Below are 72,089 nucleotides of genomic sequence, written 5' to 3'. Positions count from 1 at the left end.
AGATTCTTCAGAGATGAGCTTCTTTCATTGAAAATGGACAGATCTGGAGGACACCATCCTGTCCCAGATGAGATGGAGAGGTGCGGTTGTGGTGGTTGTCGTGCTGCTGCTGGTGCAAAGTTAAAGGCTGGGAGGTGGAGATGTCCTATCAGTCCTTTCTGAGGTCAGTCATCATTGGAAATATCAACTCTCTGCCCAACAAGAGTGATGAAGAGCTGGAGATATTGGATACAGACTAAACCTCTGCTCCCCCTGGTGGCCCTGCTCCACCTGGCGGTCCTGCTCCACCTGTCGGTCCTGCTCCACCTGTCGGTCCTGCTCCACCTGTCGGTCCTGCTCCACCTGGCGGTCCTGCTCCACCTGGCGGTCCTGCTCCACCTGGCGGTTCCTGCTCCACCTGGCGGCCCTGCTCCACCTGGCGGTCCTGCTCCACCTGGCGGCCCTGCTCCACCTGGCGGTTCCTGCTCCACCTGGTGGCCCTGCTCCACCTGGCGGTCCTGCTCCACCTGGCGGTCCTGCTCCACCTGGCGGTCCTGCTCCACCTGGCGGTTCCTGCTCCACCTGGCGGTCCTGCTCCACCTGGCGGCCCTGCTCCACCTGGCGGTTCCTGCTCCATCCAGCGGTCCTGCTCCACCTGGCGGTTCCTGCTCCACCCGGCAGCCCTGCTCCACCTGGTGGCCCTGCTCCATCAGGCGGCCCTGCTCCACCTGGCGGTTCCTGCTCCACCTGGCGGTCCTGCTCCACCTGGCGGTCCTGCTCCACCTGGCGGTCCTGCTCCACCTGGCGGTCCTGCTCCACCTGGCGGCCCTGCTCCACCTGGCGGTCCTGCTCCACCTGGCGGTCCTGCTCCACCTGGTGGCCCTGCTCCACCTGGCGGTCCTGCTCCACCTGGTGGCCCTGCTCCATCTTTCTTTATTGTTTGTGTCATTGTTGTGTGAGCTACTGGACTAATTTGAATTTCCCTCCTAGGGATGAATAAAGTATTCTCTACTCTACTCTACTCTACTCTAAACCTGTATTTAACCAGGCAAGAATTGCTAAGAATACATTCTTCTTAAGGCAGTGGCCTGGTAGGAGGTGAAAGACCTCCTAAGGGGCAAGGGAGAGCGGGAGTATAACATTAAAATATAGACAATAAAAGCACATACAACAACAGTGACACAAGAGAAAAGAAGAATAGAGACAATAGGCCAACATAATGCAATGACATACCACAAAGTCACAGTTAATTTGAAGTACAGTGACATACAACAGGTTATGTGAGGACAGTGATACTAAACAACCATAAAAAATAAATGCATTGATGTAAAGAAAATCATATTAATTAAATAAATATTTATCCAAAATAAAATTTGTTTTTAATGCTTTTGGTATTTCAAGTCATTTGGTGTCGGTGCCGTAATGAAAAAGTTCTTCAAAAAAAAAAGTGTAAAATTTGGTTTTCCATCAGTCCATTTTTCTTTTCTTTTTTTCCAACTTTTTTTATTGGGTTTTGCAGGTGAGTACAATTGTATTAAAACATTTACAAATAATAAAGTAGTCTCTTTTTTGAAAAAGCACAAACAGCAGAAAACTAAAGTGGTCATTGAACATCAGTCCATTTTTCTGTGTGTATGAAATTTTCCTAAAAATGAAACAAGTTGTACAAAAAAAAAAAAAAATCATTATCCATTTGGTAATTATCAAAGTAAAGAAAAATGTCCGTCTCATGTAGATGTATTGAGTGACCAGTTTTCCTTTCAAGGAAGTTTTGTACATTCAACCAAAAGAGATGAGAATATCAACAATGAAAAAATAAATGTACAATGGATTCATCAAACAAACCACAGAAATCACAGGAGTATAGCCTACAATATCGAGTTTGAGTCTTTCTTTTTTTTCTTTGCCGGATAAATTTTATGCAAAATTTCAAAGGAAACGTCCTCATTGATCAGAACTGTTCAGTTCTCAGAACAAAACCTCGAGTGTTGTAATGTAATGCATAGTCAACCAGAAAACATTGCCATTTCGAATTATTCTGGCTAGATCTGAAAAAACAACAAGCAAGCGAATGAAATGATTCACTAGAAATGTAATCAAAGGGCGTTTTTATACAGAAACTGCCTCAAAATATTGATTTTTCCACTAAAAATTATAGAAATATTTGCTGTGTTTTTTGTTCTCACGGCCGGAAACTTTGGACGCAAAACAATACGAAAAAAATGTAGACTCTTTAATCGTGCTCTCGACTCAACCTCATTCCAAGTCTGTGGTCCTTTAACGGTCACACTAAGACTTGTACATTTCAGTTTCCGTCTCTTTCCCTTTATAACTAGTTTTCCTCTCGTGTTTGAGTTTCTGAAGTTTGTAACTGTAGAAAAGAGGATCCATGATATTACTCTAATTACCTTCTTTTGTAAGATCTTTTAATTTCTCAAGACAACTGGGATATGTGTTACACCATATAACATTACAATAGTTCAAGTGAAGCTCAAATAGAGACCGATACAGAGGTAGAAGAGCTTCAAGAGGAAGAAAGTGTTGGACTTTACAAAATAAACTCACATATTTAGATCATTTCTTTGTCAGCTAATTTTTAATTCTGAATCTTATTAAATGAGAATTGCGATTCTCATGTGAATCTATTTTTTGGCGCTAAGACGTAGGTTCCATAGCAACACGTCACCTGTCGCCTGCCTGTCTCCACGGTGATGGCAGTGACGTCCACCAGAGCGTTGTGGAGTTGTTGGATTGTGTATTTGATGAGTTTGATGAGGGAAACCAAGAAATCCCATAATGAGCCTCCGTAGCGTAGCTCTGAGCAGCTCACGGCTCTGCTCCGCCGTTCTAAAAACAGCTTGCACCGACAATTAAAGGTAACAAACCTACTGCTATGACTATAGGGATTATGGTGATGGGCCAGTTTGACTAAATGTTGAACTATCCCTTTAAGTAACAAAATTAAAAGCCTCTTTATTTTAAAAAACAGTGCAGTTAAACACGCTGCCTTTTAAATTCTCAGGAAATGGAGTTTCCTTAGAATTTGTTTCATTTTTTTATTTTTTAAAATCGATTTTGTGACGTGCTGCCCCTTTAACTGTCCCTCACCGTGGAGACAGTAGAGGAGGGGGGGTTTGGGGCGGTTTGGGGGTTCTGGCGTGCTGCCCGTCCTGGTGAAAGCGGCGCCGAGCCGTTGGAGCCTCGTGCTCGGCGTGAGGCCTCTGATTGGCCGAGGCCCCGCCGACCTCTGACCTCTGACTCATCTTCTGTCTCCTCCGTCGTTATTTCCAGGAAACGAGGCAGAAAGCTGCGTTTCCTCGTCTCCCTCTCGCCACATCGCTGCTCGCTCCGCCACTGCAGCCACGGCAACGGCTCACAGCCCGGCTCCCTCTCTCTACCCCCCCCCAACCCAACCCGACCGGACTGTCTCACCATCTGAATGGAAGAGAGAAAACATGGATACCTGAAGGAAGTTTGGCATATCATAGCTGTAGCAGACCACTTTTTGGTTGTATGTATTGCTGTTACTCATTTTGTCCACAAGAGGGCAGCCTGGTACTGCTAAAATTGTTAAATAAGTTAAAAACCTTTAAAAACTAATAGTTAAGTTACTTAAATGCATTGTGACATGAATATATTTCATGATTTGAGTGCATTATATTAAAATGTCATTCATCTGGTTTTTATATGCATATTGTCCGTTTTGAAGGTTATATTCGTAATGAGCTTTTATTTTGAAGAGATCGCTAACCTACCATGTCACTTCCTGGCTGTATTGTGTCTTCCGGTATAAACAAGGAACAGTATGAATAAAAGTAAAAGTAAAAGGTTTTAAGGTAAACTAAAGCCTGCCACACACATAAAGATTTTATAAATCTCAACCGATTTATTATCTGTGAGAGACCCCACACATGAAGATAAAAAATCTGTGATTGAACAGTTTTGATCGTATTGTGTGTGATGTGCTGCGATATTCCAAACACAGCACACCACACACATTAAGATTTTTCAGAATCTTGACCCTCTGGTCAGAAAACAATCCGGCATCAGCAGCGATACCAGGGGTGTCGTTGTAGCTACTCTTTCGGGTCTATTTCCGGAATGGACAATGAGAGCGACGTAATTTTTTTTTTAATGAAAGCGGGACACTTCAGCCCTTACAACGATCCCATCTGTGTGTGTCTGTGTGTCTGTGGCTCCGGACACAGAGCAGTCAAGCGGCTGTCCAATAGGGAGCCGTGCGCTGTCACATGATGAGCTGTGAGCGGCGGTCACATGATCGTTTAAACATGGCTGCTGTATTACCGGCTGTTGCCGGCTACGAGCGCTAAGTCTTTGCTATCGGCTATCAGGAAACCTCCCGTGTGCGTGAATGTCTGTGTGAACCTCATGTAACACCAGGGCTGCACCGTGGCTCTGTGAGGTTGCCGGTGTTGTGCGGAGAAGTGGCTTGTTGCCGCGAGCAGCAGCAAGCAGAGCTCGGTGAGCAGAGCTCGGTGAGCAGGCACTTCTCCGCACAACACCGGCTCTCCACACACAAGATGACTTCTGATTGAAACGATAATCGTAAATATTGAACATGTTTAGTACTTACGATTATCGGCGCCGAACGTTTTCTGAGCCGATTGTCGGGGGAATTTTGACTCTTAACACACCACACACTACAAGAGAATCTTATAAGATAATCTTAAAAGCTTAAGATAATCGGGCGGTGTCTGTCTGTGGTCGGAAGGGGGAAAATCGGGGCAAAATCAGCCCGATTATCTTTATGTGTGTGGCAGGCTTAAGGAAAATAAGGAGATAAAGGAACGGTAACTCAAGAATAAAACACCAAAGACGGTATTAGCTACCCCCGAGGAGGTATAAGGTTAGTGTGTGTGTTACGGTCATATTTACGTTACGTTGCTATGCTAAAGCTAAGCTAATTCTCGCTCACCTGCGGTAAAGCTACGGTGTATTGTACAGCGCAGAGTAGAAACATAAATGTAATTGTGCTTTTTGTGTTTTCTTCAGTTCTCACGTTGGTTTTCAAGGAGCTGGTTTATGGAGCTGTTTGTGAAAATAAAGACAGTTTGAGAAAATCATCAGTCGGGTCCACAATCTGTCGGAGGGTATGCTACAATAGCTGAATACGAAACATATATGCAGCAGTAAATGATGTTTATTTTGGAGGCAAATGAAGAGGAGAGGAGAGGTAGACATTATTTCCGTCACATACGAGGAAACATAATTTCACACCATACAACAATCACAGCTTAATATAAACATATTTCATATCGGCTACTGCAATAATACACTAAAATATGCATTCAAACCTCAACAAATAACTTCAAATGTCTAAATTCTAACCGTTTAAGACGAGGGCCGCCATGTTTTGATGTTGTCGTGACGTCAAGTGGGAAAGTCGGAGCTCTGATATGATACCAGAGTTTCCAACCTGTAATTTCCGAGTTTGACGCCGTTCAATTCGTTTTTTACAACTCAGAGCTCATTTTTTTTCTGACTTCCGAGTTGTTTTGTCTTTTGTTTTCGTCTATGACACAGCAGCATCTCTCAGCTCTGCCCTATTTTCTGCCCCACCACCACCGCAGCATCCACCTGTACTGTAGCCTCCGGGTTAAAGCAGAAGTAAGCGATCGCGCAGCGCGGCTTGTTGCTAGCGCTAACGCTACGGTTCGTTTCTGCGTGTTTCTGACTTGTCAGAACAAAATGAGCAGCTGGATGAAGTTCAGCTTCCACAGGCTTCCTCTCCTCAACCTGGACTCACTAAAGCTCCGGCTAGTTGAGATAAAAATGGACCCGAATGCCGAAGCAGAATGATTATTATCAGAATGAGCCGCGCGGCGCTCAGAGATGACATCATCCAGGTCAGAGGTCAGTAGGTCAACCTACAGACCCCGGATGTTGATAACAGCTAACCCCGGACTCAGAGGGGAATAGCAATAGCCTATCAGAACTAAATATTGGTGAAATGAACGAGTTTCTCTGCAGATAATGTGTTATTTAGAGGCTGCATTCTGCTGCCCTGTAGACTCCATTATGTAAGGGATAATGTATAGTTCGGAGGTTGTTATGGAGAAATATACCCCGACAGGTTGTATGGAACCCCGACGCGAAGCGGAGGGGTTCCATACAACCTGAAGGGGTTTATTTCTCCATAACAACCGACCAACTATACATTATCCCGCTTAGAACACGGCCTACAACTAAATCATTCAATAATGTAACACAAAATAATGATAAAAAGAGATTTTATTCATGTAAAATTAGACCGTTGCTCGGGACGCCGCTCTGACCAGCGCAGCACAGAAAAGAGAAACTATGCAGGATATTTACTTTATGTTTCATTGTTACCGTCATTAAACAGCTTGGGACTAATAGTGATGTTAGATAAACGACTTGTAACCTGTTACAGGGAGAGTGGAGGCTCCTTATTTCCACATCGTGGCTGAAAAGTAAACTTGCATCAGAACCTCTGACCGTGTCACAGCTCCTCTCCTCTCTGTAGCTCCGCGACACAAACGCACCCCATAATCTCTTGTTTATGACAAATAGGACAACACAAAATACACGTAACGTGTATGGTAATCCATCGATCCACTGTTTGATTATCAAAGGCTTCAAATGCACGAACGGGAGGAGGCTCAGCAAAACAGCGGCTGTGACCGGACATGCAGAGTCGGCCGTTGCTATGGAGTCCCTAGCAACGGTCCGCTCAGCGGTGGTCTATCGAGAAATAAACACCGCAGAATATTGGTGATTGACCAATCAGAATCGAGTATTCAAGAGAGCCGTGTTCTAAACGGATATACGCGGCTCTCGACTGGAGCTCATTTCATCACAACCACTTGTAATGACACCAAAGTTATCTGGGGGAGGAAATGATCGGATTTTATGATAGAAATAAGGTCCAGGTTGTAAAAAAAACCCGGAAATTCGTCGCGCTAGACGCTCCAGTTTTGACGCTGGTCCAATATGCAAAAAACGCCCATCGCGTCGCGCGACGAGCCCGCCCAAACAACAACATTTCTCCCACTATTTTATTCTCTCGTCGACCATGGCTGAGATAACCACCGCCGCTGCACTGTTCCTGTCCCATTTCCAAGACAAATATTAGTACTTTTACTGGAGTTAATTAGTAGGAAGGCTGAAAAGTACTGGTTACTTTCAGGTCTTTTTCTAAAATCCTATTGGACACAAGCTGTGTTTGTCTGTGAAGGAAACCCTAACCCCTAAAAGCAGCACATCAGTGCAGCTGAGCAGCAAAGAGTTCATTCTCACTAACAAGAGTTAAAAGCTCCTTACATTCATTTACAAACTATTAGAGTCATTCATTGATGTGGACAATAAGACATTTACTCTGACTCTTACTTTGACTTAAAGTACATTTAAAAGATGTACTTTTGGATACTTAAGTACCTTTAAAAGCAAGTACTTTTTTACTCTTACTGGAGTAACATGTCGACTGAGATACTTTTACTTGTAATGGAGTAAATTTTGACCAGTAGTATTTGTAGTCTTACTCAAGTACTGGGGTGGAGTACTCTGTCCATTTCTCAGTAACGCATTACTTTTTGGTTTAAGTTACTAACTGAGTTACTTTTTTAATGAAGTAACTAGAAACTGTAACTATTTTTCAGTAACTGGTCTTGAACGCAGCAGCATCACTGAGTTCTGGTTCTAGCTGGTTCTGCTCCGTCAGTCGGTGTCGATCCACCACCGGTTCTGTGCTGCTGCATCCAGACTGTGAAGACCCAGGTGGATGAGCTGACGGGGTGGAGGGGGTGTGGTGGTGGTGATGGGGGGTAGACGGGGGGTTGTCTTCGTTGTGGGGGGGTGGGGGGGGAGAAACCACGGTTGTTGTGTGTTTAATCCGGATCAGTGTCGGTTTAAAGCCTCTTTCAGCTCAGATCAGCTACATTAGCTACAAAAACCTAAACCTCCATTATGAAGCTTTACTCATTCACACTGAACCACAGAGCTGACACACACACACACACACACACACACACACACACACACACACACACACACACACACACACACACACACACACACACACACACACACACACACACACACACACACACACACACACACACACACACACACACACAGCTGTTCTGTGGCCAACCAGAAGAGTTCCTGTTTGAACAGTTAAATCCCCACTATGTAACTTATTTGTCTTTTTATGATCAAAAATCAAATATGTCTTTAATATTTCACTCAAGGGGGCAGTTGTTCTGGATTAGGACCAGCGGGGCAAAAAAAAAGGACCAGCGGGGCAGTTGTGGGTCTGAGAAGTGAAGTCACTTCCACGCAATCCCCCCGGCTTCCTCTGGGGGCTGGTGTCAGAAGGGAGCAACTCTCCATGCCATGTTAAAATCACCCACTTTACAGCTTAAAAAAACATATACAGCCTGGTACATTTTATTTTTTTGGTCTCAACCGATAGTTTCTACCCCCGCACACACTCTGAGGGGGGTGAATTTTTTAAAAAACTCTACCGTTTTACTATTATTAGGTTTAAAATTCTGGCCAATTAGGTGCTACGTTAGAGGCTATGATTTGACTGAAGGTGAATCACAGCTGCATCCAAAGTAAAGCTTTCTGGTTCCTTAGAATGAGTTGTTACAAGTCGTTACAAATACAGAAGTGGGCGACGCACCGAACCGAGGCGGCCATGTTGCATCCTGACCGTAGGTAACCACGGAAACGGCCTGTTAAAACCGTCACCACTGTGTAGTGTGAGGAAGGACGGAGGCACTGGTGTTGCATTCAGGTGCAGTCAGGCAGACGGCCGTCGGCAAACCAACTGGATGTCAAAGACGGTAAAACAATACCACATCACCATGACAACATGTTGTCAGACCACTTATTTACATAGACGCTTGTTTATCCTGTTACATGCAGCGTCTGTTGTCTGTCTGACGTCTGCCCCATTTCACGTGAATGCAACATCAAGAATACCTTCAGATATGCAACCACACCGCTAGATGGGGGGAATTCCTACGTACTATACCTTTAACAACAACTATAACAATAATAACAATCAGAGCTGCAGACACAGTCAGAGTTCATCTTCATCTTCATCCTCATCTTCATCCTCATCCTCATCTTCATCTTCCTCTTCATCTTCCTCTTCCTCCTGCAGGAGGAAACACTGAGTCTGCAGTTTGAGACGGAGAGAGAGGGAGATATGAACTGACAGCTGCAGAATTATAATGTGAAATGATGGCGTGTGTGTGTGTGTGTCTGTGTGTGTGTGTGTGTGTGTGTGTGTGTGTGTGTGTGTGTGTGTGTGTGTGTGTGTGTAGTTAATTATCTGCTGTGTGTTTATTGGCTGCAGCAGCTTCACTGAGACTGAGGATCAGATTCACAGGAGGAGGAGAAGAGGAAGAGCTTTATGGACTCACATTAACTGCACTTACATGTAAGAGGATCCACACACACACACACACACACACACACACACACACACACACACACACACACACACACACACACACACACACACACACACACACACACACACACACACACACACACACACACACACACACACACACAGCTGTCTGAGGTCTAATGACATTTTCTCCTCCTCTACATTATCATTATTATCATTGTGATTAAATTCTCTGTTTGAAATGATTCTTGATCCTGATCCTGGATCTGATGCTCCACTCCAAAGTCCATAGGTTGTTGCCATGACGGCTCAAGACGCCATGGCAACGGATAAACGTAAAGATTAACAGCATTTATTGAAGTAACGTGCACCAATCCTAATAAGGCCACGAGGTGTGAGTGTAGGGCTGGGCGATATGGCGATATTAGATGGTGAAGGATTAGAGCGTGTAGACGATCTGCCAAAGTGCAGAGATCGTAGGATCGTCTGGGGCTCATTCTATAAACTGCAGTTCTAAGCTGCAAAGACCAAACAAAGGACATTTGCAGAGTTTGCTAAAAGAGATAACAACAGTTACTTTAGTTTGTATTTTTATTTGACCCTTTTCAATCAGCTATTTAGTGTTTGATACTTAAAATCCTGTTAAAATGACTGTGTTGAATAAAACAAACAGTAATGTCTTCATTGATATTTGTGCATCTTTGTGCATCTTTGTGTATCTTTGTGTATCGTATCTTTGTGCATCTTTGTGTACCAGGTTTCCTCCTTCCACCGGCAGACACACTGATAACCACACACTCACATAGGGCTGGGCGATATGGCAAAAATATCATATCACGATTTTTTAAAAATGAAGTCACGATTTTGATTTCATCACGATCTTAAATCGAAAAAAGAAAAACAGACAATTTAGGCCAAAGAACCTTTCTGAACAGATTTTAATCTAAATAGTTGCAGTTTTGCCAACATGTGCAAACAACGTAAACATAGTAAAAGGTAAACAACAACACTCTGATAAAGTGCACTCTTGCAACATAAAAGGTAGCTTTCAATAAACATGAAAGTAAAAGATACACAAAGATACACAAAGATGCACAAAGATGCACAAAGATACACAAAGATACACATAGGTACACATAGATACACAAAGATACACAACGATGCACAAAGATAAACAAAGATACACAAAGATACACATAGATACACAAAGATACACAACGATGCACAAAGATAAACAAAGATACACAAAGATACACATAGATACACAAAGATACACAACGATGCACAAAGATACAAAATGATACACAAAGATGCACAAAGATAAACAAAGATACACAACAATACACAAAGATACACAAAGATACAAAACGATACACAAAGATGCACAAAGATGCACAAAGATACACAAAGATGCACAAAAGCCGTTTTCCCACTAAAATTCAATAATAACAATCAGCATTTGGCTCCTTTCCCATTGACCAGAATGAGCCAGTCTGCCCCCCCCCCCCCCCCCCGCTGGTGGATGAGACAGACCATAAACCAGTCGCCCCGCTCTCATCCGCGGTGACAGAAGGTCAAGGTTTCTTTATTAATACCAGCTGGTAAAGTTGTTGTGCAGACAGGCACTCAGCCATCCCAGTGTAACAAACAGCCACACACAGACATCATGACACACACATCACAAATAGAAAAAGACAATATAATCAAAATACACGGTCAAAGTCACAGGAATAGAAATAGAAAAGTGCTTCTACATAGAAAACACCGCGTCATGCCACAGCCGCCCGCCGCCGAGTGTCCGAGGACCGCAGAGGAGAGTTAGTCTGCCGCGGCCGCCATGACATCACTACACCTCAGTTAAAGCAGAAGTAAGCGATCCGGTGGTTTTGGCTAATGCTGCGTTCCAGGCAGGCTTTTGAAACCGTAAATTACAGCTTCAAGTCACAACTTACGACTTTGTAGCGTTCCAGGCAACACACTCGTGTTTCTCCGACCTGTTTTACCTGTGAAAGTCACTATAACGGCCACTCGTAACTTCTGACCCGTGAACTCGTACCAGATCGAACTGGTACCACTTCACAGGTCGGAAAAACACGAGTTACGAGTTGCCTTGAACGCACCATAACAGTCCTCGTCCCTACGTCACCACATTCAGGCGCATCCCTTGGCTGCACACACAGAGAGGACTGCCCCTTTATGCCGTTCTCTCTCCTCATTGGATAAAGGTTGTAGGATACAAGGAAAGTTTTCTCCTGGGCTCAGAGCAGAGCAGAGTGACTGACAGACCCGTGTTTCAGACCAAACACTCTATAGAAGTGATTGCTGTCGGAAGATACAACTATTTAAGACTTAGATTAACACAAACATTCACCTTACTTCTGCTTTAAACAGACTGTCGCCATGACATCACAACACGTCAGTTAAACAGACGGTCGCTTCTTTTGTTTTTCAATCGTTTTTGGTCAGTGTTCTTTGATCTTTTGATCCCAGTCTGAATTTGTTTTGGTGATAAGAGATGCGACCGGCGCGATGACGTGGCGTTAAACGTAACGTTCAACTACAACACGAAACATAGAGCTCGAAGTACCGTGTCCTGTTTGAACCCACTTGCAATTATCCTAGCCTATCTAAAACATTCGAAAAAACCCTCGACTCATTCTCTACTAACTATCTTCACGTTTGCCTAACCACCTCCCCATAATTTCATTAAACTTTTTAAAAAAACCTTAAAAATCCCGATTTGAAAACTTTTTACAAACTTTCCCAAATTATCCACAACTCAACACACCCAAACCACCAATCATCACTCTCATTCCCACTCACACCCTCCTTTAATCAAAACATTTCAACATCGCCTCTCATATATCCATCTCCCCATAAATCTCCCCCCCCCCACACACTAATATTCAATCATAATCCTCACCCCCCAAAAAACTCCAAAATACCCCTTTCTCCAACTTACCAAAAAAAATCCCAAAGCTACTAATACCATAATTAACCCCCTATAATTATTTCTCCCTCCCCCTCCCCACCCCAATCATCCTTCCCCCCTCTCTAACCCCCCATTCACTCCTTATCACTCTCACCTACCCCATCAAACCCAAGTTTTCCCAAAAAACCCCACCCCCCCCCACCCCCCCCAACCCCACACACATTACCATAATTCCACCAAATCTCCCCCGTCCCCCACCCCATACCCTACACCCCCCTACACCCACACTAAACCACCCCATTATTCCCCACCTTCCCCTCAAAACTTTTTTTACCCCCCATCCTTCCAACACCACAACCCCCCCAACTCCCAAACAAATCAAACCCCCCTAACACATATAACCCTCCTCCCCCCCCTTAATCTCCTTATCACCAAATTTATCATAAACCTAAACAAACCCCCCCCTACCCTCACCTAATCCCCCCACCACTTAAAACATTACAAACATTCCTATATACCCCCATATAAAACACCCCCCCCACCCCCACCCCACCACCACATCCATCAACCTATATTTCAAAAGACATCTGCCTAGAACTGTCCAAGCCAATCACCCTCCGCTCACTCCCAAGTCCCCCATAATGTGTGTGCAATCCAGTGTTACCACTGCGTGTGTCTCATAGCCATCCGCACCTGTGACTCTAATATCAGTTGAGATCTAGTCCCACCTCTTAAGTCCCATGTGTCATGATTGTGCATCCTAGTGAGCGACACCCACATATCACCTCCTAATGTCAGAAAATACCACTTGCTACTCCGCACTCATGAATACAGAAACCCCTACTGTGTGGTGCTAATTGTGCTCTCGCCCGCAAGCTACTGTACCCTCACTGAGTGATATTACCTGTGTCACTATGTCGTATTGTGTAGTTTGTATCTAAACTATTCTTCGAATAGAAGATGATCAGCCTATTGTACATCAGCAAACCTGTGTAGAATATAGATATACTAGAAACCTCCACTTCCCCCCTACAGACAACTATACATCGTGTATCACACCCGTCTTCTACCACTCACCACTGTGTGTCACACACCACACCCCACGCTGTATGTGTGATGAGATTACCTCTAATCTGAAATACTCATCAACACCACCGACTAAAATCCCATGTAAAAAGAACACGCTCACCAGTGTGTGTGATAATGACACACCATGCTCCTAAAGTGAGACTCTCCGTTTGTAAGAAGTATAATGTGTACCTATAACCTATGTTCTCAGAGACTCTCTACGTCCCACCACACCTTATGCAACACAAGTAATAAGACCACATCTCGCCATATCAACTCTAATCCCGTACACACGCTCTAGTTAAACACACGAACCTTTAACTGTGTGTGTGTGTGTGTCCTAAAATATATCCTCTCTCTCGCGACTGTCGAAATATCTGATCGCGATCCCAATCCCTACAACGCGCACACATCAGATTGTGTGCCTCACCCGCCACACCACGATTTATGTGTCTAGTAACTCTATGTCCACTCTCCAGACGCACAGTCATAAAATGTAGCATCGTACAGTCTACCTGTCAGACTAACTGCATACTTCCCCCGTGCACGCCCTCTAAGACCAAGATATTACAATGTAGAGTACGTACAGTACCCGGACAGTCCGCACACACCTATTAAAGAGCTGTCTGTCGACATTTTCATATGAGTCAACCTGTACTCTCACCTGTAAGTAAGTGATTAGTTCGGCGAAAGTCAGAGACGCTCCTAAAAAAAGATCGCTGCAAACCATATCCATGAACACATCGTATCGCCAGAAACACCGTAGAGTATATGTAGTATAAATCTTAGTAGGAATTGACGGAAGACTCCATGCCCAAGAGAACTAATACAGATAATAGCATGAGTAGAGATAAAAGACACATGTGTGATGTGTCGCTGTTGCAGCTATGATACTGCATTTCGTGTCTAGTAGTCAACGAGAGTCATGTCAAGTGCGCACTCTCACTAGTAAATAATAGATGTGTTTCTTCATCTCGCTCCTGCGTGATGAGATTCCTTCAGGCGACTCTCACTCGTCCCTCGTGTCTGAGAAGAGTCAACAGCGTGCGTATATGAGCAACATAATGTCTGTGTGCTGTTATAATTAGAGTAATATGGTCTTCTAGCATGAATAGATAGAGGTCAGTATACTCTCGCTCTGCAGCGTGTACCAAATATATTTGTGCTCTCAGTCCGACGGTAAGTGGAGTGTGTTGAGGTAGGATTTGATGTAATTGTAGATACTGCAAAGTGGTAGCATGCTCTCAGTGTGTAATCCGTCTATATTTAATGATACTGAAAGACCTCTAGTCTATATATAGTGTAGATCAGATTTCAGTGTTTAGTCGCTCACTGCTAAAGTGACACCCAACCAGTCTAACATACTCCATGCACATAACTCAGCCTGATCTCATCTCGAACTGTCAGAAACCAAAAGTGTTACAGGTTTGTTATTCGAGCTATATACTTTATCTATCACGGCTATCATGATTGCGTTGTACTAACTGCTTTTGAGTCAACTTTTCACATCAGATTGTTTACAGGACAGAGATGAACACAGTTTAATAATGAACTCAGCGTCATGGCAACAGAAAAATCATTGGGACCTGAACAGTGATGGCAAGTAACGAAGTACAAATACTTCGTTACTGTACTTAAGTAGAATTGTCAGGTACTTTGTACTTTTAGAAGTATTTATTTTTCGGACAACTTTTTACTTTTACTCAGTAAATTTTTAACGCAAATATCGGTACTTTCTACTCCTTACATTTCCCCAAAAGGCTCGTTACTTTTTTAAATATACACATCAGGGTTTCCCATAGGCGTCATTTACGCTGGGGACATGTCCCCACCACTTTTTGTCAAGAACAATTTTGTCCCCACCACTAAATTAACGTAACATTATCCTAAGGAAGAATGACGAAAAAACGTTGATAAACTATGACAAAATAGGCAGCTGAAACAGTGTGCACGGCGCAGAGCTTCTGCCGGAGCCGACTGACAACAATGTAGCTTCGATTAAAGTAGTTCTCACAGCCCGGAGCGGCGCGCTGCGCGCGTCCTCGCAGGCGCTTGGATGGTTACACAGGGAGCAGCTTCTCCTGCTCTCTCCTCGCCAGTAAAACATCAACCAATCGTCTGTACTCGGTTTTCCACACACACACAGGTCTGTCTCTAGCTCTGTATGTATGGATGTGTGTGTGTGTCTCGTGTGCAGACGCAACTGACAAATATTTATAGACGGACAAGCAACAACTTCATTACCGGTAATCATCATTTTATTTTGAAAATTGACCGGATTCTCTCGCCTTTTCTGTGCCCGACTTCCTGTCTGGTACGATCCGTCTGTCCAGCTTGACAGACGGCGCTCACGGCTCGCGTGAAAAATAGAACAGACGCCGAGCTGGAGCGCTGCAGCGCGCGAGCCTCCACGCGGGGTCGATTGTACCGGATGAGACCTCACCCGGTATATGCTTAATGTTTGGGTGCAAAGTCACTGTTAACGAAATCAACATCTAATCTGTCCCTTCAAAATAAAGTTTGTAACGTGTCTGTTTGGAGCAGCTGCTGACTAAACCTGAGCCACCATCCGATCCTTCCTCACTCACGTCGTGACGACGGGACAAAGTCTTTTGGACATAGGCTATATTGTATATTCTGTGTTTTTCCTCTCATTAACCGTCTCGTTTCAGTTTTTGCCGCTTGGCAATCATCTGGTGTGCACCCGCTGTTTCTCTGTTTCTCACTCACTCTCGATGCGCATAGATGTTATAAAAAAAATAAAAAGGAAAAAACACAGATGCGCAAATTGAAATGACCTACTGTAGTGTAGTCTAACAATTCAATGACCACAGCTGATCACCAGCTTGTCATGCTCCACCTGTCACGTCTCTAAACACAACTACGGGCTTCTTCTTCTTTTTCTTTTTTTTGCTGCGGTCTGGCGGAGAATTAAAAAAAAAAAAAAAATGCTCGTGAGTCCAGCCGCATCGGGTCCAGGGTCCACGCTTGCGGCGGCGTCGGGGGGGTGGGGGGGTTGGGTGCGCATATGTCCCCACCACTTTTCAAAGTAAACTGACGCCCTTGGGGTTTCCGCGGCAAAATACATTTACGGCAAAATAAAATTACAGCTCGACTTGAGCTGAGTCTTCATAGTTCCTCCTCAGCGGGGTCGGGGTCGTCATATCACGCCGCCGGGTCGTCTCGCTCTCTTTTTTTTCTCTTTTTTTCTCATCAGCTCCAAACTCACTCACACAGCAGTCAGTGAACTCAGGTGACAGAACAACAACAGTCTCAGTACAGATCAGTGGCCGCTGCTGCCGCTGGGTTTTTAGAATTAGCAGGTTTGATTCTCGTGTTGGACGTCGCGCTTGAGTAGGCTACTAGTGGAAAAGCCAAAAAAAAACCAAAAAAAAAAACCGAATAGAGCCAAGTCGCGCTAGTGGAAGAGGACCATAAATAATAACCCTCCTAAAGTGTCTCAATCCACTGAGCGCACGGGGGGGGGGGGGTGTATTTTTTTTTTACCAGATAGCCTAATGAAGCGTAGTTATTTTCATATGTAGTCCCTAGGTGTGCCATTCACACCACCTGTACAGTGAGAAACAATTGTTGCCTGATGTGATATTAAAAAAGTTGATTAATTGGTATAGGAGCCAATCCTGGTCCAAAATGTAATGTTCATAAGTGTGATGTGTAAACCTGAAGTGTACAATACAAATGCCTACAACTGACCATAGTGAAGTAGATTAGGATACATCTTGTGTCCGGCAAGTAAACTTAGGCTATGTGAACAATGTTTGTTCAAACAATAACATTGATGAAATGGATTCAAGATTAATTATCATGTGGTTATTTGTTTTGCAGTGAATCGTGTAATAGAAATACTTTTTACTTTTAATAATACTTTTGAGTAAATTTCAAAGCCTGTACTTTTTACTTTTACTTGAGTAGATATTTGGATCAGTACTTTCACTTTTACTTAAGTCGTTTTTTACACAGGTAATTTTACTTCTACTCAAGTAAAGAATCTGGGTACTTTTGCCATCTCTGGACCTGAAAAACAAGAAGAAGTTTACAAGAATCACTGAGAAGAGTTTAAAACATCAACTGGTTTAATCCATGAATGTGAAAACGTGAGTGAGAGACAGAGACAGAGACAGACATGTAGAGACTGAACTGTCTGTTCAACAGTGAGAAGGTTTCTGTGACAGGAGGAGACTCTGATGCACTCAACACAGACTCAACCAGGAACCAGGACAGATCCAGAACCCAGGATAGAGAGGTTGAGTGAAGGTGGTGTTGAAGGTGTAGAGGTGGATCAGTGAGTCAGAGGAGACTCTGTAGAAGGACAGAGAGCCAGCAGGACAGTCCACATACACTGCTACTCTGTTAGAGACAGAGGAGGAGGAGGAGGAGGAGGAGGAGGAGGAGGAGGAGGAGGAGGAGGAGGAGGTGATAGGTGTCTCTCTCTTATTGTGATAGACTGTGTAACCACCATCACCATAGCAGCTCAGACTCCAGGACTGATCGTTCCCTCCAAACCAACAGTCTCCACTGTCTCCTTTCCTTCTGATTCCTCTGTAACTCACTGATATTTCAACGTTTCCTCTCCTCTCGACCTCCCAGTAGCAGCGACCAGTCAGACCAGTTGAACACAGCAGCTGAGGAAACCAGTCAAATCTGTCTGGATGATCAGGATATGACTGATGCTCCTCCACACGTGTTGCCTTCCTGTTGTTGTCAGACAGTTTGATCTTTGTGTTCACTGTGTTTGTGTCGATTGTGAGTGGACAGGAATCTGATGGAGAGAACAAGACACAGCTGCAGTTATTGATCATGTGATCAGTTATTGACAGTTTGATGAAGACTCATGAGGTCAGTGATGTGACAGTGTGAAGATGGTTGAATGTGCTGCTTTGTTTCCATGAATCAAAGTAAAAACAGACTTACACTTCCTCAGACCTGGTGTCAACCATGGGACTCCAGCAGGCTCCACCCTGAAAGGAGGAGGGGGGTCAGAGCAGCACCTTCTCTGTCAGCATGTGTAGCTGGGTCAATCTTTACTTTGTTTTATTCATCTGATCATTCATTATACTCATTAGTTCTTTATTTTTATCATTCATTATGGTGAACATTCTCAAAACCTGCTCGATGCTAACACTATCTAAAACCAGTTAGAATTTCCTGCTTTGTTTTATATCACTTCTATTTCTAAGTTCCATCTTCACCTGTAGCAAGGGGGAGCGATATTGGGGTAACACACTAAGGGGGATGTGGGCGACGTCGGACCAAACTCCCGGCAAAACTCTGGCTGCTCTTGTTGTGGTAAGACGTGTTGTGAAGCTCTCACGTTGCTCTGTAAAATATGCACTTAAACTGTCATGTAATGCGGTTGAAACTGTGCGCTAAAGTAACGACAGCTTTTATTAATGTGTTGCCGTGTTTTTAATTGTGTTTTACGGTGAAAAAGCGGCTGTAGTTTGGGTTTAACGTGACGTCTGCCGTGTGTGTGTTTTGTGGCCTGTCGTAGGAGGCAGACTGTTTCTACCTGCAGCTGTGTGTTTCCTGACTCTGCCCCTGTGCTGCCTTTGCAGGTGCCTTTTGTCTGAAAAATGCTTTGAAATGTGATTTCTGAGATGTGTTTGTGGTAAATATATGAGAGTTGAGTCTGGTCAGAGCTGTAAAAACGTCACTAGAGCACACATTATTTCAGTTTTTATTATTGTCCTTGTGTGGAGGAAAAGTATGGAATATTTTTATTTGATCATTTCATGGTGATTTTTATTCTGTTTTTCTAATGATTATTATTTACAAGTGGGTTATAGACATATTAATTTCATGTGATTATTTTAGTTTCTATTCAGGAGAGTATCTTTTCTCTAAAATTATTATTACTATTTATTTATTCCTTTATATTTTATTGTGACATACAATACAGTAAAGAGCAGCAAAAGAGGAACAAACTCTGGCTGCTCTTGTTGTGGAGGCAGACTGTTTCTACCTGCAGCTGTGTGTTTCCTGACTCTGCCCCTGTGCTGCCTTTGCAGAATAAATGAACCAACTCAGATCCATGGTGTTGTCATCCTTCAGCCTATAAGCAACCATTTCACAACTGCTACACATGCACACATGGACATTACATGGCTCTCACACACACACTGTTTTATCACTGTGTTCACATGGAGGCTGGTATGTCTGGATGAACACTGAGCACAGAGAAGAAGGAGCTGGAGTCTTTATCTAGTGATGATACAGAGCAGGAGGAGACCAGGAGGAAACACTTCATCATGTCTTTTCTCCATGTCATGTCACTGCAGTGTGAGACACACACTTTCACTCTCTGACTCTCAAGCTGCACAAACACACGTCACAGCAAAGAAGATGAAGACACAACAGGTGGAGCTGACCAGCCCAGATATCCCACAATGCACCAGGAAAGAAGAAGAAGAGGAGAACATGTGTTTAGAAAATGCTCTATTTCTTCACCCACGTTCAATTTGACTGTAGATTAACTGTCATTCAACTACTGTTCTACTCTCTGTGCTTTGCTAGGGATGTCATAATATCATAATATGACATTAGGCTGCCTTAATAACAAGCCATGACATTTACTGCAGTATTGTAAACATGTCATGATATCAACATTTCAGGGTATTATAATAGCACAGGACAATAATTATTTCATTATCCACAAGTCAACAACAAGAACATTTGGTCAAAAATAAAATACTGTAGTTTATCTGCCTTTCTCATTCACCAGCCTCTCTCCCCTTCTCCCCCCCTCACCTGCCTGTCTGCCCCCCCCCCCTCACTCCCTCACCTCCTCCTTCTCCCTCTCTAACTTTAAACCTGCTTCTGTATCTGCCGTCACACAACACAACGGTAGTTTTTTTTTCATTAGTGTGAAAAGTTCAACGATGTCTGCGACATCTGCGCGGTCGGTCCGTGTGTGTGTCTCAGGTGCGTTACGTCTGACCCCAGCTCTCAGTAGAAGCTGGTCGGTCCGTGTGTGTGTCTCAGGTGCGTTACGTCTGACCCCAGCTCTCAGTAGAAGCTGGTCGGTCCGTGTGTGTGTCTCAGGTGCGTTACGTCTGACCCCAGCTCTCAGTAGAAGCTGCAGCGACTGTTGTTGTTGCTGCAGGTAGCGGGTTACATGCTGCCATTCCGACATTCTACTATTCAGACATACCACCATTCCGACAAGGCTTTAATTTCCATAAGGAAATGTGCGTTACTCCGAGCGGCGGTAAGGTGTATGTGTGTATGGTTTTTTTTTTTTTTTCATGTTTTAAGACATGTGTACAGATGTGATACAGTCAGTGGAAGCTTAATAATTAAACAAACACAAAGTCTCGCCATGTACAATCACACACTCCGATGTCAGTTTGTAACAATTTCCCTTACAATAAGGATATAAGGGGAACTGGCACAACTGCTGCAGGCGGATCTAGGCTCGCGCTACTGGTGCGTCCAGGGAAGAGTCTCTGTATTTCACTGAACTCAAAACGTGCCCATCACAGGCGGCATATAATAAACTATTACACACAGATCAACAGAACCCGAAAGCCCTCCCCCCCTCCCGCTGTCCATTAAGTCCGAGTGGGAATGAGTGTGTGTGTGGGTGCGCGAGCGCACTGTCACTGTCCGTGCCGGCGTGTATGCGGGGGTGCGCGAGCTCACAGTCAGTGTGTGTGTGTGTGTGTTGGTGCGTGGTGAGGGTGAGTGAGAGAGAGTTTGTTTGTCCTATTGTCCATACGGGAGAGACGCCGCAGCTCTGCCGAGGTGACCACCAGTCCTCTCCCTCGTCCCGCTTGGCTGAAAACGGGCTGTGAGGTGTCCAAACGGGCCGTTATGATCCACAGGGTAATCCACCGGGAAAAATAATCCACTATGCCGCCTCTCCTCCCCTCTCACCACGTCACTTCTCCATTTAAACCCTCGGTCCCACTAATGAACTTTTACGCATTACGCACACAACTTACAGCAAAAAAGAAACATTCATTCATTCATTAAAGGTCCGCACGTCCCCGTGCGCAAACCACAAGGATAATTGATCATTTCCTGGCCTAATACACAATGAAAAAAACCTGGGGAGCAAACCTGCAAATCAACTACCCCAGCTGGCCAGGCAAAACCCAGTGTATCACTACAAGTTGTTGCAACTTTTGGGAATTTACTCCTGGTAAAAAGGCTTACAAACATGGACCAGGACGGCTCCATAATACGCACAAAAATCCAAAGGAAACGAAAGGTCCATCCATCCATCCAAAAAAAAAAAATAGCAACAGCACAAAGTAGTCAAAATATGTGTTTTACGGCCCGGCCAGGCTACAGGAGAGATCAAAAATATGCAGGGGTCCAGGACCCCCATGAGAACCACTGATCCTGTTGAACGTACTGTAACCACTGTGATACAATAAAAAACAACATCACTGATCTGATTCACCGGCGTAGCGGTCCCTCTCTCCATTAACTCTCTAGCTCTCTCGACCACAGCTGCAAACTAAGTAGCACAGCGCCAATAATAATAATAATAATAATAATAATAATAATAATAATAATAATAATAATGCATTTTATAATCGAATGGGCAGGCAGGGAGGCGGTGATCATTATTAACCTACACAAATTGACCTTATGTCGGAATGGCGGGACGTTTCCAAAAAAGTAAAGTACCGCCATTCCGACAATGGAAACAAAAATTGTCGGAGTGGTGGGACGTTTTCAATTAATGGAAGTGCCGCCATTACGACAATTAGACGTCAATGTCGGAGTGGCGGTATGTCGGAATGACCCGCGGACACCCAGGTAGCGCTACACATCAACAACAACAGCTGCTTGTTAGTCAGCAGTGACATTGCAGCCACACACGCACCAAACAGTCGCTGACACGGTGACACGGACGTTCGCAAGCGCCGTCATTTATATGGTTAAATGTCGGCGTCGTGCGGTTCTGTCCTTTCACCCAAGCCTAAAGGTCTTTGTACACTGAGTCAGTTTTTTTCACATGCGTTTTTCGTATCCGTCATCCGACAAAAAACGTTACGCACAGGCTCCTTGCACACTGAGTCCGTTGCGTTTTATTCGCATGCGTTTTTATTTTGTGTTCCAAATTTCGGAGAGGGAGACAAAAATCGTCACGCAGTGATGCACTTTGTGGTTCTCTCACTTGTAGAGAAATGAAAGAGAAAATGTGTCTGAGAGGAGCCAGTAGAGGATCTGCTGCTTGTTAATGAGCAGCGGAACTATCATCATCACTTCAACTGGTTATTATAGGATGTCAGTGGTCCAGTTGGATAGATATTGATTATTAGCTCACACATTAAACAGAAGACGGACAATTTCCATGATCCTGAACAGCGGCTGGCGCACACACACACACAGACACACACACACACACACACACACACGTGAACAGCGGCTGGCGCACGCACACACACAGACACAGACAGTGACAGACACAGACACTCAGCGGTGATCCCCCCCCCCTCTCCCCCTCTCTCTCCCTCTCCAGCCTCGACACTCTGATGTGATTGGTCAAAAGACTTTTCACGGATGTGAAAAACGCATTAAATCGAACCTGTTCCGAAAAGTTTAATGACGGACGAAAGTTTGGGACTCGGTGTGTAAACATGATTGACACAACATGAGGTCAAATTTATTTTTTGACGTGCGGCAATTTAGGACAAAAAACGGACTCAGTGTGCAAAGACCTTAACTGAGGCTCAAAGCTCGGAGGAGGGCGGGTGGTTGAGTGAAAATGAAGCGTTCTGATTGGCCGAAAGCACTCCGCTTACGCACAGATCTGTGTGGCACCGGAGCACAGGGCTGGACTGGCCATCTGGCATACCGGGCAATGCCCGGTGGGCCGATGCACATATTTGGGCCGGCCCAGTACTGTCATAATAATAAAAAAAAAAGGATATAGTTTTTTATCGACCGCAACGGTATCTGAGACACTAAACGTGGGCCATTGGTTGATTTTCTTGAAGGACATTGGGCTAGTCCAATGAAATCTCTCAGCTCTCGTTGGCCCGCCCCTCCCCTCCCTCTTGATCATTTGTCTATGCCGGGGATCACCACCGCCCCCCCACCCCCCAGCAGCCACAGGTGCTGCTGCGCCGGGAGACGAGCGAGGAGGACCCGACGATGAGCGAGTGGAGGCAAGTAACATTAGCCTGGGGCTGGCTAGGCTACACTTTTGAGACATGTCCAAAACAAACGTTTTTACATTGAATGTGATAACTAACTGCATACTGGTGAATGCAGCTGCCGCTAATGCTAACGTAGCTCCTCAGGGATTGAAGCAGTTATTTTTCTAACATGTGACAACATATTAGCCCAGAGTTGAAGGAGTCATCCATCATATCTGAGACCTTCATCTTGACTTTGTGAGTTTATGCAACTTGTTTTGTCTCAGATCTAAAAAAAAAAAAAAAAAGAAAGAAAAAAAGGTTTGATTATGATTACCGGTATATCCTTGTTGAAGCATTAGAGATGATGATTTTAAATTCAAACATCTGCATATCTTTTAAGTTCAATTAACAGGAATGCAGTAGGCCTTAGGCCTCTTTTGAGACTTTTAAGTCATCCTTCATGACAGATAAATTTGTTCACTAGGTGTCACCACGTCACAAAAAGGCTACTTGGCTACATATACTTGTCAGTACAAAAATACTGAGTACAAGTTCTGTTTGCTGTTTCTTGCAGGTCACAAATTTGGTGAGAGTGGAGCTGGCTGTCTGCGGACGAGGAAGTAGGGCAATACATACTTGTGCACATACACATATGAGAATGCATATTCAGACCTGTAATTCTTAGACTTTTTTTCCCCAATTCTCTATGGTTTCATAATGACTGAGTCACCTTTTAATAAGTTCCAGCTCTAATGCTGCTACTGTCTGTAATATGTTTCTATTTAGATTATTTGTCAGGATATTTTGTTATTATTGTCCCTGTTTGTCCTTATCTCCCCCCCCCCCCCAATTGGTAGAGGTAGCGCCCACCTCTAGTCATGACATAATTTCTGTTGTGATTTGACACTATAATGAATAAAGATGTATTGATTGATCAATTTTAGTCCTTGAGTTCATAGCTACACGCTTTATTTGTTAACTGCTATCAAAGAATATGACTCTCCTTTGTAGTATGCGTTAGAGAAGACGCCGCAAGAATTGTGGACTTCTACGCTGTGTGATAATGTAGTGGGCTGGTCTGGACAGAAAATGCCCGGGCTGAATTTTTGTCCCAGTCCAGCCCTGCCGGAGCATGATCTTCAGTGACAACAAGACTGGTGACAACTTGATTGAAAATTAGCGAAATACGAGATCAAACAATATGCGTATTTTAGAACATAGAATCGTACAAGCGTACTAGGAGGTCAGAATGCGTGACAAGTACGTACATGTTGGCCGGTCTCGCAGGCAGCAGCTTCTCCTGCTCTCTCTCTCCACGCCGGTCAAACATCGACCCGTCTGGAGGCTGCTCGGTTTTCCACACACACGGGTCTGTCTCTACCGCTGTATGGATGTGTGTCTTGAGTGCAGACGCAACTGACAAATATTTATAGACGGACAAGCAAACTTAATCATCATTTATTTTATTTTGAAAATTGACCGGATTCTCTCGCCTTTTCTGTGCCCGACTTCCTGTCTGGTACGATCTGGTTCTATCCAGCTTGACGGCGCTCATATTTTTTTCATTCAGCCACTCAGCTGTTGTTTCAAGCCGCTACTGTCACATGATCAGCGACTAGTCGACGTCCAGCTCAAAACGTCATTGTGGAGCAGTAAAGTCGACTAGTCGACTAGTCTGTGCAAACCCTAGTGTGAACACAACTTGTGTTTGTCTGAAGAAAACTCCACAGGAAGCTGAAGAATGAGGCTGTGAGCAGGTTTCCACAGGAGCCACAGCAGCAGTGAGTGGATGAAGGAGCTCTAATAGAAACCATCTGATCACAGTGACAGGACGGATCAGGATCTCATGATCAATGACTCTGTTCTTCTCTTAGTGCAGCAGATTAGTGAGACAATCGTTCATTTTGGTATAAAAGCATGAAATTTGGTACACATACTCTCTAAGGGTCACTTTTTGGGAAAAAGATGTTGGCCATGCAAAAATTCAAAATGGCGGCCATTTTTTCAAGATGTTCTGTATTTAGTCTAGTAGGAAGAGGGGGGTATCATGTATCCCCTGAAAATATACTTCTAAACAGTGTTTCTAGATTAGAAAAAATGTGTAGAAAATGATGAGCTATGTCAAAAAGTTGTCAGAATGTCCCATGTATCATTTTTATGCAAATTAGTGCCGCCATTATTGAAAAAACCTAATTTCACTATATCTCAGCCAATATTGCAGATAACTGAACAAATAAGGTGTCTAGACCCATGTTTTGAGGGTCAGAGATCATAATAAAACTATTCATAAAGTGATCACATGTTGGTGGCATGCTAGTAAGCAAACTTAACCCTTTTACCAATTACAAAACGCCAATATTGGAGATACCAAATAAGGTGTCTAGACAGAGGTTGTTGTGTGTTTAACCAAGGTTTATTTGGATTAAACATCATAATAGAACTCTTCTTGATGTGACCACTCTTCCCTTTCCCATGCCAGATGAACAGTCAAGTAAATGGTTCTCCACTATGCATCACTCATCATCGTTTTCACTGAAATCATCAGAGTTAAACTCATCCTCTCCTTCCTCTTTTTCCTCCTCTTCCTGTCCATGCTCCCCATTGTCATGGGATGAACCAGTGAAGTTGGTAGGATAGGACCACAGGACCATCATCATAGGGTTTTGGTTTTTCCAGAATAGGTTTATCAGCTCGCTTGTACAAGGCGACACGGTAGTTCACACGTCAGCCATGTGGCTTCAGAGCAGAGTGTCATTGAGGAAGGCTAACCAGGTCAACCTTAGGGCGCATTCACACTGTCCTCCTTTGGTCCGCTTTAAACGGACCAGAGTTCGTTTGCTCGGATAGTCCGGTTCGTTTGGGCAGGTGTGAAAGCTCATACGAACTCTGGTGCGGATCAAACAAACGAACTCTGGTCCGCTTGAAAACGGGGGTCTCGGTCCGTTTGCAAGTGAACCCTGGTTCGGTTCGTATGCAGTGTGAAAGCTCAGCGGACTAAACACCATAGGCGGCCTTATATGTTTCAACCGTTATCATACACACACACAGGCCTACATCCACCACACACACAAACAGCTCTGTCCACCGTGCGGTCACACACTCGACCCCTGATCCGCTCTACAACCACTGATGCGCGTATCATGCCACACCGCGACTGTAGGTTAATCGCTCCTATTTAACAATAGGCAGGAAATATCAATAACAACGTAGGCTTACCTTTGAAAACGGCCCGCAAACTATCAATAGACCCTCGTTTTCCTTCTCCCAGTATTATTCCTTTTCTCTTAGCGTTTCTAATGTCCTTTTGTTTTTCCTGCTTTCCTCCTGACGTGCGCCCATTTGCGTAATGATTGACGTCTGTCAATCACTTTCCTCCTCTTTTCTTTTTTTCCTCGGGTTAAAATGCCTCCAAACAGGCGATCTATGAGTATGTCCTAACTTAACAGAGAAATAAAACACAGCGAGAGCACAACTAAAATGTGATATTATTCGCAGCTTATTTACAGATTTTAATAATGGAGGAGACAGCTGTCTGTCTGCTGCTCCAGCACCGCAGCAGCACCTGTAGACGTCTGTCTGTCTGTCCGCATGTCTCGTCCTTTCCTTGTCCGTGGTGCTGAAATAACGCGGAGCACTTTGCTCTCATTACTTTTGTTGCCAATTTAAATTCAGAATATTGTTAAAGCCTGTAGTTTGTCTGAAAATGTAGGCTACATAATGATTTTGCTTTTTGATGAAAACCAACTTCAGTCCTCGTTTTTTCTGCTAAGTCCTGGTTTCTTGCCCTGATAGTGATTTTAACACTTACTGTGTTGTGCGTACCTGGGATGCATAGCGCGTTTACTGCGTCCTTTCAGGGTTTAAAGCATCAGCGACACATGGGCACATAGCTGGCAAATAATTTGATGTTTAACAGGGTATAGGGCCTCATATGAAATATTGAAACGGGCCCCCAGCTGTCTAAGGCCGCCACTGCTAAACACATACGTAATGCATAGGTTATTTTATTGTTAGGTTACATATCTTGTCCGCCGTCTGTGTAGCAACAACGCCAACAACTCGACATCTCTCACCAGTCTCCGTCTTTTCCTCTGGTACCGTTTCTCCGTCCTCAGTGCAGTAGTAAGAGCGAAATGCGCTCTGCTTCGCTGCCTTACATGGTGGTCGTACAGCACGGCTTGCTGAGCCAAGTGCAATTGGTACATAAAAAAAAGAAACAACATCCCCCAAACAGCCAACTTCACATGCTGCTCCATGTTTACTGTTACCCAGCAGGTCTGTCAGTCGCGAGCGGAGTGACGTCGACTTTTGACGCTCAGAAAGTTTGGTGCGCTTGGGGCGCAAGTTTGGTGCGGTTCAGAAGTTGCAGTGTGAACGCGGAACCGAACCAAGTGATAATGCAACAATGTTGCAACTTTCAGCCCCCCAAGCGAACTCGAGTCCACTTGGTTAGGTGTGAAAGCAACCTTAGACTTGCAAGTGAGTTTCTTGTCCTCCCCCACCATGTTACGTAGCAACTTGGCACGGAAAACATCCACTGATGCTCCAACTGCCTCAGCATCTCAGGCTTGACACTCTAGCAGTCACTGAGTTGACTGAATACGTGAAACCTGGGATTCTTCTTCAAGGGCCCAACTTCCTTCTCCCTTTGATGGCACTGGTACAGTCTTCTCCACTGAACACATAGAACCCAAGAAGAGTGACGCGGTTGTCTTCTTCCAGGGATTCTGCAATACTACTACTGCCTGGCTTCCGGTGCATCTGTCCCCACTGATGTTGAGATGGACGTGTTACAGTACGAGCAGAAGCTGTGGGCAAAGCTGCTAAAGCTGACTTCATCAGACCCCTACAGTGTGAAGATCTAGGGAGCTTCTTTAACCCAACACCAACAACTTCTCAACATCTCTGAGCTTGCAGAATCCCTGGGAGAAGACAACCGCACCACTCTTCTTGGGTTCTATGTGTTCAGTGGAGAAGACTGTACCAGTGCTATCAAAGGGAGAAGGAAGTTGGGCCCTTGAAGAAGAATCCCAGGTTTCACGTATTCAGTCAACTCTGCTAGAGTGTCAAGCCTGAGATGCTGAGGCAGTTGGAGCAATTCACCTGTCTGATGTCTGGACAGAGTTGTGAGTCTTCAGTGGATGTTTTCCGTGCCAAGTTGCAACGTAACATGGTGGGGGAGGACAGGAAACTCACTTGCAAGTCTAAGGTTGACCTGGCTCGCCTTCCTCCGTGACACTCTGCTCTGAAGCCACATGCCTGACGTGTGAACTACCGTGTCGCCTTGTACAAGCGAGCTGATGAACCTATTCTGGAAAAACCAAAACCCTATGATGATGGTCCTGTGGTCCTATCCTACCAACTTCACTGGTTCATCCCATGACAATGGGGAGCATGGACAGGAAGAGGAGGAGAAAGAGGAAGGAGAGGATGAGTTTAACTCTGATGATTTCAGTGAAAACGATGATGAGTGATGCACAGTGGAGAACCATTTACTTGACTGTTCATCTGGCATGGGAAAGAGAAGAGTGGTCACATCAAGAAGAGTTCTATTATGATGTTTGATCCAAATAAACCTTGGTTAAACACACAACAACCTCTGTCTAGACACCTTATTTGGTATCTCCAATATTGGCGTTTTGTAATTGGTAAAAGGGTTAGGTTTGCTTACTAGCATGCCACCAACATGTGATCACTTTATGAATAGTTTTATTATGATCTCTGACCCTCAAAACATGGGTCTAGACACCTTATTTGTTCAGTTATCTGCAATATTGGCTGAGATATAGTGAAATTAGGTTTTTTCAATAATGGCGGCACTAATTTGCATAAAAATGATACATGGGACATTCTGACAACTTTTTGACATAGCTCATCATTTTCTACACATTTTTTCTAATCTAGAAACACTGTTTAGAAGTATATTTTCAGGGGATACATGATACCCCCCTCTTCCTACTAGACTAAATACAGAACATCTTGAAAAAATGGCCGCCATTTTGAATTTTTGCATGGCCAACATCTTTTTCCCAAAAAGTGACCCTTAGAGAGTATGTGTACCAAATTTCATGCTTTTATACCAAAATGAACGATTCTCTTGAAATATGCAATTAATCTGCTGCACTATCTGGTCTTCACACAGATCAGCTGCAACACACTGACTCACTGAGATCAGTCACATCATGTGGAATAAAGCAGCCGTCCTCAGGACCAGTCCTGAGCTCCATCAAACCTGTCCACACATTTTGACTGGACTTGAAGTCAGAGTCCAGAGGAAGCAGAGAAACTGTAGAGCAGAGAGAAGCAGGCTCAGCTCAGAGCACATGGACTCAGACAGGAAGTGAAGCTCCAGCTGCTGGAGACTTTCATTAAGGAGCCACTTTGTGGCTTCATCTGATCTGGAGTCAGCACACACACAGTCTGAAAACAGCTGTTTGATCACACACACATTCAGCCACAAACACTGATTATTACACTGTTCACTACACTCACTTTCTTCTGATTGACAGCTCCAGGCCTCTGGACAGTGAGGACATCTGGATGTCACACTGTGATTGACTGTCTCCTCAACACAACAACACATCTCATCAAGACAAGACCAGGATCTCAGAGAGACTGAGCTGATTATTGATCATCAATATCTGACCAGACAGAGACCTGATGGTGCCGCCTGGTTTCTGTCTCTTATTTCCTCCTTGGTTGGAGACGCTGGGAGACGAATGTCTCTGAGCAGTGGACATGCTTTGATTCTTGTTGCTGTGTTGTTATTAGTGTGTCCACACTCAACAGGTGTCTACAGTCTCTGGGACTGTTCAGGTCAAACACTCTGTTGGTTCAGGAGCAGTTCAACCAGCTGCAGCTGAAATGTTTCCTGATACACTCTGAAATAAAGTCTGATCCAAACATCTGGAGAGACTCAGAGCACAGCTGCCAACAGCTGCTTTCATCACTGACATCTCTTCTCCTGAATATGACACAGTGAGTCATGATGAGACACTGAAGTCATTTTTTAATTTTTTTTTTTTTAATTTAACCTTTATTTAACCAGGAATAATCCCATTGAGATTCAGAATCTCTTTTGCAAGGGGGTCCTGGCCAAGAAAGCAGCACAGTACATCCACATCAACAAAACAAACATAAAAACAGCTAAAACAGTAACAGCAAATCACATCAACACATTATAATCACCAGCTGCGTTCGGTGAGAGAACATGTGCATTCAGTAGTCAAATAGTCCTTGATCCTAGCTTTAAAATCTTCCATACTTGGGAGATAATCCAATTTCATCATGAGGAGAAACTCCTGACCCCAGTAGTTCATCACTGTGACTGATGAAAGCTGCACAGCTCATGTTTGAAACACACACATTTTGGCTTCAGTATAAACTGTGTTGGGACGAGTCAGACTGAGACAGAGGACGTCAGTGGAGTGGGCGGAGCTTCACTGTGACCTACACCACCTCTGGATATGGTCTGAGTGATGGGATCTGATGTCATCAATGCATGGATCACCTGAGACACATACCAGCCTCATTTATCATTGTGGATACACGTTTACACGCTCTTTCCCCCGTTTTGTGCGTACGCACTTTTCTCCGCCTAATTTGGGATCTCTCAAACCAAAACCTGTCGGGAGAAAGCGCTGAAATTTACGACCAGTCAGACCATGGCGTACCATGATTTACACGCTTTTTGAAGAACAGGAGGAATTGGCGACGCCGCTGCTGAGTCAGAGAACTGCAGTGAGGAAGAGAAGAGCGCAGAGTAGCCGTAGTGGTGGTGATGATGACCCCCTCTCAGAGATGTTCACAAGTCTTTTTTTGCAAGTCCAAGTCAAGTCTCAAGTCTTTGGTCACGAGTCCAAGTCAAGTCTCAAGTCTTTGAGGGGTGAGACTTCATCAAGTCTCAAGTCTTTGGTCACGAGTCCAAGTCAAGTCTCAAGTCTCTAAATAATAAAAGTCTCCTGTCTCTTCTGGTTGTAATGACCCTTCTATCATCTGCTGCTATCCGGTCTATTAAGAATACTGCACAGATATATCTAAGAGATTCAAAGCATTTACTGTAGGTTAGTATCACTCCTTTATCTATTAGCATACAGTATTGATTAGTTGTTTATTATATGATCACTTTAAACAGGATATTGCAATGCAATATGAAGAAAACACACAATGGAAGCTTTCCTTTAAAGGAAACTGTATTCTGAGTCAAGAAAGAATCAAGGCTGCTCTGCCCCTCTGCACTGGCCTTTTCTCTTTGTTTTGCTTTGTTGAATTCAGAAAACCCAGATGAACAACATGGAACATGATTTAGGCTGTTAATTATAGGTCATTAAATCTGGATGGTACCTATAGCTCACATCTTTATGTGCAGCAAAACCTTTCTGGAACCGCATGTTTCTGAGAGAAGAACTGGTTGTTATTATTTTTTTAATTAGCTCCGTCAACTCATGGGGGCCTGTTGACACGTCCAGACTTCCATACGGGCCTTCAGTCATATTTCGCAGCAAAAACATTAATAAACAGGAGGATTTAGCCTACAGTAGCCTGATATGTGCCAGTTTTGCAGCAGCTAGTCCCCGTGAAGGAAGGTCTGACAACAAATGGACATTGTGCCTCACATTACGGACGGTGCCGCTATTAAAAAAAAAAAAAAAAAAAAAAGCCGGTTCACAGTCACCTGCAGCAGCTGCAGGTGACTGTGAACCGGCTTTTTTTTTTTTTTTTTTAATAGCGGCACCGTCCGTAATGTGAGGAACAGCAGCCCTGACGAGTCGATCACCGAGTGCACCGGAGTTCCGCAGCTCAATCAACAATTACCTCATGGAAATACAATCAGAGTTTTTTTTATTTTTTATCTTGCATATCACTTTATAACTATTATTATCGAGTGCTGGCCACGATATAGGCGCAAATGAGCATTTTTAAATTTACGTTTTTTGCCGGTGCACTCGGTGATCGACTCGTCAGGGCTTCCTCACCAACGAGCGGCTCCCGGAGGAGAAGTAGGTGAGTTGAGTTGCATCTCCTTGCTAAAGAAAACAGGCAAAGCTAGCAGATGTTTGACAACTCGTACTACGTGCTGGGACCCTGTGTGTACTATTGATGACATTTGGTGCAGTTCTGAGCATTATTTTGGGCAAATGGTGGCGTTTTGGTTGCGGTCAGACAGTGGATCCGGAGAGCGCCGTGTGTGGCGATATTGCGGTATTTGCTGAAGTTGGTGGATCTCGTGAATGTAGCGGTCGGGCAAATTGATCTCTCGAGGGGGGGTCTAACTCGGTGTTACAGTGTGTTTGACCATGGTTTACACTTACGCCGGAATTTCGCTTTAAGGTGTACGCCATATGTCAAGATTTAGTAGAACTTTTACACCCTGTTTGATAAATGAGGCCCCTGGTGTGACCAGGTGTGAACGGTGCCATAGAAAATGTTCCAGCTCCTCCTCTATCAGACAGTGTGTGTGGCTGCAGCAGCCTCTCCATACCTGAGAGAGTCCAGTCTCCAGTCTGGATCCTCCAGTCCAACAGACAGCAGCTTCACTCCTGAGGCTCCTGGATGGTTGTAGCTCAGGTCCAACTCTCTCAGATGGGAGGGGTTGGAGCTCAGAGCTGAGGCCAGAGAAGCACTGCCTACCTCTGTGACCAGACATCCTGACAGACTGAACACACACAACAACACACAGGAACCCTCTGTCAACACCTGCTTCTGTGGTCAAGTGGCATCAGATAAACAGCTGGATGGATCCTCACCTGAGAGTCTCCAGTCTACAGTGTGGACTCTCCAGTCCACCAGACAGCAGCTTCACCCCTGAATCCTGCAGGTTGTTGTTACTCAGGTCCAGGTGTCTCAGACTAGAGGACTGGGAGCTGAGGACGGAGGACAGAGCTTCACAGCTTCTCTCTGAGAGGTTACAGCCACTCAGTCTGAAGAAATGATCATGAGGAATTAAAGAAGAAAGGAATTGAATATCTGTCCTGTTGAAGGGTTTTTATATAATGATTAATAAATCCATCTATCCCTACACTTACAGAGCTTTGTTGGAGGCTTTGACCACTGGCAGCAGCCTCAGAAGAGCCTCCTCTGAAGCAGAGTATTTCATCAGGTCAAACTCGTCCAGATCTTCTTCTGATGACAGTAAGATGAAGACCAGAGCCGACCATTGAGCAGGAGACAGTTTGTCTGTGGAGAGACGTCCTGAACTCAGGGACTGTTGGATCTCCTCCACTAGAGAACGATCATTCAGTTCATTCAGACAGTGGAACAATTTGATGCTTTTCTCTGCAGAGGGAGTCTCTTCAATCTTCTTCTTGATGTACTTGACTGTTTTCTGATTGGACCGTGAGTCACTTCTTGTCTTTGTCATCAGACCTCGTAGGAGATTCTGATTAGTCCTCAGTGAAAGACCCAGGAGGAAGCGGAGAAACAAGTCCAGGTGTCCATTTGGACTCTGTAAGGCCTCGTCCACAGCGCTCTGGTAGAAAGATGTTGATTTGTCTCCAAACACTTGAGACCACCGGGAGGTTGTTTGTTGTTGTGACATCAGGTTGAGTCCAGAGTTGATGAAGGTCAGATGGACATGAAGAGCAGCCAGAAACTCCTGAACACTCAGATGGACGAAGCAGAACACCTTGTCCTGGTACAGGCCTCTCTCCTCTTTAAAGATCTGTGTGAACACTCCTGAGTACACTGAGGCTGCTCTGATATCGATGCCACACTCTGTCAGGTCTGATTCATAGAAGATCAGGTTTCCTTTCTGCAGCTGCTCAAAAGCCAGTTTTCCCAGAGTCTCAATCATCTTCCTGCTCTCTGGACTCCAGTGTGGATCTGTCTCAGCTCCTCCATCATACTTGACCTTCTTCAGTTTTAGATGAACCACCAGGAAGTGGATGTACATCTCAGTCAGGGTCTTGGGCAGCTCTCCTCCCTCTCTGGTCTTCAACAGCTCCTCCAGAACTGTAGCAGTGATCCAGCAGAAGACTGGGATGTGGCACATGATGTGGAGGCTTCGTGAAGTCTTGATGTGGGAGATGATCTCTCTGGCCTGCTCCTCATCTCTGAACCTCTTCCTGAAGTACTCCTCCTTATGTGGGTCAGTGAACCCTCTGACCTCTGTCACCATGTCAACACACTGAGGAGGGATCTGATTGGCCGCTGCAGGTCGTGTGGTTATCCAGAGGCGAGCAGAGGGAAGCAGGTCCCCCCTGATGAGGTTGGTCAGCAGCACGTTGACTGAGGTGGACTCTGTCACATCAGTCAGGATCTCAGTGTTGTGGAAGTCCAGAGGAAGTCGACACTCGTCCAGACCGTCAAAGATGAAGACGACCTGGAACTGATCAAAGCTGCAGATTCCTGCTTCTTTGGTTTCAGAGAAGAAGTGATGAACAAGTTCCACCAAGCTGAACTTTTTCTCTTTCAGCACATTCAGCTCTCTGAAGGTGAAGGGAAATGTGAAGTGTATGTCCTGGTTGTCTTTGTCTTCAGCCCAGTCCAGAGTGAACTTCTGTGTTAAGACTGTTTTCCCAATGCCAGCCACTCCCTTTGTCATCACTCTTCTGATTGGTCGGTCTCTTCCAGGTGGGGCTTTAAAGATGTCTTCTTGTCTGATGGTTGTTTCTGGTCTGTGTGGTTTCCTGGACGCTGTTTCAATCTGTCTGACCTCATGTTCATCATTGACCTCTCCAGCCCCTCCCTCTGTGATGTAGAGCTCTGTGTAGATCTGGTTCAGAAGGGTTGGGTTTCCTGCTTTAGCGATGCCCTCAAACACACACTGGAACTTCTTCTTCAGGGCAGATTTGAGTTTACGTCCAGAAACTGCAGCAGCATGTCCTGAATAAACAAAAACACAATAAAATTCATGAAGGAAATATAACATTTTAATTCCTCTAAATAACAACTATATGAACATGTTTCCCTCCATGTGTTGATGTCAGTGAACGTCTCATTTGTCCATCATGTTGAGTCTTTAGAGAAATCCTCTTACTGCTCTGCAGACGCTCAGCCAGCTCCTCCTGCTTCATCCTCCTCAGGAAGTTCACTGTGATCTTCACTAATGCCTCTCTGATGCTCCTCCTCTGCTCTTCATCCTCCTCATCCTCCCTCTGACTCCCTGAGCATTCTGGGTAATCTGGACTCAGAGCCTTGTGGATCTTCTTCAGCTCGTTCTTGACAAAAGTGACCATGTTCTCCTCCAGCAGCTGGAACAGAAACTCTATGAGTGACAGCATCAAACTAAAACCATGGAGCCAAACATCAGATCCATGTTGGACAGACTGACAATCCACTGGTGTCAAAGTGCAGCATGGAGATGATGGTGAACACAACAGATGTAACAGCAGCTGTTGGACATGTCCTCACCATAAATATGGAGTCCAGGTGTGTTTGATGCTGCTGGGCAGACTGACCACTGGGAACCTCTGAGCTCTCCTGGTCCACTCTGTGGAGGAATCAGTGTCAAGTCAACATCAGGACAGAGAGATAATACAAGATGGACTTTATATGTCCCCTGAGGACGTTCACAACAGACACAGACACTTTGGTTTCAGACCTGGTCCAACAACACGTCGTACAAACTGGTTCTTTTCTACAATAACCTGAGTCTGACTGTCAGTTACAGCTTACATCTGATCAGCTGATCCACGTCCTCCTTTAAAGTTAATGTACCCTCCTTTTGAGTGGTCGCTCTTTAAAGACAGACAGCTGGGTTCAGGAGAGTCTGGTCTCTGCTGCTGGATCCTGAAACAACAACACAACTCATGTTTAACAGTTTTAGGTTTTCAACAGAATGTTTTTTAACATTGTGTTTTTCCAAAGAAACTTGTTTTTAAGATTTTCATCAAGTGCTGCACATCTTCAGTCTGAGCAAACTATTTAATAGGGGATTATATCCCATAATTAAATAACAATCCTTGATTTGTTTCTACTTTACTGTAGATAAAAGCTGTAAACTATGATGAAGATTTCTTTTACATTAGAAAATGTAATTTATCTGTGTGTTTTGTTCTGTAGATGAGTTGAAGTTTCTAGTTTCTTCATGCATTTTGCTTGTTCTCTCTCTCAGTATTTGTGGACATTTGTTGGTCTGCTCCTGTAAAAAGCAGCTGCTGAGATTCTGCTTCAGCTCCTGTAACTGATGTGATCCTCTGTCTCTGCTCTCTGTGTCTGACGTCACTCTGAACTCACTAGTAATCACTGATCGGCCCCTCGCCCTGTTGCACACCTCAAAGCTGCCACCAGGAGGCGACTTGATGCAGCCAACATCACCATGTTCCTTCTACCAGGTGGAAACAACACCATCAACATTTAGTGCAAATGAAATGATGATTTTAACCCAGCGGTTACTTCCTGTTTAAGTAGATGGTGCTGACATATTTCCTGTTGCTACTGGGCTGCACTGAGTGTAGTAGATTTTTTATTTTAAAGCACCTTTATTATTTATTATTATATTTATGTTCTCTTTTTTTTAATTATATTTACCTGTGAGAGGACATTTTGGTTTCTTTTTGCTTTCTTTTTGTTCCTCCTGAGCCCCCGTAGTCCTCCAGGCTTCTGTAGCCCCTCCCTTCTTCCCCTCACAGTGATGTTTACATTGGCTGAGGGTGAGCTCGGCTGGGGAATCCTCCCAACCTGTTTTTCTTGTTTTCAGTGTAAATGTGGGTTTAACCTATTGAATGTGTGATGGAAAATGTTTGCAGAGAATGTAAATATGTTTGGGGTTTTTTTTACGGGCTTCTTTGCCTTTAATGGACAGGACAGTTGAGAGAGAGACAGGAAATGGGAGGCGGGGGGGGGGACAGGATAGGGCCGCTCCATCCGGGATTCGAACTGGGGCCGCCTGCAGTGACTATAGCCTCAACACATGGGGCGACTGCTCTACCGCCCCGAATATATGTTTATCAGTTGTTTTCAGTAGTTTTTACGTTCTGAACTAGTTTTGTAAACTATACTACAGATCATTCGGCTGCCTCGTTTGGAGCTATGTACAGAGACTGTGGTTCTTTGTGTGTAATGAGTGTTGTTCTGTATGTTTAGGGTGAGATTTAAAAGACGAATGACGACAAGTGTGGTATCTAAATTGTGTTGCAGGTTTGTTTTTTAAAGTTTTAGACGTAGCAAATGCTGCGTGTTTTTGTTTTGGCGCTCTCTGTTCATTTAGTAGCTACACACCCCATGTTTTGCATTTGTTCAGGACAGATAGCTTATGTTTTGTCATTTCCATTGGAAATATTGATGGAAATAATACAGAAAAAAATGTGTGACAGTTCTGTTTACAATGACTGAGGGGCGAGATATAACAGACGGATGATGACAAGTGTGGTATCTGAATTGTCGCCCGCAGGTTTGGGCCGAATAAACGTGTGAGAACAGAATCCTTCTCTTCCTTCTTGTGCCAACTCGCATTGGTTACATGAGCATCACTGAATATTAACATGTGGATGTTCAAGCAGGGACTCTTTACTGCAGCTGGACGTGTGTCTGCGTTATAACTCAGATTTGAAAGAGAATCATTGAAATGTGACTCCACAGGAGAAACGTTCAACAGAAACACAACAGCCTTGAAATGTAGCTTTTATCTTACATCTGATCAGCTGATCCACGTCCTCCTTTAAAGTTAATGTCTAAGTCCTTTGAGTCATCGCTCTTTAAAGACAGACAGCTGGGTTCAGGAGAGTCTGGTCTCTGCTGCTGGATCCTGAAACAACAACACAACTGATAAATGTGCATGTTGGAGAAAAACTGATGAAAAATATCTTCAACCTTTTAATAAACACAACAACTGACTTTTAGAGAGAAAAGTCTTTCTGACAGTTTTAAACTCTGACCTTTGACCTGTGGTCTGGCTCTTGGTTTTAGAGGGAGGGGCTCCCTCCTCTCTGTCCTCACACTGATCCATGCTGCTGAGCTCACATCCACATCAGCTCACACACACTTTGTAGCTTCACCTGCAGAGGAAACACACATCATTCATCTGCACAGCAGCTCATATGTCCATCATGTCTCCAGCTGCTCCTCCACTGATTGGCTCTTCTCCTCTGCTTCATATCAGTGTCAGCTGAATGCAGTCACACAGCAGTGAGGAAGAGGAAGCTGCCATCAGCTGCTGTACTTCTACTATCAGTCCACTAGATGGCGTCATGAAGCTGCAGCCCAGCAACATGATCCATGGACCACTGTTTCCATCCACTGACACACACAAGGACTGAGATCCACTGAGTTGATGTGACACAGTCTCTGTGTGGACAGTGTCCCTGTAGAAAACCACTGGATCAAACAACTGGGCCAAGACTTATTTCACCTCAAACACTGCAAAAACTCAAAATCTTACCAAGAATATTTGTCTTATTTATAGTCAAAACAAATCTCATTCTACTTAAAATAAGACTCATCACATTAAAAATCAGCTTGTTTTTAGACACTTTTTACTTCTTTCAAGCAGATTTTCACTTGAAATAAGTAGAAAAATCGGACAGCGGAGCAAGTTTTTCTTTCTTATTACAAACACAAAAAACTTGCTTTCACTGGCAGATTTTTCTACTTATTTCAAGTGAAAATTAGTTTGAAACAAAATAAAATTATCTGAGAACAAGTTAATTTTTAGGTGATGAGTCTCATTTTAAATGGAAAGAGATTAGTTTTGACTAGAAATGAGACATTTTGACAAGAAATACGACAAATATTCTTGGAAAGGTTTTGAGTTTTTGCAGTGTAGCTCCACTATCACAACATTCACTCATTTCACTCACACTGGAAATTCAAAGAGAGAAAAACACTCTCCAGCTGCCACTGACACTTATTGTCTCTGTCCATCCATTCATCGTCTGCTCCATCAAATGTCACAAAATACAGACAAATGATGCGTTCAAGTTCCTCTCAGTCTGAGGCCACGTCTTCAAATGTCTCGTTTTGTCACAGCAACAATCAAAGAGACAAAAATATTCAGTTTACAGTCAAATCAAACAGAGAAAACAAGGAAATCTTCAGTTTTTGAGGCTGAAAACTGAAATTTTCTGCTTGAAAAATGTTGATTGAACAACTGTTGCAGCTCTAAAAGATTCTCCACAACAATATTGATGATTTTTGTCCAATAACCATCTTTAATCATGTGTTTCTGAGCTCATCAGGTGTTTTTAATCTACAACCTGCAGCTGCAAAGTGACCAGTAGCTTCACCTGTCAGCTACATGAGCTGCAGTACAAGCAGGAAGTAGCACAACAAGGAAATACTCAAGGAGAGTACAAGTACCTCACAACTGTACTGCACTAAATGTACTCAGTTACTGTGAAGAACCTGGGACACGGTTCTACCCACAACATCCACACAACATGGAGGACACGGTTCTACCCACAACATCCACACAACATGGAGGACACGGTTCTACCCACAACATCCACACAACATGGAGGACACGGTTCTACCCACAACATCCACACAACATGGAGGACACGGTTCTACCCACAACATCCACACAACATGGAGGACACGGTTCTACCCACAACATCCACACAACATGGAGGACACGGTTCTACCCACAACATCCACACAACATGGAGGACACGGTTCTACCCACAACATCCACACAACATGGAGGACACGGTTCTACCGACAACATCCACACAACATGGAGGACACGGTTCTACCCACAACATCCACACAACATGGAGGACACGGTTCTACCCACAACATCCACACAACATGGAGGACACGGTTCTACCCACAACATCCACACAACATGGAGGACACGGTTCTACCGACAACATCCACACAACATGGAGGACACGGTTCTACCCACAACATCCACACAACATGGAGGACACGGTTCTACCCACAACATCCACACAACACGGAGGACACGGTTCTACCCACAACATCCACACAACACGGAGGACACGGTTCTACCCACAACATCCACACAACATGGAGGACACGGTTCTACCCACAACATCCACACAACATGGAGGACACGGTTCTGTCGGTCCAGACTTTACAGCTGCAGCTCTGACTCAGCTACAGTAACATTATAATAACACAACAACAACACAACCACAAGTTGAAGGGCAGAGAACTCAGGTAACGACAGGTGTTAACGAGGAAAACATTCAGACTGTTCACCTTACCTTCACACGGGGAAACAAACTGCCACACAACCGCTGGGTCAAAGGTCACCTGTAGCACTCTGAACTGTGACTCACCTGTTGGTCGTGACGCTGTAATCTTACCTGGAATAATTAACCCGCTCCGCTGGACTTTGCTCCATGAAATAAAATCCAAAGGGAACAAAGAACATTTATCACACACACAATATTGACACAAAGGGAGGTTAGCTACAGTAACAAAAAACATGTTCCCAGGTGAACTGAACCATAGACTATGACAATGATCTGTCACTGACATCAAACACTCAGTGGAGAACTTTGAATGACTCAGGTGATAATTATTATTATAAACAGTTATTGGTAGTCTAACAGCTACAATAGTGCTGTGATGGCACTTATTGTTAATACAAGCAGATCCATCAGGAGGAAACCACTGGAGTGAAATAGAGAGCGGAAGCAGGAAGTAACGTCACCATGGGACCTCACTCACACTAGGGCCAGTCGATCCGAACCGTGCTGAAGCCCGAATGCCCCCCTCCCCTGTCCCCCGCTGGCCTGCACTCACACTACCTCCAACCCAAGCTGCTGAAGCACGGTTGTCTCCGACACAAACGTCATCACGATGACATACCAACACGGTGGATGCGCTCTCACTGCAGAAAGAACTGCGCTTTTTAATTGTTTGACCGGTTGTCATGGTTATCTTGAAGTTTAATCAAAGCGACCTTAACTAGCGATGTTTACAGCTTGACGCAATCGTTAAGTGACTGTTGTTTACATGCTGTTGCAGACACGTGGTGGAGAACGAGCGCATTACTGTAGCATTCCTGGCCAAGCGTACCGTGCCCAAGTATGGCGTCATACTTATGTCATATGTTGAGCGAGCGATAAAACATACACACGCGCAAATTATCTTATATCACACGCGCAGAGTTAACTGCCGCGTGCACTTTTTTAGTCCTCGCCCGTACAAATTCAACAACCGAGAGCGTGCAGGCAGGTGCGAGCGAGTAAAAATACACAGCAAGAGCTAAAAAATGCATCTTGATGTGTATATTAAACTCTACAGCACGTGCACAGGAGCTGCTGTGCGCGTGCTGGCTGCAGCAGCTCTCTCCCTCTCTCCCTCTGTGCGCTCCATGTTCACTTCTGCTCGCTCGAGTCACAGACTTTTGACTGTTTGGGGGCGGGACCAAGGGGCCAGGCCTGCCCTCTTATGATTGGTCACAACGGCAAACACAAACACACCCCCACGTGGGTGTCTCTTTCCGCCACAGACAGGAAGCTCTGTGTTAGCGGCCAATTGATAGCTTTCATGTGACGTCACGGCCCGTATGGAACGCCCCCCTGGCGGTCAAAACAATCCACTTCCCCGCTGTCCGCGGCTTAGGACAAGGCAGAAAAACACACACTGCTCCCTGCTGCTTCAAAAATACCGGTGTTATGGCCCAACTGGTGTCTGATTTAACTGGTTACCGTACCGAACAACAGCTGTGCTGCACTTCCGTCCGCAGATTTGTCACAAATTCATAAATCAAGCCGCAGTTCACATGTTAGTGCAGCCATATGCTTCTGTGAGTGAACCTGTTCAGGCAACCTACAGTCAGTCAGCGCCACACTACTCTCACTCTGCACAACACTGCACAGTATGACAAAGCCTGTCTTGTTAAAGTTACGAAGTAATGGAAAACACTCTGAAAATACAATAACAACATCGTCCTCGCCGCGCCGCGGTCGGTCCCGACCCCCGTTACCGTGTCGCTGCCGCCGCGGGCGGTGCTGTTGCCGTGTCCGGTGGCGGGCGGTCCCGCCGGGTTACCATCGCCGCCGCCGGTCCCGCTGCTATCGGACCACCGTCATCGTTGCCGTCGGTAGCGGTGCGTAGCAAAGCTCCGGGGGGTAAAGGGGGGGCAGCTGGTCACCGTGCAGCCCAGCTAAGGGCTCTGGTTTGTGGGTGAGAGGAGCAGGGAGCCTGGGCTCAGTGAGCTGGAGCTCAGACTGTGGAGCTCAGCGGAGCTGCGGTACCAGGACGGTGTTCCCACACAGGAAAGTTACAGGTACATTTCTACCACTTCAACGAGTTCAGAAACATTATTTTAAGATCAAAAAACTACAAAATGGGGCTTTTAATCAGAAACCAGTTGAGCCATAACACCGGAGGTATTGGTTACAAGCGGTGGAGGATGATGGATTCTCCACCAGGTAAATGTAAACATCGCCCAACTGGAGCTTCGGCAGGGAACTGGTCATCTTAAACAGCTGGTATACAGCAGCTGGTGTTGAATATCCCAGCTGGCATTCGACCGACATTAAACGTTGAAATTTGGTTGAAATAACGTCAGTTGATGAAAAAACGTTGATTCAACATCAAACCAACGTTGAACACCAAACTGTTGAAATGGTGTTGTCAATTCACTATGGATTCAACACTTGAAATTATATCAGTTGAAAAACGACGTTGTTTCAACTTCCAAACAACGTTGATCAATCAACTGTTGTTGGGGCGTAGGCAATATAATACATCCATGGGCGTAGGGCGCTCGTGAATGTTAGCTTGACGTTGCCTAGGAGATCTGTGCCAAATCTCGAGCTGGTACCGATCTTAACAAAATTTTCTCTTTATGTGTCCGTCTTATTGCAATTGTAGTGTAAAAATGTTCAAGAGGAACTAAACCCCTAAACCACTTTTTTCTGCTGAAAACAAATGCATTTGGGTATAAGGTAGTGTTGTCAGTTGATTCTGGTCCAACTTTTGACATTTTAGTCAAAATATTTCAATTTGGTGTATTTTGTAGTAAAAATGTAGAGTGACTGCCCTCTATGGGTTGAAACACGGCTATTACAATCGAATTTTTCTATTGGCTGAGATGGAGGCAGATGACGTTTTGGAGGCAGCTTTCGTCACCGGCCACCAGCTCCCCGACCAATCAGCACCGGCTGCTGCCTGCCGCTAACGGTTGCTAGGCACTCTAGCTGCTCTGCTGCGGCTAACGGTTGCTAGGCACTCTAGCTGCTCTGCTGCGGCTAACGGCTGCTAACAGCTGCCTGAATGGGAATCGTTAATGCGGCCGGCGCTAACGAGCCGTAAACGAGTTAACGAGCCGGCGGATCAGCTGTAGATGCTGTGTCACGGCTCTGGCGTCCTCTCCTAGTAGTGTCCACGCTACTAGTGCTGTTAGAGTAGCTCGTTATATATCTATGGTTTAGTTCCCCTTTCAGGATCGACTGATGCATTCGCTCGAGAGCTAAAGCCCATACTCATGCTTGTGCATGCGCAAAGTGGGTCTGTGACGTCGTCATCATCAGTTTGCCAGCAGCCGGTTCTGACCGGAGCGGAGGTCACTTTAACGGCCGCAGGAACTGACGGCAGGCTGCCACGAACAAGTCCAAAGCGGTAAGCAAAGTTGTAAAGTCATATTTTATTATAAACCTGTGATGTTTTGTGTACGGTTTGGTCAACGCTGTGTATGGTTTATGGTTGTGTACAGTTTGCTGGTTGTGTAACGTTATAGTTTGGTTAACGGTTGTGTACAGTTTGCTGTTTAACGTTAAAGTAACGTTATGCTTAACGGTTGTGTAAGGTTTGTTTAAGCTAACGTTAACCGTTACTATTGGGCCAACAGCAGCATTCGCCAACAGTCTTACTTTTTTTCTTAACTACTACCCAGGGGGCAAAGCAAAAAAACGGACACGGAGCGTTGTAAAAGGTTTGACACCAGAAATTATCTCTAGGAACTTGAAGGATTAAAACCTGGGTGGACAACCCGGTCAACTAGCTGCTGGAAAGCTACAGGGGGCTAAAACCCCTTTCTGGGGTCATTTTGCTGGTGAAATGATGTAAATGCAAATATTTAGGTACTACAATGGCATAAATAGTCATACAACTATAAAATTTGGCAGAGAGTATCTTGACACATAGGGGGAGGCAGGAAAAAAAGATTCTGGGGTTTGCTGCAACTCAATTTTAAGATATCTCCCTCAACATCCCAAAAAAGACAAAAAAAAGTACTGTTCGTCTGACAAATTCTCATGAAAATTATTATTTTTCAACACCTTATGGAGAATATCTATGCTTAACATGTATATAGAAAATTTCCTTAATTCATAAGCTTCCATTTGAGTCCCAGATAGCCTTTCTATCTCCAAAGCCCCACTTGCTGTGGCCAACGGTCTTCTCTATCTATCTGTTCACTTTGGGGAGACCAGAAATAGAATGGTTTCTGATCAGGCCAGTTAACATGGAGTTTTTCACAATAGGTGTTGCATTGTTTGGAGACAGCCTGTAGCTTTCCAGTAGCTAGTAGAAAGGCTATCTTGGACCTAAATACCTAAATATTTGCATTTACATCATTTCACCAGCAAAATGACCCCAGAAAGGGGTTTTAGCCCCCTGTAGCTTTCCAGCAGCTAGTTGACCAGGTTGTCCACCCAGGTTTTAATCCTTCAAGTTCGTAGATATCATTTCTGGTGTCAAACCTTTTACAACGCTCCGTGTCCGTTTTTCAAAAAACTGGGATTTTGCCCCCTGGGTATACGCTTCCTAGCAGTGCTAACTAACGTTAGCCCAACGTTTTTATTATTTGTAACTGTATTTGTGTTGTTTTATTTGTCATAAACAAGAGATTAGTGCGTTTTTGTCGCGGACTTGCGGTGCTAACGCTCGAACTTTTATTTTCACAGAGACGGCCAGGCTTTGTGTTCACCTTCCGGCTCAACAAAACCTCAAGTCCCGGCCCGGGTTAACACGGTACTACGAAGCTGGTTATCATTATTGTGAAAGGCCGGTGGTCGTAAAGTAATGTCTTGTCTATGACCAGCGATTGGCGGTCCGAGTTGTCAATCACCCCCGTCCTCCTCCTCCGTCCAATGCGAGGCTGCGAGCTGCCTGCATGACTTGTGTCACGTGATCAAAACAACTACACAATTCTGATTATGTCAGAGGTGTAAATTCAAGCCTCGCTCTCACAAAATCTAGATAAGGGATTAATCCGGGATATTGGTTATCCTGGCTGAATTTAGCCTCAAGTTGGTTGTTAAAAAGCAGGCTAAATATATCCTGGTCAAGTTACTATAATGTTTGATTTATTCTCTGAAGCTAGCCTGTTCCAGACCAGGCTAACAGCCAGGCTTAGTTAATTCTGTTCAGTCAGAAATCCCTGTGTACAGTTATTCCATGTACATACTGTATTGGCTTGATTTCTAAACATCCACATCCACCTTTATTTTGAAGGAACTTTTAAACCAGGCTGACTGTGCGACTGACTGACTGTGCGACCAGAGATCACCACCGTCCATCTGGCCTCTCCTTCCTCGTTCCCGGGGCCTTGGCAGGTCCCCCCTGCCCTCTTGCAGCGCAGACCATCTCTTTGACCATCTCTTTGACCATCCAGGTACTTCCCATCAACCACAGTCCTATTGATTGATTGATTGATTGATTAATTGTTTGATTTATTGACCGAGATTCTGTCTCCCCCTCAGCCTCCTCCTTCCTCCTGCTGCGCCTCATTACCTCCTTTGACAGCCTCAATCAGCTCCTGCTTCAAACGTCACTCCTCCAGGTGAGCGTCGCTCCTTCATCAGAGTCTTTAGATCAATGGTTCTCAAAGTGGGGTCCTTGAGAGGGTTCAAGGGAGTCCCCAACTTTTTTTTTTCAAGAATTTCTAGAATCCCCCCCCCCCTACAAAAGACAAATGTCATATCTCAGCTTTGTGGAAGTCTGGACTCTTAAGTTTTTCTGTTTCTTGTTGCTCCTTTTCAGAGTAAACATCTGAGGAGGTTGGGGGGCGTTGACGCTGCTGACTTTGTGAAGAGGTCAATGGCTGCGTAAGTTTGTTTTTTGCATTGAATTATAGTGGTCCAGGTAATCTGAACAACACAAACTACACAATCCAGTAGTTTGGATAAGTTGGAGAAAAGTCATGGAAATGGAACAAATCACCTTGTTGTTTACAACTATTTCCAGGTAGAAAAGCAACATGTAATTTAGCTATATACAGTATATCATGTTTTTTAGACAAATGTTTAGACACATCTGAAATGACTGAAGAAGTATTTCTGTGTGCATGAGCAAGGCAGTTTTGTGTGGCATTTAATCAGTTTTGGGGAATTGCAACTTGATTACACTATATAATACTCTTATATAAATCTGTTTTACCATGGCAGGACAATGACAAATAAAAGAATGGCAAAGATCAGCCTGAGAGGAAGGAATGGGAAGACGTCATTCGGGGGGACCAAACTCTACAACACAATCTGTGGTGAGTTTGCTTAAACATAGTAGTTGTGACCATGTGTAAAATAACTGAATATATAAATACTGTATACAGTGTAAATCGCTTATAGTGATCACGTTGGTCCCGAGTTAATGCCATCATCGTTGCTGGTACCGGTGCTGGTGCTCAGCAAAGTGTGTTTTGTGTGTCACTGGAGCTCAAGAGGGGAGGCTGGCCGGTAAGGGGCGCTTATATAATAATTAGGGGTTACGGTACGCACAAGTCACGGTTTGGTACGGTACGGTTTTCTGTAAAACAGACACTAATTGAATGTAAAACTAAAATCTGTCTTGTGTTATAAAAGTAGAAAAAAATAGAATATAAAGCAAGTGCATTAGTAGTGTTGGCAGGCCATTTATTAATTCTGGAGGAAAAAAACTTGCACTTGACAACTAAAAACTATTCATGAGTTTCAAATGTAGTCCTAGACCTGCCATGTTGAGGACCAACACAGGTGTTTCAATTTGAGTTGTGTTTCTGATTGGAGTAGGACCAATTAATTAGTTTGAAACACCTGTGGGTCCTCAACATGGCAGGTTGTAGGACTACATTTGAAACTCATGGATATATAAAAAAAACAACAACAAGAAATCAATGTTGGTTTACATAGTAAATTTAGACAAGATGCCAGTTGCTTTGGTGCTGTTTCTGGCCCTGTCTGTGTTCATGTCAAGAGGCTTAAAAGCAGCCGGATATGTTGTTGCGCACAAGTTGTCTTTTTCCTTGCACCAGCGATTGAAATGGGGGGGGGGGGGGGTGATTCTGTCCCAATCCTTTTTGATTCATATAAGCGGTTGATCACTGTATATGTATATTGTAATACTTTATGCTGTTTGTCTTTTCCCCTCTTCAGACGCTGTCCTCAGTTCGTTCAACACAACCACATCAAAAGTGGACGAGTACATGGCGAAGTACCTGAAGTATGCACCTGAGAGGATCGGTGTCTAATTTATATGTTGTAGACCTCGCAGTGGCCTTGGAGCCCTTGACAATAAAGTTTTATTGTATTGTATTATTGTATTGTATGCTTTTTTATCACTGTGTGGTTCTTATTGCCCACTTTAGGGTCCATGATGTCCTCCTTTGTTTGAGGGGAGGCTTTGGTAAAAATAATCTGTCTTATGTTAAAAGTAGAAAAAAATATCCTACAGTTGCCTTCGCTGACTGTCCATTTTGTGAATGCTTTCCATTTAGAGATTAAGATTTTAATAATCACACAGAAGATCTCTAGAGAGCTATTCACTCATTGTGAGATTTGATTTCTGCATTGAACACATCACACATCACAACAAAAATTATTTATTATTCTATTTGTCACATATGTGTAAAAGCAGGATTTTACAGTGATGTTGAAATTTCAACCTTGGCAAATTCACCTATGTTGAGAAATGTGACGTTGAAATGACGTTGCTATTTCAACGTTGATTAAGTTTGCAAAATCAAATCAAAATCCAATGTTGATCCAACGTTGGCACCTGACGTGGTTTCAACGGTGATTCAACGTTGAAATGCCAGCTGGGATGGGTCACAAGTGCCCAAAACTTCAAAGCTGTTTTTATATCTTTCTTTCTCGGCTGCTGGCAGATGATTTAAGTCATTACTCGGTTGTTTGTCCATAGAAAGTCCATTGCGGGGCCACTTTGGAATGTTGCTTTTGACCGCCAGGCCACCGGGAGGTCATGTGACTGAAAGCTATCAATTGAAGAAGAAGAAGAAGACCAGAGCCAGTCTACGATATTAGAAATTCTCTGGGAAGACACAGGACGGAACAGTGGCGGTGACTAAGTAGGCTAATAACGTTATTGATTAATAGCATTGTTTAAAAACCTAGTAAATTACTTAACATTGATCTCCGATATCATTACCTCTTTGGTGGAGGCAAGGGATTAAGGGATACTGTTATCTGTGTAAAACAGACCGTTGTTATGAATAACAGACCGTTGTTTGGGACGCCTTTTTTTTTTTTTTTACCGGGGCACCGGAGGCGAAAAGAGTCCGGTAAATGTAGCCTATTTTAACGTAATGTAAACATGTCTGTCCTGTCTTTTTAGGGCATCCGTCTTTTGATATTTTATTGTGTTTTAAATTGTTTTACAGAACCCGGAGACTACGTTTCTATCTCGAACTGTAAAGCTGCAACCATAAACTAGACTGGCGGGTTCCTGGACTTGACGTACCTCACCTGATGATCGGCTGCTGCGCTCCGACCTGTCAACCACGTTACACTCATAGGTTACACTGCATAGGCTAGCTATTATTTTACATTCCTATTATGGACGTGTTTTTTTGCAGGTTACCAAAAATGATTTTGCACTGGAAATTCAGCTAATAATATAATACAAGCTTGCCTTTTGACAGTATGGCTCACCTTTAGCCTACATCATCCACAGCTTATAAAACGTTTTCAGTGCTGTAAAATGCTAAAAAAATTGTGCAATTTAAACATGAAATTAATTAATTTACTAAGATTTGCTTAACTGATTATTAATTGACCAGATCTGTACAGTAACATGAAGGCCACAACACACTGCTGTAATCAATAATAAATTCAGGAAAAACTTCCAGGACTATTTCTATGTATGCTTTGATTACAAGAAAAATACAAATGTTTAATGGTACCCTCCTTGAAATGATGATAAAGCATCCAGAGATGGATATCAGAGCTTGTGCTTTCCTGATGTTTCTTGTCAACTAATCTATGATACTGAAAACAATAATTCACCAAAGTGTCACATTACATATTGCTTGAGGTTATGGTATTATGTAAAAGAAATACTACAATTTAATCACATTAACTTTATTTATTATTACATCATGGTCTGAATAAAACATTTGTATTAACTGGACTATGAAAATAGCTGCTTCAAAATCTTCACTATCAATTTTATGTTTACCCTAAAAAGTGTAGGGTCAAATGTGGACATAATAAATAAACAAACAGTTGGTCTGTTCTTTCATTAGAGGTTTTCTGGTTTCATCATCATCACAGCTCCATAACTTCACATGATGTCCTCCTTCTGTTGGCACCGGCCACTCAGCTCTCACTGTGGCTCCTTAGAATCACAGTACACAAAAACTTAAGTTAAAACATGGTGGAGAGGTGTAGGACTGTCTGCTTCAGTTTAAGACATTTGTGTGATTTTACAGCAGTAAATGACAAACCCCCACCTCTATATGGTATTGATCATATGCCTTCCATGCGAGACTCCAGTTCCTTTCACAGATGTTTATTAACGCCAACACCGTAGAACTAAATGTTCAAGTAGACAAAATAAAAGACAACATCAGTTATTGCAATTATCACAGAAATAGCATGGCTTAGCAGCTAATACTGATAAAAAAAATACATGGAGCGATTCTAACCACTTTAGCCTGCTCCTCAACCAACGGCAGTCTTTAAAGTCAAAAATACATTCTTCATCATAAACCTCATTCACCAGTTCACGGAGCAGCATGGAGTGATAAACAAAAAAGGAGGGAGATGAACTAGCAGACATCACCACTACAGGTGCTCCTCGGTCTCTGTGTGAAGCTTACAGAGCTAACAGACGCTACTTCCTGTTTTTACTCATTTCAAAATAAAAGCATCAAAATGAATTTAAAAAACCCTCTGCATTTACAGTCAGTATGATACCAGCAAGATAACAAGTTGATGGATAAACATGGGGGGGTTGCAGCTTGTAGCCCGATCCTACCGGTCACTGTTCTGCTAACATGACGCCGTGGTCGTTAAATGTTAAACCGGTCCGGTAGAAGTCGGAGAGGAGCTACGGTTAGCATAGCTATCACGGAGCTAACAGCCAGCTAACTTATTTAGCCGTGTTAGCAAAGTGAATCGTTTATTCACATTAAAACTCTAAAATGAACTTGTCTTGGACGGTGACAGTCTCATATTTTGATATTTTACATCCACTTACACTATCATCGCTGCTTCTGGTGCTTCCTCTTCTTCTTCTTCGTCTTCTTCTTTTTCAACTGGCGGAAAGAGACACCCACGTGGGGGGGTGTTTGTGTTTGCCGTTGTGACCAATCATAAGAGGGCAGGCCTGGCCCCTTGGTCCCGCCCCCAAACAGTCAAAAGTCTGTGACTCGAGCGAGCAGAAGTGAACATGGAGCGCACAGAGGGAGAGAGGGAGAGAGCTGCTGCAGCCAGCACGCGCACAGCAGCTCCTGTGCACGTGCTGTAGAGTTTAATATACACATCAAGATGCATTTTTTAGCTCTTGCTGTGTATTTTTACTCGCTCACACCTGCCTGCACGCTCTCGGTTGTTGAATTTGTACGGGCGAGGACTAAAAAAGTGCACGCGGCAGTTAACTCTGCGCGTGTAATATAAGATAATTTGCGTGTGTGTATGTTTTATCGCTCGCTCAACATATGACATAAGTATGACGCCATACCAAGCACCTCTCCCAACCGAGCCGGGCCAGGGAAGTGGACCGTGCACGGAACACTTGCACTCACACCAGCAATAGAATCCAGACTTTAGGGGGCAAACGTGCTTGGGCACGGTACGATTGCCTAGTGTGAGTGCGCCCTGAATTACGAGTAGTCCTAATTCCAGTTTGAGATATCTTCAACGTCATTTTGACTAGTCACAATTCCAGTTATAGATATCTACAACTTAATTTTGCCTAATCAAAACTTAATTGCAGATATCTGAGAAGGGACATGCAGATATCTTTAATTGAGGTGAACATCCACTCATCCGACTCATCCACTGCCTACAAACTATCCAGAACACCGCCGCCAGAATCATCACCCGTACCAAGTCCTCGGATCATATTACACCAGTCCTCATGCAACTTCACTGGCTGCCTGTTCATCAACGTATACGTTACAAGCTCCTTCTGCTAACATTCAAAGCTCTCCATAACCAGGCCCCCCATATCTCTCTAATATGCTTCACCCTTATATCCCACCCCGTTCACTCCGTTCCTCATCCGCCGCCCTGCTTTCCACCCCCTCTTTCTCACTTACCACACTTGGTGCTCGGGCTTTTAGCTGTTCTGCACCTAGCCTCTGGAATTCACTCCCACTACACATACACACTCTGGACTCCATCGACACCTTCAAATCCTACCTCAAGACACACCTTTTTAAGTTATCCTACTCCCTATAACACTCTGTCCCCTAACCATTTTATCCACCTTATCTATTATTCTAGCCACACTGTATTTTCTTTGTATGTATTGTATTGTATTGTATTAATGTGCTACTGTATTTATAACTGTTTTTGTTTCTTGTTTCTGTCTCATTTCTTACATGTAAGGTGACCTTGGGTTTTTGAAAGGCGCCAACAAATAAAATGTATTATTATTACTATTATTATTAATATTATTATTATTATTAATTAAAGATATCTCAAACTGGAATTAGTACTAGTCGTAATTCAGTTACAGATATCTGTAATTCACATAGAGGATATCCGCAACTGAATTATAGATATCTGTAATGACAAACCCCATACACATGAATGGCAAAACTGACGTCATTTGTCCTAGGAAGAATGTAGTTGTGGATATCTGATATATTCTTTTTGATGAGGCAAAACTGAATTACAGATATCTGCAACACATATCCAGTCTGGCTTTTAAATGTTGAAATGGGTTGACATATGGAGAGTGTGTGAGCGATGGAAACTCCACATACACACAGCAAGAGATGAAGTGAAGACATAAAGCACAGAGTCAGATCTGAGCTCTCATAGGAGAACCTCAGAGAGGTGAGGAAGAATGAATCCACCTTTATTTTGAAAGGTGAAACTTCCTGTCACCTTCCAGTGACACAAGAAGACGAGTCCATGTGTGAATCAGTGAGCACAGAAAGCTGCATCAGTGTTGGCCACAGCAGAGCCATAAACAAGTAATAAACTATTAATGAGTAACAATAAAGGCTCCAGCTTCATCAACTGCTCCACCAGCACCAAGGCCAAAGTCCGTCTATGGATCTGCTGATCAGATCCCTGATCAGTTACAGCAGGTGGAATAAGTGCAGCTCAATAAATCAATCGATCGATCAATCGATCGATCAATCAATCAATCAATCAATCAATCAATCAATCAATCAATCAATCAATCAATCAATCAATCAATCAATCAATTTGTTTATTTCGGGCATGTCAATTAAATCATCATCATCACACTTCATCTTAGTTCAAGTAATACAATACACATGGCCGACAGGGAAAGCGGGAGAAGCTAAAGCTGATCTAGTCCCGCCCCCATTACCCACAGAATAAAATCTTTATCATAATCTTTTCTTTTTGCTTTTTACATTTTGACATAACATGTTCCAGCAGTAGGTAATATACAGAGCTGCAGTTTAGCTCTAGACAGTACATACAGATTACGTGTGTTTGCACATGTGTCCATATTAGTCCGTCATGAGTGAACAACAGTCTCATCCTGTAGCCTGACATGTCACAAAGTCCCAGAATGGTCCAATCGACAGAGGGCAAAGTCCAGTGTACTTATTATTTGTTGGGATGGTGTGAGAGCCCTTTTATGCCATTTTTCTTTTATTCATCCGTCTCCTCTGCAGCTTTCACCGCACTTACTGTAACTTCTCCATATCCTCACGAGTTTTGGCTACGTCGCATTATTGCCACAAACTCACGAACTGCTGAGATGTCAGAGCGCATCCTCATGCTGACGTAGCAACAAAGATGAGCAAAGAGCAGGTGGGATTGTTGTCCTGGATGTCTTGACTCCAGAAGAGGTGAAGACACATGTCCATCCATCCAGTCTCCTGGTCTTTCCTGTAGCTCTTTACCAGTGCAACACAGCACTGTCCCAGTGGCTAATAGCAGGGCTGTCCCCTAGAACCACTGCTGCTTTGCCTTGGAGAGAAGAGAGCTTCACCTCAGCCCCGACTGCTTTCCCTTTGCCCCTGTCTGTCACTCATGCTTGTAGCACCCTATAATGTAATCATTTCCTGAAAATGTGATACAATTTGTACTTAACTCGATCGAAATCGAGTAATTATGTATTACATTATCAGTAAAAATGTTATTACAATATCAGTCAGTCCATTATATTACATTATTGGTGGAGTTATTACATTATTGGGTTTTATTACATTTTCGATCGAGTTAAGTGCAAATTTTATTACATTTTGAGGAAATGATTCCATTATAGGGTGCTACGATGCTTTTAGCACATTTGAACATGTTGATGTGACTGATGAGTCATTTCAACCTCTGTCTCTGCCTCAGCTGGCTTTTATTCCTAAACATCCTCTGGCTCAACTCCACTTTACTACACTCGTAGTACACTCTTTAATATACTTACTTAAAATAATATAATAAAATAAATTAAATAAATACTTTAATACACTAAAATGTGGACTAGAAGTATATACTGAGTACACTAGGAGTATATAGATGAGTGTACTAGTTGTATACTTGAAAGTACTTTTATAAACTTAAAATGTTCCAGTTTAGTCCAAAGAAGTATTAAATGAGTATACCTCCTAGTACGCTACAAGTACATGGTCCATAGTATACTTGCTATACTTGTACTTATACTCAAGCATACTTAATATTTTCAAGTGAAAATTAGTTTGAAACAAGTGAAAATGATCTAAAAACAAGTTGATTTTTAGGTGGTGAGTCTTATTTTAAGTGGAAAGAGTTTAGTTTTGACTAGAAATGAGACATTTTGACAAGAAATAAGACCAATATTCTAATTCTTGGAAAGATTGTGAGTTTTTGCAGTGTGCTGACCTCACCTGAAGTATCTGACAAACACACACACACACACACACACACACACACAGTGGTTTAATAATCTTAACGTGACACTCATGTGTTTGTGTGTGTCTGTTGTGTAACTGTGATAATAATTATAGCTACATACCCAGAGGATTTGTACTTTACTTGAGTATTAGATTTCTTTGGTACTTATTCAGAGGCGGTCCTGGCTAGTTTTACGCCCTGGGCGAAACCATCCCTTGGTGCCCCCCCCCCCCCCAAAAAAAAGAACAAAAACCCCACCAACGAACAAACACACAAATATATTATAATCAGTGTTGGGGGGGGAGGGGGGTCTTTTAAAACGTATTCCCCTACAGATTACTGATTACATGTCCCAAAATCTGTAATCTGTAATGCATTTCGATTATTCAAGTAAAGTAATACTAATAGTACTTTCTGGATTACTTTTAGCGTATTTCAAAATCACCTGCCTGAGCGCCTTTAACACTGAATTTGATCTTACACATGATCTTATAGGCTACCGTGGTTCCTTTAAATTAAATCATCAATAAATGTGTTGTCAAACCACAGTTTAATTTGTTATTGATCATCCAGCCATATTTAAATGATTTTTTTAAATAGCCAATCACATAAAATTATAGGCTTAGGCTATATTAAAACTGAGCAGCTTGACTACAGCCTCTGAACCTCTAAAAAAAATACACAATTTAAAATAGGTTTTGTCTGTGAGTGTAGGGCCAGCAACATGATGATATTTTGAATATAAAGTAATGACAGGAACCACTGTTCCATAAATGTGCTTAAACTCACGTCTCTGCTGAAGTCGGTGTGGTTTTGGAAACAGCGTGACGTTGCTGTTAAACCAGCTCATTAGAAACATCACGACAGTCCAGGATTCTTTTTAACACATGATCCTGTCGCAGTTCATTCATGTTGTTTACCAGAGACCGGACATTGAAGAGGAAGAAGAGGAATATTGCTGCTGGGCATCCCATAGCAACATTACCAAAATGAAGCCAACTTCAGGGCGAGGAGTTTAGCGCTTAACCCTCCTTTCTTTCCCCGCATGAGAGCACTCTGGGCCGGCGGAGCATCCGACGTGAGACCTCAGCAGTCGCAAGTTGATCCCCCCCGCCCCCCTCCCCCTTGCCTCCTCTGACACACACACAACCTGTAGTAGACCCAGTATATGTAGTAGACCTATGACTCTCAGCAGCAAGTTGACGTGACATAGGGGCGCCCCAGCGACCACTCCACTAACTTGACGGCGATTTTTGTTTTGTCTTTTTTTTTTTTTTTTTGGAGAGCACTCGTGCGCCCTCACAAAGATTACGCCCTGGGCGGTCACCCATATTGCCCATAGCTAAAACCGGCCCTGTACTTATTACTCTACTTGAATACATTTCCAAGACAAATATTACTTTTACTGGAGTTAATTAGTAGGAAGGCTGAAAAGTACTGGTTACTTTCAGGTCTTTTTCTAAAATCCTATTGGACACAAGCTGTGTTTGTCTGTGAAGGAAACCCTAACCCCTAAAAGCAGCACATCAGTGCAGCTGAGCAGCAAAGAGTTCATTCTCACTAACAAGAGTTCAAAGCTCCTTACATTCATTTACAAACTATTAGAGTCATTCATTGATGTGAACAATAAGACATTTACTCTGACTCTGACTTTGACTTACAGTACATTTAAAAGCATGTACTTTTGGATACTTAAGTACCTTTAAAAGCAAGTACTTTTTTACTCTTACTGGAGTAACATGTGGACTGAGCTACTTTTACTTGTAACAGAGTACATGTTGACCAGTAGTATGTGTATTTGTATTAGAGTACTCTGTCTATGTCAGAGCTTTGTGTGGTGCAGTTCAACAGGTGCAGGTGAGATTCTGCCTAATGTGACGTCAGCGCCCCCTACTGTCATAAACCTGCACCTGCATCACAGAGCAAAGGATTCTGGGTAATGGTCCCATCAACAGAGGATTTGCTTTGAGGTGAAGAGTGAGAAGAACTCTGTAAAGAAGAAGAAAATGAGCTGATGATGAGTGTCGTTCTTCAGAGACGTTTCACTGCTTCACTTCCACTAACACTGAGTCACAGCACATTTTTACAATCTTTAGTCAACAATATCCACTATTTCATGTTGTTCAGCTGCTGGGAGGAACATGGAGCTGGGCTTCCTATCAGTCATCACTGCAGTCCTCACATGGAAATGGATCGGGGAGTTTTTCTGCCACGTTGTCCTCCAACACTTACAAAACATTGATTAAAGCTGTGAACCATCATCCATGTTGTCCTTTTTAATGTTGCTGTAACCCAGTAGATGATTGGCTCTAATTATAGGAATATAGAATAGAATAATATTGTTTGTTGACCTCAACATTGATTTATTTCAGGCAGCAGAAAGCTCTTATCGTCCCCACAGAAACATGAACATGACCTACAGTTACTATTGTTTGTGCATTAAAGGAAGATTGAAGGCAGTGATAACCTGTTATGAGCTGTGATATATTGTGTGGATGCTGAACTCATTGTATTGTGTTGGTGTGTGTGTGTTGCTTGCACTGATAATGTGCATTATAGACGGAGAACCTGCTAAATATGTTCATTACCAGCAAAAGCAATGTTCTGAATTTAAACATTGAAGTGTTTGATTTGTGTTTTTACTGTTTCACAGTTGATAACTTAAAGGATTCATGTAATGGTTAAAAAGAGATGAGACGAAATGAATCATATTTCATGGTTAAAAGTAAAAGTAAAAGTATTGTAATTCATGGAAAACAGCTCAAATCATCACATTTCATGGCAAAAAAAAAAAGCTAGAATAATTTATGGTTGTTTTAAAATGTGTAAAAATAAATATTCCATTTGATAGGCTATAGATCTAAAACCTGTACAGTTAAAACAATGTTTTCCGGGGCGGTGTTTGGCTCAGTTGGTAGAGCACCCGCCCCATGTGTTGAGGCTGTAGTCCTCGCTGCAGGCGGCCCCGGTTCGAGTCCCGCGTCGGACGGCCCTGTCCTGCATGTCATTCCCCCCATCTCTGCCTCCCATTTCCTGTCACACTCTCAACTGTCCTATCAAATAAAGGCAAGAAAAGCCAAAAAATATACTAAAAAAAAAAAAAAAAAAAACAATGTTTTCCTTTAGTCACTATTGTATTACAGTACAGTACATTGTGTTGAGCCATTTTTGATAGTAACATTTTATATATCCCATATTCCTTTAGTGTTGTTGTTGGTGTTATTAAATATTGTCCTATAGTTTTCTTTTCTACAGAGCTTTATAATATCGGTTCACTTATTCTGATACTTACATTTATTTTCTGCCTCTTTAGTTCTTTGTTGAATAAATTCTCTGTAGAGTGTATTTGTCTTTTGACAGGCGTTTCCTAATCCCTTCATGATCCATGGTCCATCTATAGACTTTAGTTTGCTGCTTTGTTGTTTCACTGGACACTTTTTCTTTAATAATGATGTGAATATTCTTACAATGTTCTATACATTGTCAATATGGTTTCCATTATAAAGTGTTTCCAAGTCATTCCTAAACACATTGATGCTTTCCTCTGTCCTCACTCTGCTGTAATGTGTTTTATTTATTTGTCTTGTACTTGCTGCTGTAACAGAGTTAAGGAGTTAGTAATTCCACTAACTGTAATTCTGTTATTATGGAAGCTGCACTACACTTAGTTTATTATTATTATTGATCTGCCTGTTACAATATGAAGTCGTTCACTCCTTTATTTATTTTTTATGTATTTATTATGATCTATGAGTTAGAAGCTCTTATTTTGAAAGGCCACACTAACGAGCCCCTGCAGACTTGGCGGGTTGACCCGTTTCTAGGCAACAGTCTGCTGTGGGAGCCTCGTGGTAGGTTGACTTGTACTGAGCTCCGTTAATCTAACTTTCTATTTGAGGGTTAAAGGTGACTTTATTGATCATACATGTGAAGATCTGCTCCAGACAACAACTGCTGATGTTCTGTGATGATGCTGAGTGAGAGACATGACAAGTTCATTGATACGGAAAAGCTTTTCACTCACTTTGATAGCTTCATGTTAGCTTGTGGCTAATCCTAGCAGCGTGACTGTTGAACAGGCAGAGAGTGTTGTGAAGGTTATTCTGGGCTGTGGTTCTGCTGGCTCCACTGGTTTTTGGATATAGGCTCATGCTGAACATTGTATTGATAAACTCATCAGTCATTCTGTGCTGATTGGGATGTAGCAGATCAGATCTGTTTAATAGCTAACGTTTAGCTTCATTGTTGCTGTGGAGCCGTGGTTCTGCTGGACTTCTTCCTGTCTCTGCCCAATCACAAAGGAGAGGTTTCATCAGCAAAACTTCACACTCTTTTAACCCTCCTCTTGTCCTTCTCTGTTCCCTTCCTCCTTCCTTCCTTCTTTCTTTCCTTTCTCTCTTCCTTCTTTCCACAATCATTTTCCCCTTCCTTCCTTCCTTCCTTCCTTCCTTCCTTCCTTCCTTCCTTCCTTCCTTCCTTCCTTCCTTCCTTCCTCTTTTGATCCAATTGACCCTCCATCTTTCTTTCCTTCCTTTTTCCCTCCTTCTTTTCTCCCTTCCTTCTTCCTTCCTAGAATAAATCTATTCCCTCCCTCCATCTATATTTCCTTCCCCTTTCCCTTCCTTCTTTCCTCCCATATTTCCCTTTGGTCTTCCTTCCTTCCTTCCTTCCTTCCTTCCTTCCTTCTTCGTCCAATCTGTTCCCTCCCTCCATCTATCTTTCTTTCCCCTTTCCCTTCCTTCGTTCCCTTTGTCCTTCCTTCCTTCCTTCCTTCCTTCCTTCCTTCCTTCCTTCCTTGACCCAGGTGGACAGCAGGAGGGTTAAGAGACAAAAAACACATTGATCACATCATTTTGTCTCTAGTCTTTGGTTTAGAATAAAAAACCAGATACATCTACATGAATTTGGTTTCTAGTTTCAAAATAAAATAACAATAACAGGAATTTTTCTTTTTTTTAAATAGTTTTTTCATTTCTTGATTGTGACACCAATGATGTCATATTTTCTTTTAGTGTTAAAATAAATGCCAGACTTGTGTTTTTAAATGATAATAAATGATGGATGATGTGATGAGACTCAGACCTGAAACAGTGAACATTTAACACTCACCTGTTCATATTCTTCTCAATGTAACGCAGTGCCACCTAACAACCACAAGGGGTCAGGGCATGAACTTCTCTGTCCTGTAGCTTTGACAGTGTTTAAAGAAAAGTCCAGTAAATAGCTGTTCAAAGCAGGAGGTCAGCTTGTGGAAACATCAGTGTGCTTCACCATGGTCTGACTGGAGTTTTCTTCACTAACAGCTTCTCCTTCATGGATGCTGACGACCTGTGAGCTCCATGAAGGCTCATGACAGAGGCTCATCACAGCTGCTGCTGCTACATCACATGCTGTCCACCTGGATTCATCAGCCAGCACATCTTCCCATGTGTCACAGCTGATCTACAGGGATGACTGTTGCTGCCCTACGGAAGCGCTCCTCTGTGTATCAGTCAGTTTTCACATTCAAATAATGTCGTTTATTTTGTCTCCAGCTAGGCTTATATACATACAGTGTACATGGTCGAAACATATAGCTTCTCTCTTTCGTTGTGCACTGTCTGATATGTTCTTGACACTTTTCTGTACGTGATAGCTACTTACTGCTGTGTACATTCAGCACAGTCATTTGAGTTTGAGTTGAATGAAATGTGCTACATTAAGACTCTGTTTAAAATGCTTGAAAATTCAACTGTTAAGTGTTATTGCAGGATATATTGAGACTTTTATTTGTTTACATTAAAAAAAAATGTCATTATGAAAACTCAGATGCAAATTTTGCATTTTGCATTATGCAATCTTTTCTTTACATTTTATCAACCTTGACCACATGTATTGTTCATTACAGATGTGGAAGTTGTGAAAATCATTGTTAATCATTAATAAATGCATAACATTAGATTTATTAGACCTAATAAGGCATTGTTCTCGCTTTAGATCCAGTACCTGCAAAAGACCTGGATTCATCAGCCAGCACATCTTCCCATGTGTCACAGCTGATCTACAGGGATTCAGGCAGCGTTCACACAGACTCTACACAAAGGTCAGAGACAGTCACATCCACCAGCACTGATACACAACTCTGAGGATTCATCTATTAGTATTAAGTTTATTAAGTTACCAAGATGGTCGGCTACACAGCTGGTGAGTTTCTAAGACTGAAATGGTCTGGGTATCATCACATAATCCATATTTGTTCTTTTTCTAAAGGAAAAAAACCTGTAAATCTGCTGTTTCAAAATGAAAATGGAAAAAAAAACCTTTTGGCATCAGAATAGAAAAAACAAAAACTGTCAAAATGGTGCATCTTTGGTGTTTGACAGTTTCTCTTACGCCTGATTTCCACCGAGGCCGTCAGCGCCGCGGAACGTCAGCGTCGCGGTTTTGCTCCGTCCTCTGCCCGGCGTCAATCCCCACCGGACGTGTTACGGCAGCGAAGCGCTGCCTTGCGAGCCAGGCGTATTCACGCGAGAATACGGAACGTACGCGAGATCGTTGCTCTTGATACAGTGTAGAGCGGTTGATATTAACAAAGTGGCGACAGCTGATGTCGCCACTTTGTTAATATCAACCACTCTGATACAGTGCAGCTATGACTGGAAATGGCTATGCACTCCAGGACGACCGGAAGTTTCCATGACGACCGCTTCTGCACCTAGTCGACTACAGCTGACTTTTTCTCCGACTTGAAGAACTGTTGATTTGGCCATCTATCCTCAATATTGTGCTTCTTCTACCATGGGTAAGTTTGCTCGTCAGTTTCTATAGTTGTCTGATTTTATGTAGTTTCATTATGTCCTGCTTTTTTGTGCTGAATTGACACTGTGATTACATAACGGTTACATAATGGCTACTGTTAAATGTCCGGTTACAGGACACGGATCAATGATTTGTGGCTTTCTTTTGTGTGTGTGTTTATAAAACAATAAATTAATAATAATTAGTATAATATAAGTAGGCTATATATAGTATAATCAGGGTGCGATTTGCCGGGGTGGATTTACCCCCCCCCCCCTGTTTTCTCCTTCTCATCCCCTCTACAGTAGCGCACAGCGTCTCCCAGACTGTCATGTAGCTTACGGTAAATTGTCATTAAAAAAAACAAAAGCCGAGTCTCAATTAGACGTTTTTGTCTCTAGATTTGAGCTAATAAAAAATAAAATAAAAAATATCGTGAGTTGATGTCGATGTGACTGTATTGGCTACAAACTACAGCCCCCCCCCACCCCCCACTGTTTTTATTCACAAATGCTATAATAACAGCCTAATAATTATTATTTCTTGTGTATTGTTCACATACAGTGCCTGTAAGCAGAGGGAGAACACTGGGATTAGTTCTCCTTCTTGAAGGACTGCAGAGGAGGCGTAGAGGGAGAAGGAGCAGATTTTGGGTCCATCCCCTCAACCAGCAAAGACGACAACAAGGCGATTTTTACCATCTGGTGGCCGAACTGAGGCTGGACAGCCAACGTCACCACCAGTATTTCAGAATGAGTGCCGAGCAAATGGACGAACTTCTGTCCTTCATTGGCCCTGAAGTGACCAGGCAAAGCACGAACTACAGAGCTGCCATAGAACCTAAACAGAGACTGGCTGTAGCACTAAGGTAAACCACAAACAAATGAAATCACAGACCACAAGCTGAAGAAACAGTTTTAATACTTTTCAAATAAAAATGTGAACATATACACGTAATAAGTATTTAAAGTGTTTAAAAAATAGCAAAAGTGAAAGAGATTAAAGAGCTTTTAAAAAACAGAATAAAAACTTAAATACTTTAATATAGTAACATAAAAAAAAGTAAAATCTTCAGGTAAACAAACAATTATTCTCATTTTACATTTAGGCTACTACATGTCTGTGTAGTATGGCCCTGTAGCATTTGGGTCTTCCCAGTCAGAATGTAGCATTTCTGTGAATGCCCCTGTTTGTGGGGGGTGGTTAACGGGCCGGAAATGTCCTGGAGTGGGGGGAGGCAACGGTGCTCTAGGAGGAGGAGGAGGTTGAATTTGTCTAGTGGCTTGATGATCCTGGCCTCTTTCAAGGTTGTGCAACAGTGACAGGATCTCAATTTTTGCCTGTTGTCTACTGTCCTTATTTAGTCTGTGCAACATTGGGACAATGCTCAAGGCAAAGTGGTACGCCTCATCCAGGTCCCCATCAGGCATATGAGGTTTCGGCACCGGCTGCTCCAGCAAAGACATCAGTCGCTCCCCAATGTCTGCGTCTGGTCTTTGGCCTCTTCTGTTTTCACGGGGCGCCCGCGCTGCAACAGCCGGTGTTGATGTCCTGTCCCTGGGGCTACGGGACCTAGACGTAGATGGTGCTGGGGTTGATGGAGCCAGAGATGCAGAGAGTTGTGAGATGCCAGGGGTGCTGGAATGATCCTCAGACCCTGACAAAGACTGAGGGGTACCTGACCACTCCTCATCGACCTGTGACTGGCTCAAATTGCTTTTTGAGCTATATGAAAAAAAAATAGACATAGGAACAATTTGCATATGAACATACCAGTTTTATATACAAGTTCTCACCACTTTAATAGTGCACTTTGAAGAAACATTTTTTACAACACTACTGTTATCAGTATTGTTTGAGGCTTCAATAATTTAATGAAATTTACTTTTGTTTAAGTAATTGATACAGACCTCCTAGGTTGGATGTAGGGCAAAAGGAAGGACATGATGTCCGTATATTTCCACTCCTTTTGTGTGCCACCTGCTGAGCCACTTGGAAGGTTTTTTTTCTTGTTTTTCACAAAAGCATCCCTTAAAACCTTCCATCGCGCTTTACACGTATCAGCTGAAACAAAGGAGAGACACAGGTGAATATCAAATGTTCACATATAACTTATATTTATTTGCTTCTTCCCTCACAGGTACATGGCTTCCGGGGATTCGCTACTGAGTCTGGCATATAGCTACCGCCTGGGGCACACAACAGTCATGAAGTCAGTCCACATGGTGTGTGCTGCCATTGCGAAAACCATGATGGAGAGGTTCCTGCCCAGGCCAACACAAGACACATGGGAGGAAGTGGCTGATGGCTTCTGGAATAAATGGAACTTTCCAAACTGTCTGGGAGCAATAGATGGGAAACACGTGACCATCCAAGCCCCACCACAGACCGGGAGTCAGTTTTTTAATTATAAAAAAACCTTCTCCATAGTGCTGTTGGCACTTGTGGACTCCAACTACAAGTTCAGGGTCATTCAGGTGGGGGACTTTGGAAGGACCAGTGATGGCGGTGTATTTGCTGGGTCAGCTCTGGGGAGAGGAATGGAGACCAAGTCACTTCATGTCCCACCCAGTACCTCTCTGCCTGGCGCTGCTCACTTGGGAGATGTGCCACACGTCATGGTGGGTGATGCAGCCTTTCCACTTAAGCCATACCTAATGAGACCATTCCCTGGACTGAACCTCACACACAAAAAGAGGGTTTTTAACTACAGACTTTCAAGGGCAAGGATGGTGGTTGAGAATGCTTTTGGCATTCTCTCATCCAGGTGGAGAGTTCTGCATCGCAGGATCAACCTGCACCCACAACACGTGGACACCCTCGTTGTGGCTGCATGCATCCTCCACAACTTCCTGCTTGCCCCGAGGGAGAATATGAGGTTGCTGGAGGAGGCAGAGCAACAGGGGAGAAACCTGCCACCCGTTCGCAACATGGGAGGAAACAGGGCCTCAAGAGAGGCCTGTCATGTGAGGGAGATCTTCTCCACATATTTCAGCTCCCCACAAGGCAGTGTGTCCTGGCAGGACAGGATGATTTAAAAGCTTTTTTTTTTAAAGGCGTGAAAAATGTATATATTTGTAAATTTGATCTTTTGTCTTCTGTTTTTGTTTAGCTCATGTATGTTGTCTGCTAATGACAGGGGTGGAATCTAGTAGAAGTCCGTCTAGGACTTTGTTCCCTCCTTGCGCAGCATTATACGCTTTTTTTTGTGCTAAATAAATGAACCTGAACTGAACCTGAACCTGAAATAGATGTCAGATCTTGTTTTTTTATCATTCTCATTGCAGATTTATTGTTCTATTATTCTAAAGGTGGCATCATCATTCATTGTAAATAAAACACTTAAAAATTAGCCTGCTGCTTCACAAATTGTAGTGTCAACTGTCACACCCCATTGTAAATGCAGTGCCACTCTGTCAGCAATTTACATTAGCATAGAGACTGAAAGTTGATACACTTCCCCCACAGCTGACTATTTCAACAATATTTAACACTGGGCAGTTAGTTACATTTTCAATAGGTAGCCTATTTATAATAGTAGCCTATTACATAGGCTATTTGTACCTTTAATACCACTGCTGTGTGAAATATCTTCTGTGTATTTCCTCTTTACAGAAAAGACAGAAAGTTTAAAATAAAAACAAAAGGTTGCAAGTACAAAAGCTTAAAAGTTATTCAGTCAAGTAGCCTAGGCTACTTCTAAAGAAAACGAATATTTTATAAAGTCATTAAAAATGTTCAGTGACTTTCACTGATCAGGACAGGGTAAGAAATAGGTAATGTGCTATATTAATAAATAATTAAACAGTTTACAGATACTCAACGGTAGTTTAAACAGTTTACAGATACTCAACGGTAGTTTCTGTAACGTTAAGTTTTTAGAATCACATTTGTAGCATCTTGGCAATAGTTTAACTACTTTATACTCACCATCCACTCCCAAAACTCCTGCAATTAAGTACCAGGCTTTGTCCTTTCTTCCGTTGTCCTTGTAAAAAGGATCAGATGTGTCATAGATCACTTTGTGTTTTTCCACTTCGACAATCAATCGCTCATCGTCCATCCTGCCGAGTCCGACCCTCTGATCAATTGACCGTTGCCTGGTAACACCGGTAACGTTCATGACGTAATGTTGTTGTGAAGTCATACACGTGTGTGGTTGTGAAGTTAGATGACGTGCATGTTGTGTTTTATTTTGAAAGGGGGCGGAAGTGTTTTACTTTGATACAGTGTCTGACTTCCTGTCTGGTGCGATCGGCTCTGTTGAGCTTGACGCGATTTAGCAACGGGAGCGTCAAAAATAGAAGTGCTGCGGATTGATAGCGCTGCGGCGCGGAGAGCCGCGGCTGGGACGCTGCTGAGACGTGCCGCGGCGCTTCCGGTGGACATATTAATATTGATTAGAGTGACAGCTATCGGCAGCGGTGACCGCGACGCTGACGTTCCGCGGCGCTGACGGCCTCGGTGGAAATCAGGCGTTATTTGGCTTTTTTTTAGATTTATTCACTCCTGATGTCCTCTTCCTGTCTGTGCACTGAGCTACTGTCTCTGTCAAATGAGAATGAAAATGAGACACCATGTCTGAATGAGAGTAACTGTATAAATAAAGGTTAAATAAAAAATGAAATGAAAAGATTAATTAGAAAAACTCGGAATTTGAATTATTTTTCCGACTTTTTGGATTTTCTTTCTTTCTGTTAAGAAACAAAAACCAAATTGACCAAATTATTTTGTTACTAGTCTTTGGTTTAGAATTAAAAATCAGATCCATCCATATGAATATGGTTTCTGGTTTCAAATTAAATAATGATAAAAAGGAATTAAAAATTAAGCAGAAGAAGAATTTCATGTCTTGGTTGTGACACCACATGTTTATTAGAGATACATTTTTCATTGAGTTAAGAAACAAAAAACAAATTGATCACATGATTTAATTTCTAGTCTTTGGTTTATAATGATGTTTTTAAATGATAATAAATGATGGATGATGTGATGAGACTCAGACCTGAAACAGTGAACATTTAACACTCACCTGTTCATATTCTTCTCAATGTAACACAGTGCCACCTAACAACCACAAGGGGTCAGGGCATGAACATGAATGAAGACTCATATGAAAGTGGTGTGTTCAGGTAGAAGGTCACATGACCAGGCTGGACTGCAGGCTCACTTCACTGTGTTTCAGAGTGGACTGGTTTCTGGCTCTAGTCTGAGCAACATGACTGGGAACACAGTCAGTCCACTGTTGAAGAACCATAACAACTGTAACCTACAGACTACATGAGTATAGTAGTTACAGGAGAAGCTTATGCACTGCAAAAAACCCCAAATCTTTACAAGAATATTTGTCTTATTTTCTTGTCAAAATGTCTCATTTCTAGTCAAAACTAATCTCTTTCCACTTTAAACAAGACTCATCACCTAAAAATGAACTTGTTTTTAGATCATTTTCATTTGTTTCAAACTAATTTTCACTTGAAATAAGTAGAAAAATCTGCCAGTGAAAGCAAGTTTTTTGTGCTTGTAATAAGAAAGAAAAACTTGCTCCACTATCAGATTTTTCTACTTATTTCAAGTGAAAATCTGCTTGAAAGAAGTAAAAAGTGTCTAAAAACAAGCTGCTTTTTATGTGATGATTCTTATTTTGAGTAGAATGAGATTAGTTTTGACTGGAAATAAGACAAATGTTCTTGGTAAGAGTTTGAGTTTTTGCAGTGTGGGTTAAGGTAGGAGCCAGCCAATCATCTTCAATCAAACACTATGACAACTAGTATCATATATCGCCGTGACGACAGACAGGACGTTGGATGTGACGTGAGAGAAGTGACATTGTCAGCGAGCCACACGGCTGCAACAAAGGATGTAAGGAGCCACCAGAGCAGCAGAGAGAGGTGAGTTCACTATTCACTACTATTAATGATGCACAGTAGAGTCTGTTGCAGAGCAGCGTCCATGTCAGAGATTACAAGAGTTTTTATTACAACAACTGTCACATTCACTGAAAAAGCTCGGGACTTTCGGGGTGACCTCCGTGTTATGTGGCCCACTGAATATGGCAGTAGTGGAACTCCCATCATGCCTCTGGGCCGAGCCGACGGCGTTGTGGATGTGATGCTGCGTGTTGATGAATGCTATGCTAGTGGATTAAATGGATGAGTAATGAGACTTTGACAGGAACCACATGGGGCTTTGAACCATGGATTTTCATCAACGACAACACTGACTAACAACAAAGATAATGTTCAGTAAAGTCAGATGTGTTAAACCTACAGTCACTGATGTTGTGCTTCATTTGTTTGAATCATCATCAGGAATCAGTGTTTAGTTGAAACTGTTTCCATTGTTACTAACAGGTGAATATTGTCTGTAACGGACTACAACTGGTCAGATGAAATGAGTACGAGAGCCTTTACTTTCTGACCTCTTTATGTTGACATGTATATTCACACAGTTGGTCTGCTGACACTTCTATACTTCTATATTTCCTGTATCCACTGCAAAAACAAGAATATTTGTCTTATTTCTTGTCACAATGTCTCATTTCTGGTCAAAACTAATCTCTTTCCACTTAAAATAAGACTCATCACCTAAAAATGAACTTGTTTTTAGATCATTTTCACTTGTTTCAAACTAATTTTCACTTGAAATAAGTAGAAAAATCTGCCAGTGAAAGCAAGTTTTTGTGTTTGTAATAAGGAAGAAAATCTTGCTCCATTTTTCTACTTATTTCAAGTGAAAATCTGCTTGAAAGAAGTAAAAAGTGTCTAAAAACAGGCTGCTTTTTAATGTGATGAGTCTTATTTTAAGTAGAATGAGATTTGTCTTGACTAGAAATGACATTTTGACTAAAAATAAGACAAATATTCTTGGTAAGATTTTGAGTTCTTGCAGTGTCATGGTGTAGACTTCAGTCTGTTTCTCACTCTTCTCCACAGTTCTATGCTACAGTCAGGATTAGAGGTGAGTATTATAAACTCTTTCATATTGATTCAGTCATTGTCATTGTGTATTGTTAAAGTAGAATTAGTGTAAAAATCCTTCAGTGTGTCCAGATGTACATCTCAGAAATACAAGTCAGTAAAAACCAGTTTCTAAGAAGTGATTTTTTACCACAGCCCAGGTGCATGATGGGAAACACTGAAGGAGGAGGCGGAGCTACAATCCTCAGGTTGTAGGAGATGAGTTTGATTGACAGGTTTGGTTTTTTATGTGATGGTCAAAAGTGATTTCACATGTAGACGGATCAATGTAATTTATGATCAATAAGCATCAATGACAGTGAGGAGCTGCCAGTGCCGTCACCATGGTGATCCAGATGATGAGTTCTAAACCTGGTCTCTGTTTTCCAGGTTTTAAAGGTGCATTTCAGCTCCTGGTTTTCCTAAAAGAACAATCCCAGGTACAGTAACTCTCCTGCCTCTTTCTGAGCTTCTTCTCCTTTTCACATTCAGCTTCTCATTTATTTAGTTCAGTTTTCTTAGTCGAAACCATCTCAAAAAGTCAAAGAATACTTTATTAATCCCTGTATGCATTAATGATCATGTAGACCAGCACATCAGAAGATTAGGTTCACTACAGGAGAACAGAGAAGCAGCAATAAGCAACGAGTAGCAGAGGTAGAAGACACAGGAGCAACAGGGAAGTTTGACAATGTGTTATTGTCAATTAGTGTGAGCAAAGCAGAAGAAACTGCACACAACAGCAGAGACACTCATCCTCCCTCTGCATTAGTTGTTTCTCCAACTTTAGCTTTTTAAATCACAATCAGTGTTTACAGTTTGATGTGAGTGCACACAAGGGTTTTAGAGATTATTTTACAGGCTGCACCTTTAGAGGCCATGAGCAGAAAAAGTCTGAAAACTAGTTCCACACACACACACACACACACACACACGTTGTGGTACTCTTTAGTCTGTTAACGTTGTGTTTTCATTAGTTTCATCTGGTTAAAGTGAATTGTAACAACACCCTGAGCTAATTAACACCAGCCTTTAATAACACATGTGCATCATGTTACTTCATTTACATCTCATATATTATTCATGACTTTATGAGTTATGATACAGTCTCACTGTATTTAACTTTAATAGGTTTTAAATGAAGCAGCAGAGCAGCAGCAGTTTGAAGGAGACGTGATGTGAACTGCTGCTCCACATACACAAACATCTATTACAGTCAAATCTGATTAATAATCAATAATTGTCATCGATTTAACCAGTAATCTGAATAAGACACTGACTATGATCATTAGACACAACTACACAACACAACACAACACAGTACTGACTAATATTACTACTAATCATTCATTTTTTTACTTCCTTTTTACAGTTTTTGTTTATTTGACATCAGATTATTTACAGGACAGAGATGAACTCAGCGTCATGGCAACAGAAACATCATTGTCTGGTAGGATTAGTAGCTGATGGTTTTTGTGCTGCTCTACATCAGCAGGAAATGCACATCACATATAAAACTGATTCACATTGTTTTATTTGATTCAGTGAAAACACAAAGAAAAAGAAATCCCATGTAATTCATTCTATTCAGCGTCCGTACAACATGATGTTTGTTTCCAGTTGTGTTTCTTGTTGTGTGTGTTTAGCTGTGAGCAGCTCACAAACAGCCTGTAAAGTTGAACATGAACAGTGAATGTGTTTAAAATGTGTTTTTCTCCTCAGTGACGCTGGCGGCTCAGAGACTTTTAGCTTGGTGATATTAGGCCTCGTCCTTCATCAGCAGCTGAGTAAAAGTCACCGTGGTTTTTGTCCTGTAATAATCGACGCTTCCATCTTTAAAGGAAGAGGAAGAAGTTTACAAGAATCACTGAGAAGAGTTTAAAACATCAACTGGTTTAATCCATGAATGTGAAAACGTGAGTGAGAGACAGAGACAGAGACAGACATGTAGAGACTGAACTGTCTGTTCAACAGTGAGAAGGTTTCTGTGACAGGAGGAGACTCTGATGCACTCAGCTTGTTTTTAGACACTTTTTACTTCTTTCAAGCAGATTTTCACTTGAAATAAGTAGAAAAAATCTGATAGTGGAGCAAGTTTTTCTTATTACAAGCACAAAAAACTTACTTTCACTGGCAGATTTTTCTATTATTGTGAATTTAAGTGAAAATTATCTAAAAACAAGTTATTATAGTAATTAGTCATTTCTAAGGTGATGAGTCTTATTTTAAGTGGAAAGAGATTAGTTTTGACTAGAAATGAGACATTTGGACAAGAAATAAGACAAATATTCTTGGAAAGATGTTGAGTTTTTACAGTGTACTATGAGTATTAGTCAGGGTCTTACGCAGAATAAATCAGTCATACAAAGATTAGACTACTGGGGTTTTTTATGGCCCCACTGGGCGCTGGGCCCCTAGAGTTATCACCACCTTTCTCCCCTAGACAACGGCCCTGTGTGTGTGTGAGTGTGTGTGTGTGTGTGTGTGTGTGTGTGTGTGTGTGTGTGTGTCTGTGTGTGTGTGTGTGTGTGTGTGTGTGTGTGTTGTCAGACCTTTGCCCCCCAGCAGAGACTCAGTCATAAACACTAATGTTGCTCCGTCTCACCTGAGCCCAGACAAACACCTGTACAGCAGCTGACTCTGTCAACTCGCTGCTGCAGAGTTTGAATAGTCAAATCATGTGAAGTGAAGCAGGAAGTGAAGCGGCGGTAACCACGGTAACCACGGTAGCGGCGGTAGCGTCTTACCTTTACCTGTGGATGAGCTCATGGCGTCCTGAGTGTCTCTCCGCTCAGACCGAGACGCCGGACGGACGAAGTCCAACGGCCACGGAGACTCAAGCAGCAGCAGCTGGTTAAACATTCACCTGCTGCTGCTGAGACAGTGGAGCTGCTCAGGTAACAACAGGCCGCTGCTGCCAGCCAGCCAGCCAATCAGAGGACAGCACGCTCTGAGGCTCTCTTCTGATTGGCTCCCAGACCTAAACCCTCTCTGCAGGAGTTATTAAAGAGGTGACAACATACAGAACTACACAACCTTCTTCATTCACTTCTACTGCCCTGGTTGACGTTAACAAGGTGAGCAGTCTGACTGGTCCAGTGGGCGGGGCTTAGTTGTGACATCACAAAGTGACAGGAAGTCCTGACGGCTGGTTTTAAAGGCTCAGTTTCTGAATCCAGGCTGTGTGCATTTCTCTGATACTTTCACAGTATTAATATATGTACTTATATACCTAGAGCTGCTTTATAATCACACTACACATGGACATCTACCTTTATTCTGAAGGAGCTTTAACACAAACATCTACCTTTATTTTGAAGGAGCTTTAACACAAACATCTACCTTTATTTTGAAGGAGCTTTGACACAAACATCTACCTTTATTTTGAAGGAGCTTTAACACAAACATCTACCTTTATACTGTATGGAGCTTTAATACAAACATCTACCTTTATTTTGAAGGCGCTTTAACACAAACATCTACCTTTATTTTGAAGGCGCTTTAACACAAACATCTACCTTTATTGTGAAGGAGCTTTGACACAAACATCTACCTTTATTTTGAAGGAGCTTTAACACAAACATCTACCTTTATACTGTATGGAGCTTTAATACAAACATCTACCTTTATTTTGAAGGCGCTTTAACACAAACATCTACCTTTATTTTGAAGGCGCTTTAACACAAACATCTACCTTTATTTTGAAGGAGCTTTAACACAAACATCTACCTTTATTGTGAAGGAGCTTTGACA

The 72,089-nt window shown here is 43.0% G+C and overlaps 1 protein-coding gene and 1 long non-coding RNA gene across 2 annotated transcripts; one reads left to right on the top strand and one right to left on the bottom strand.

The window, feature by feature from the left end:
* Positions 1-17,581: 17,581 nt before the first annotated feature.
* LOC146975203 (protein NLRC3-like) lies at positions 17,582-35,958 on the bottom strand. The gene is made up of 5 exons (XM_085794707.1): positions 35,481-35,958; positions 33,529-35,326; positions 33,250-33,423; positions 18,318-18,364; positions 17,582-18,165 (listed from the first exon to the last, which is right to left on the bottom strand). Exons 1-5 carry the CDS (start codon positions 35,722-35,724, stop codon positions 17,597-17,599), a joined length of 2,832 nt encoding a protein of 943 aa, XP_085650833.1. The 5' UTR covers positions 35,725-35,958; the 3' UTR covers positions 17,582-17,596.
* A 10,109-nt stretch (positions 35,959-46,067) lies between these two features.
* Positions 46,068-47,762, top strand: LOC146975202 (uncharacterized). The gene is made up of 4 exons (XR_015037329.1): positions 46,068-46,148; positions 46,349-46,413; positions 46,753-46,847; positions 47,716-47,762. It is a non-coding gene; the product is annotated as an uncharacterized LOC146975202 (long non-coding RNA).
* Positions 47,763-72,089: the final 24,327 nt, after the last annotated feature.

Source organism: Trachurus japonicus, chromosome 13, assembly GCF_045865225.1.
Source record: "Trachurus japonicus isolate A0001 chromosome 13, Traja_1.0".
In the NCBI taxonomy this organism is placed as follows: domain Eukaryota; kingdom Metazoa; phylum Chordata; class Actinopteri; order Carangiformes; family Carangidae; genus Trachurus; species Trachurus japonicus.
Note: the sequence above shows the minus strand (reverse complement) of the source record. Positions and strands in the feature narration are given on the sequence as shown.

Bases quoted from the DNA above. Each gene is read 5' to 3' on its own strand.
- LOC146975203 (XM_085794707.1), bottom strand. From the start codon at position 35,724: ATGCTGTCACTCATAGAGTTTCTGTTCCAGCTGCTGGAGGAGAACATG. The intron at 33,424-33,528 runs GTAAGTGTAGGG...TCATTTCTTCAG, and splicing joins AAAGCCTCCAACAAAGCTCT to ACTGAGTGGCTGTAACCTCT. The intron at 18,166-18,317 runs GTAAGTCTGTTT...TCTCTCCATCAG, and splicing joins GACACCAGGTCTGAGGAAGT to ATTCCTGTCCACTCACAATC.